General features: G+C 42.7%; 3 protein-coding genes across 3 annotated transcripts in view; 1 reads left to right on the top strand and 2 right to left on the bottom strand.

The window, feature by feature from the left end:
* LOC142656083 (perforin-1-like) overlaps positions 1-10,470 on the bottom strand; it is a 10,622-nt gene extending 152 nt beyond the window's left edge. Inside the window, exons 1-4 of the mRNA XM_075830952.1 lie at positions 10,426-10,470; positions 8,116-8,664; positions 1,454-1,820; positions 1-580 (exon numbers count right to left, since the gene is read on the bottom strand). The exon at positions 1-580 is cut by the window's left edge and continues 152 nt beyond it. Coding sequence (XP_075687067.1) covers positions 1-580; positions 1,454-1,820; positions 8,116-8,654 — 1,486 coding nt within the window. The 5' untranslated portion in view covers positions 8,655-8,664; positions 10,426-10,470. The remainder of the gene's footprint in view (positions 581-1,453; positions 1,821-8,115; positions 8,665-10,425) is intronic.
* A 15,887-nt stretch (positions 10,471-26,357) lies between these two features.
* On the top strand, positions 26,358-35,581 carry LOC142656087 (uncharacterized). Its single transcript, XM_075830957.1, has 3 exons — positions 26,358-26,640; positions 27,305-27,355; positions 33,847-35,581. Exons 1-3 carry the CDS (start codon positions 26,364-26,366, stop codon positions 34,410-34,412), a joined length of 894 nt encoding a protein of 297 aa, XP_075687072.1. The 5' UTR covers positions 26,358-26,363; the 3' UTR covers positions 34,413-35,581.
* A 5,070-nt stretch (positions 35,582-40,651) lies between these two features.
* LOC142656066 (up-regulator of cell proliferation-like) lies at positions 40,652-60,711 on the bottom strand. Its single transcript, XM_075830928.1, has 3 exons — positions 60,628-60,711; positions 53,503-53,816; positions 40,652-45,549 (listed from the first exon to the last, which is right to left on the bottom strand). The coding sequence occupies exons 2-3, from the start codon at positions 53,795-53,797 to the stop codon at positions 40,829-40,831; spliced, it is 5,016 nt and encodes a 1,671-aa protein (XP_075687043.1). The 5' UTR covers positions 53,798-53,816; positions 60,628-60,711; the 3' UTR covers positions 40,652-40,828.
* Between the last annotated feature and the right edge of the window lie 11,378 nt (positions 60,712-72,089).

Below are 72,089 nucleotides of genomic sequence, written 5' to 3'. Positions count from 1 at the left end.
ACGTTCCAAGAAGATCATCATCGTATTTATTATCTTCATCCCAAACCTCAATCTTCAGTAAGTGGATGGAGCTGAGCTCTAAGATCCCCAGGTCAAACCGTGACTTCCATTTTGGATTATTGTCGTTCCATATAGTTGTGGTCTGAGCTTTGGTTGAACCGTAACTCACTACCACGAACGCATCGGTCTTAGACATGTAGTCACCCCAAAGATTTGTGGCACTTTCTACACTAACCACTAATTTAGCAAATCCTTTTTTAGCTGGACAACAATTCGAGTTTCTGTGTTTATTCCCTTGACAGACACAAGAGCATTCTGCTCCGGGACTCAGCAGAGAACCAGAAGGACAGGAGCAATTCTTTCCCAGAGCCTTCTCCATGATATAGTCACTCACGGCCTTCTTAAGGTTCTCTCGTTGAGGTCCTCTGAATCTGACAAGGTTATGGATGGGTTCCAAGGAATACGATACAATATCTGGTTCTGTCTTGAGGCTGTCCATCCATTTCTCAAAGACTGAGGCACTGTCACTATTTTTGGAGTCAAACGAGAGAAGCTCATAAGTAATCTTCCCACCAGTGATCTAAAATGTAGAAGAAAAGGAAGACATTATGTTGTCGTGTGAATGAGCGGGTGCTACGTTATCAAGAACAACATTCCTTACGAGACGTATTTTTTCACCATTACCGTTATTATCACTCCGGATATGATAAGTCACATTTTCCCATGAAAGACTAGCAACTAAATTTACCATAAACGTGTGATTGTTGGGTGACCGACTGCTGGGACACTACTCTAATGGACTGGTCATGAGTGGTCACTCTCTATGGAAGAGAAGATATGGAAAGAGCCAAGTGAGTATTATGGGAACCCCACTTCCAATGACATATTACCTATCCACAGCTGTTCTCGAGGGCGTAACTAGAAATAGCAAACTGTTGAATGCCCCCTGATCATTTACAAGCACCATGTAGAAGTTAGTGTAAGCGCACACTTGCTGTCCAAGTCAAAGTAAGGAAAGTACAACTCCCATCATGGTCTGACAATTGATTATCATAAGACTACTGTACCCAGAGATCTACTATGCTGCCATATGTGCCTGATATACTGTGCGCCTAAAGCCCCTAGACCTTATGTAAAAATTATTACAGACGCCAGACCAGACGTAAAAAAAATCCATTCAGACCTTACAATAAACCCCTTCATTAATTGACTCGCTCCCGGGTCCACTTCACTTCCTTGGTTGCTGCCGCACACAGGGTTCTGACGCTAGCCAACATCAGGATCAGCATCACCTAAGACTGGCCACCGTCACGCTAAAAAGATCCCAAAGCGAGGATCAAATCCCACAGATAACGGCTAGCGCCAGGACCCGTGGCACCCGCTATAGTTGGTAGTTATGGTACAGTAATTATGCCCCTGGTTGTTTTCTTCACGAAGAGTCTCAGCTACTTACCTTCCAGATCCTCTCGTTATATGTCTGGTGGAAGTTCTCTCCACGGTTGGCTTTATGACTCAGTTCCTTACAGACACTGGCTTTGGCATTAGCTTCAGCTTTTCCGGTGATGGCAGCTGAGGCCTCAATGCTTAGACAGTCCTTCAGCTCATCTAAGGACAGGCCGTCCATCGTAGCATGGCATGTCCGGATCGCGGTGACCTGTTGAGCTTCCCCTCCCACATTGGCTTGGCTGATATAATGGGTTCCATAGGTAGTTATTAGGTGTCTATACTTCTCTTGGGTCTTCGGGTCATACGTGGCTGGCAGTGACTTTAAGCTTTTATAAAAATCAAGGCTCAGTGGTGGAGTATGAGAGAGTCGGAGGCTGCAAAGAGACAACTGTTATTATTGATGGCAGATTGGACTCTCATTCACGTTGTGACATCACAACATAAAGACGCTGTCACCCTAGCCTGTATAGTGTAGGGGCGTCTATAAGGTCTGACAGCTGCTAGTATGATTTAACCCCAAATTTCTCAGATCAACAACTTACCGCATTCCGTATCCATGGTCTGAGTGTAATGGTGGGGGGGGTAGGGAAACGGACAAGTGAGCCCTAATCTACCCGCCACTCTGTCCCTGCCTACTTGCAACGACCCGCCCTAGACGACGGGGTACAACTGGGCGGCGGTCCCTGCGCTCAGTAAGTGCATGACAAACACGACAAACAAACAAGGGAATACAAGCAAGGGAAATGGGCAGTTGTTCGCGGAAACACCGTGAGCAACAGAGTAGTGAACGAGCCGAGTCAAGCCAGGAGAGTGCGAGGTACAAAGCGAAAAGCAGAAGAGTAGTCGGTAAGCCGGGGTCTGTATGGAGCAGGATCAAAAAGTAGCAGGAGCTGTAGCTGGGCCAGGAAACCTCAAGGAAAGAATTCACAAGCACAGATGGACAGGAAGAGCAGGCTTAAATAGACCGAGGGCGGGAGCTAGCTGAGTCTGGCCAGGTTGCGATAGGCTCTCCCACTCCTAAGCCTGCCAGCCTGAGTGGAGGAAGCTGGTGTCTGTCTCAGGGATGTACACTCAGGTGTTGACTGATTAATTCTGGGAGTTAACCCTGAAGCAGTGCCTGGCAGATCCTTTACAGTACCCCCCCTTTTATGAGGGGCCACCGGACCCTTTCTAAGTGGACCTGGCTTACTGGGGAAACGCAGGTGGAACCTCCTGACCAATACCCCAGCGTGAACATCCCGGGCGGGTACCCAAGTCCTCTCCTCGGGCCCGTATCCTCTCCAATGGACCAGGTACTGGAGGGAGCCTTGGACCATCTTGCTGTCCACGATCCTGGCCACCTCAAATTCCACCCCCTCAGGGGTGAGGACGGGAACAGGAGGTTTCCTCGAGGGGGCCAAGGCCGGGGAGCAGCGTTTCAGGAGGGAGGCATGAAACACGTTGTGTATACGAAAAGACGGGGGTAACTCCAGCCGGAAAGAGACAGGACTGAGGACCTCAATGACCTTATACGGCCCAATAAACCGGGGAGCAAACTTTTTGGACGGAACCTTGAGACGCAAGTTCCTGGATGACAACCACACCAGATCCCCGACCACAAACAGGGGGTTAGCAGAACGTCTTCTATCGGCCTGAGCCTTCTGTATGCTCTGGGACGCCTCTAGGTTCTTCTGAACCTGGGCCCAGACTGTGCACAGATCCCGATGAACGACCTCCACCTCGGGATTGTTGGAACAACCAGGTGAAACGGAGGAGAACCGTGGATTAAACCCAAAATTACAGAAAAAGGGAGAGACCCCTGACGAGTTACTGACCCGGTTATTAAGGGAAAATTCGGCGAGGGGAATGAAAGAAACCCAATCAAATTGACAGTCAGAGACAAAACATCTTAAGTATTGTTCTAGAGACTGATTAGTCCTCTCCGTTTGGCCATTGGTTTCAGGATGGAAGGCAGAGGAGAAGGACAGATCAATCCCCAACTTATTACAGAAGGCTCTCCAAAACAATGAAACAAATTGTACCCCTCTGTCAGAAACAATATTGACGGGGACCCCATGGAGACGCAGGATGTGTTTGATAAACAAGGTAGCCAACGTCTTGGCGTTGGGTAGTTTCTTGAGGGGCACAAAGTGGCACATTTTACTGAAGCGGTCTACCACCACCCACACCACCGACTTGCCTTGGGATGGAGGCAAATCGGTGATAAAATCCATGGAGATATGTGTCCAAGGTCTCTGGGGAATGGGCAACGAACGCAGTAAGCCCGCTGGTCGGGACCTGGGAGTCTTGGACCTGGCACAAACCTCACAGGCGGCGACGTAGGCCTTAACGTCTTTAGGCAAACCAGGCCACCAATAATTTCTGGTAATGAGGTGTTTGGTACCCAGGATGCCTGGATGGCCAGATAGTGCGGAGTCGTGATTTTCCCTAAGTACCCTTAGCCGGAATTGCAGGGGAACAAACAGCTTGTTCTCAGGAAGGTTCCCAGGAGCTGAACCTTGATCAGCAGCAATTTCAGAGACTAAATCGGACTCGATAGAGGAAATGACTATACCTGGAGGCAAAATACAAACAGGATCTTCCTCCGAAGGAGGGCTGGCCATGAAGCTACGCGACAGTGCATCCGCCTTAATATTTTTAGACCCGGCCCTATAGGTAACCAAAAAATTGAATCTGGTAAAAAACAACGCCCATCGAGCTTGTCTCGGGTTTAGCCTCCGGGCAGATTCTAGGAAAACCAGATTCTTGTGGTCGGTAAGGACCGTTACCTGGTGCCTAGCCCCCTCCAGGAAGTGGCGCCACTCTTCAAATGCCCATTTAATGGCTAAAAGTTCGCGGTTGCCAATATCATAGTTACACTCCGTGGGCGAAAACTTCCTAGAAAAGTAAGCACAGGGGCGGAGATGGGTGAGGGAGCTGGTACCCTGGGACAAGACGGCCCCCACTCCCACCTCGGACGCGTCAACCTCCACAATAAATGGCTCCCTTTGGTTGGGCTGAACCAGCACGGGGGCCGAGATAAAGCACTTCTTGAGGGTCTCAAAAGCCTGGACGGCCTCAGGGGGCCAATGGAGGACATCAGCACCCTTGCGAGTGAGGTCCGTAAGAGGCTTAGCGACGACCGAGAAGTTAGCAATAAATCTCCTGTAATAGTTAGCGAACCCCAAAAAACACTGTAGCGCTTTCAGGGAGGCAGGTTGGACCCATTCAGCCACAGCCTGAACCTTGGCAGGGTCCATGCGGAATTCATGAGGAGTGAGGATTTGACCTAAAAATGGTATCTCCTGTACCCCAAATACACATTTTTCGATTTTGGCAAACAGTTTGTTTTCTCGAAGGACCTGGAGCACTTTCCTGACATGCTCTATGTGGGAGGACCAGTCCCTGGAAAACACCAATATGTCATCAAGGTACACTACAAGAAATATCCCCAGGTAATTTCTCAAAATCTCATTTATGAAGTTCTGGAAGACCGCAGGGGCATTGCACAACCCAAAGGGCATGACGAGGTATTCGAAATGGCCTTCGGGCGTGTTAAACGCAGTCTTCCACTCATCCCCCTCTTTGATGCGAATAAGGTTATACGCCCCCCGTAGATCCAATTTAGAGAACCATTGGGCCCCCTGAACCTGATTAAAGAGATCAGGAATCAAAGGAAGGGGATACTGGTTCCTTACCGTGACCTTATTCAGGCCACGGTAGTCAATGCATGGCCTAAGACCCCCATCCTTCTTCCCTACGAAGAAGAAGCCAGCACCTACCGGAGAAGAAGAGGGACGAATGTAACCCTTGGCCAGGGATTCCTGGATATACTCCCTCATGGCTTCACGTTCGGGACAAGAAAGGTTAAATATCCTACCCTTAGGAAGCTTAGCTCCTGGTACCAATTCGATAGCGCAATCGTATTCTCTATGAGGCGGTAATACTTCGGAGGCCTCTTTAGAGAAAACATCAGCGAAGTCCTGAACAAACTCGGGTAGCGTATTCACCTCCTTAGGGGGAGAAATAGAATTAACAGAAAAACATGACGTACAACATTCATTACCCCATTTGGTTAGCTCCCCAGTATTCCAGTCAAACGTAGGATTATGCAACTGCAACCAGGGAAGACCTAGAACCAAATCGTACGATAATCCCTGCATCAATAGTACAGAGCATTGCTCCAAATGCATGGAGCCAACAAGGAGTTCAAAAACAGGGGTATGCTGTGTAAAATAACCATTAGCAAGAGGAGTGGAGTCGATACCCACTACCGGAACAGGTTTAGGCAAATCAATCAGAGGCATAGCGAGAGACATAGCAAATTCCACAGACATGATATTAGTAGAGGACCCTGAATCCACGAAGGCACTGCCGGTAGCAGACCTACCACCAAAAGAGACCTGAAAGGGAAGCAATATCTTAGTACGTTTCATATTTACGGGAAATACCTGTGCGCCCAAGTGACCTCCCCGATGATCACTTAGACGCGGGAGCTCTCTGGCAGCATTCTTACGCTTGGGACAGTTGTTTACTTGATGCTTGACATCCCCACAGTAGAAGCAGAGACCATTCTTCCTGCGGAATTCTCTACGTTGTTGAGGGGACACGGAGGCCCCGAGTTGCATAGGTATTTCTGAGTCTTTAGGGGAGAAACGAAGCAACGGGACTTCGGGAGGCATCATGGGGGAGTCGGAGGAAAAAACACATAAACGTTCACGTTGTCGTTCCCTGAGACGTCGGTCAAGTCGTACCACTAAAGCCATAACCTGGTCTAAGGAGTCAGAAGAGGGATAACTAACTAGCAGGTCTTTCAGGGCGTTCGACAGACCCAACCTAAACTGGCACCTTAAGGCAGGGTCATTCCACCGAGAAGCTACGCACCACTTCCGAAAGTCAGAGCAATACTCCTCAACAGGTCTCTTACCCTGACGTAAGGTCACCAGCTGACTCTCGGCAAAGGCAGTTCTGTCAGTCTCGTCATAAATAAGTCCGAGGGCAGAAAAGAAACAATCAACGGAGGAAAGTTCAGGGGCGCCAGGAGCCAAGGAGAAGGCCCACTCTTGGGGCCCTTCCTGGAGCCGGGACATAATTATACCCACCCGCTGGCTCTCAGAACCTGAGGAGTGAGGCTTTAAGCGAAAGTAAAGCTTACAACTCTCCCGAAAGGAGAGAAAAGCCCTCCGGTCACCTGAGAACCGGTCGGGCAACTTGAGGTGGGGTTCAAGGGGTGCGGTGAGGGGAACTACCAAGGTAGCATCAGGCTGGTTGACCCTCTGAGCCAGGGCCTGGACCTGTAGGGAGAGACCCTGCATTTGCTGAGCCAGGGTTTCACGGGGTTCCATAATGGTGTCAGGGACCAGGGTAGACTAGGTATAGGGCTTGTGAATTTGTAATGGTGGGGGGGGTAGGGAAACGGACAAGTGAGCCCTAATCTACCCGCCACTCTGTCCCTGCCTACTTGCAACGACCCGCCCTAGACGACGGGGTACAACTGGGCGGCGGTCCCTGCGCTCAGTAAGTGCATGACAAACACGACAAACAAACAAGGGAATACAAGCAAGGGAAATGGGCAGTTGTTCGCGGAAACACCGTGAGCAACAGAGTAGTGAACGAGCCGAGTCAAGCCAGGAGAGTGCGAGGTACAAAGCGAAAAGCAGAAGAGTAGTCGGTAAGCCGGGGTCTGTATGGAGCAGGATCAAAAAGTAGCAGGAGCTGTAGCTGGGCCAGGAAACCTCAAGGAAAGAATTCACAAGCACAGATGGACAGGAAGAGCAGGCTTAAATAGACCGAGGGCGGGAGCTAGCTGAGTCTGGCCAGGTTGCGATAGGCTCTCCCACTCCTAAGCCTGCCAGCCTGAGTGGAGGAAGCTGGTGTCTGTCTCAGGGATGTACACTCAGGTGTTGACTGATTAATTCTGGGAGTTAACCCTGAAGCAGTGCCTGGCAGATCCTTTACACTGAGCCTCATTCCATCACTGATTTCATTACCTTGTGTTTTAATTAGAACTGGTCATAGATAATGTGATCAATGCCTATTAAATTATATTAAAGGGGAAGCTGACAAGCGAGCAGCAGAAAACAGGAAATGTCAGGCTATTCTGTGTGCTCTAGTGGCCAGTGTGAAAACTGCAATATGTCAAGTCTTTTTTATCGCTTGTGGATATTTAATTAAAAATAAAATAAAATCATTATATGTTATAAAATCTGTTAATAATAAAACCTTATCATTATTTTTTACTGTTTTTATTAAAAGGACACTCCATGCAGAATATTTACACTGTATTATACATTGCGCGGGACCTGAAGGGGAGGAGCATGACAAGAATTCTGTCTTTGGTGTTCTTTGAGCCCTTGTATCATGCACCGCCCCCTTAGGTCCTACACTAGGGATAACACAGTGTATCCCCTCTGCCCCGTGTGTGCCTTTAAATCCATGGCCAGTTTTAGTCAACAGACTGTGGTCAGGTCTAGCTGTATATATAGTAGCTCAGCTGGAAATAAAAAATATGACAAGAACATTAAAGGGAAGCTCCAGTTTTGCCCAGTGTGTTGAGAGTAATACATATTCTATACTAAACAATCAGGATCTGTTTTTGCCGTTGGTCCTTGTTGGCCTAGGACCGGCTGTCAGTAATTTACTTTCTTCTTTTTAACTCTTTACAGTAATATATCTGTGAAGACATCGTACCCGTAGTAGATACAGCTCAGCTGATGCCTGATGAAGGTGTATCGATCTCTACTGCTCTTACTCTGACCAAACTGCGCCAGCTGGGATTGAGATCCAGCCAACACCATCTTGGCATCTCCCACTTTATGATGGAGCTCCAGCCCGGCCTCCCAGTCATTCTGAATACTCGATGCAGACTCTTCGGCCAATGAAGAAGTAGACCGAGAGGTCTCTCCGCTGATCTGCTTGACACAAGCGGACTGAGGTTTCCAATCCACGGCTCCTAGCGGTAACTTCTGCCAGACTTTCTTCATGTAAGGGTTGCTACAGACAGTGCAGGTTTCCTCGGATGTGACAAATTTCTGTAGATTTAACAGGTAGGACCCTTTCTTCTTCATTGTGACAATGTCCAGTCCCTCACCTAGAAGAGTGTGACCTGGTACAAAGTGGACTTTATTGCACTCGTCAAGCTCTGCTGATCGGCAGGCATAGGTCAGCGGGGGAGGACTTTGCGTTGAAGTGCGGGAAACAGAAACGAGAAAAGTGAAGATGAAAAACATGTTCCAAGAGCTGTAAAAAAAAAAAAAAAAAAAGTTTTGTTACTCTGGATCTAGTCCATGTGGCCACTAGTTGCTCATAGCATGGAGCTTCTATGTGCTTCCCATGTTTGTATTATACACGCCATGCTATTAGTTTACTACTAACACCCCACAACCCTCTCTAGGGTGGTCCAGGCTCCTCTAACTTCCAAGTAACTGATCATGTAGGATCTCACTGCCCCTGCATTCTGGCAGAATACACATGAAGAACAGTAACAGTAAGAAGCAGCACTCAATGCCAAGGAGCAGCTGCAAAAGCAAATAATGTTTTATGATTTGTATTAATTATGGGGGCAAGTGCTCGAATTACGTGGAACTAATGATAACTCAGGAACTAGATTTTTAGAAAGGAACATGTCATTTTTAAAACGCAGTAACAAGTTTTTTATGTGAATCTGCTGGAGATTGTTAAAGCTGCGAGGGACAGAGAGGACAACGATTGAGGGTGTTACAATTCTTTGCCACAACTATTGTTTCTGTTGTGTTCAGGTGTGAAAAATCGTTATTTTGCTGAAGCTTCTTGGAAAAAATGACGCAATTTGGGGTTTTGGGTGGATATATGTTCTCATTTACTGATACATCATTGTGCAACCACAGATGACCGCACCTATCACTACTACATCAATGTCTGCTAATGCCAGTGTACAGTTTTATTTTATTTTTTATTGTGAATGATTTTTTACTGTATACTATATTATTATCATATTCAATGTAAGCTCCATGTTCAAGTAAGCTCCTGAGCTCCCTCTAGTGGCGGGGCAGGTAGACAGAATTTCATCATGTAACTCTAAGTCAATGCAAGAGATTTGGAGCTCTGTATCAGAAAACTGGATCTTTCTCCACTCTGACCACTTGTGCAATCAGAGGGACCTGCTACCGGTGTTGTCATAGTAGCAGACCAGACCCAGCCCCGCAAGATGCGCCAGAGGCAAAATAGAGAGACTCCTGCTTCGGAGTCAGTGACAAAGAGGACATCTGTTTGTGGAGTGACTCCTGAACTTTGATAATTAGATAGAGAACTTCTATCCTAGGGACTGGCGAAAAGTCAAAGTCTTGTTGAGACCCCTAGAGTTTATGGGCTGGGGACGATCCCCTGAAACATTGTCCATTCTCCTGTGTGTCTGGAACCAAGTAACGTGAAATAATTACTGGTTGTAACTTGGCAAGTATTTGGCATCTACAAATTTTCTGCCATTACGCTCCTGTTACATTGCAAACTAAGCGAGTGCCTAAGCGGTCCTTAAATAGACAGTCCCCTAATTTGTGTGGACTCAAACTGTTTTTGTCCTCGAGGTCATCATTTACTAGTTGCAGCATAGAGATCACGTGATGGACACGTAGCACATTCACGGGCTTGCGAGGCCCGTGTAAGGTAGTGGCATGGTGACCACGAGGACCCACGGAGGCGCACTAATGACTGGTGCACCCCCACAAGTGGCATATAGGTGGGGCAGGTTGTGTCAGAGGGCATTTCCTCAGAGACCTGCTGCAGAACAGTAGGCCAGCCTGCGTAGTCACTTTTGCGCAGACCCGACTTTGTGAGAACTCGATATCCACGAGACGAGATCCACAACCTCAGTTAAAGGCCACACAGGATATACGTGACATCTAATTGAATAAAATTGCTGAAATACAACACGTGTGTCTTACTCGGGAGCCCCTATACAAGCAACATACAGGCACGATTCTATATCTAAAAGTTTGTAAATACAATATAGGTAAACATCTTTACCTTGTGTAGACCTTGGGGAGCAGCTCGGAGATGTTGTCTGTAAAGTGTAGAGAATCACACAGGATGCGGCCACAAGCTGCTGTGTAATATAAGTGCACTGTGCGGGGGCGGCCGGCGGCTACACAGGTAGGAAAAAGCACTGTGATGAATGATAAAGATATTGTGTGAAGATTATTGAACAATATAAAGGGTTAATTTGTATGCAGTATTGTGACTTAGCCTCACACACTTCTATGTGGCTGAGCTGAAATACCAGGCTGAACCCAAGGTCAGGTGTGGCGCTATTTTTGAAAGAAAGCAGATAGGTTTAACTAATATTGTACAATCTACTTGAAACATTTCATGTATTAAGCCAATGACCACAGACTGGACACTGAATGCTCCCTTATAAGTAGATGACCACAGACCGGACACTGAATGCTCCTTTATCAGCAGATGACCACAGACCGGACACTGAATGCTCCTTTATCAGCAGATGACCACAGACTGGACACTGAATGCTCCTTTATCAGCAGATGACCACAGACTGGACACTGAATGCTCCTTTATCAGCAGATGACCACAGACTGGACACTGAATGCTCCTTTATCAGCAGATGACCACAGACTGGGCACTGAATGCTCCTTTATCAGTAGATGATCACAGACCGGACACTGAATGCTGCTTTATCAGTAGATGACCACAGACTGGACACTGAATGCTCCTTTATCAGCAGATGACCACAGACTGGACACTGAATGCTCCTTTATCAGCAGATGACCACAGAGTGGACACTGAATGCTCCTTTATCAGCAGATGACCCCAGAGTGGACATTGAATGCTCCTTTATCAGCAGATGACCACAGACTGGACACTGAATGCTCCTTTATCAGTAGATGATCACAGACCGGACACTGAATGCTCCTTTATCTGCAGATGACCACAGACTGGACACCGAATGCTCCTTTATCAGCAGATGACACCAGACGGACACTGAATGCTCCTTTATCAGTAGATGACCACAGACTGGACACTGAATGCTCCTTTATCAGCAGATGACCACAGAGTGGACACTGAATGCTCCTTTATCAGCAGATGACCACAGAGTGGACACTGAATGCTCCTTTATCAGCAGATGACCACAGACTGAACACTGAATGCTCCTTTATCAGCAAATGACCCCAGAGTGGACACTGAATGCTCCTTTATCAGCAGATGACCACAGACTGGACACCGAATGCTCCTTTATCAGTAGATGATCACAGACCGGACACTGAATGCTCCTTTATCTGCAGATGACCACAGACTGGACACCGAATGCTCCTTTATCAGCAGATGACACCAGACCGACACTGAATGCTCCTTTATCAGTAGATGACCACAGACTGGACACTGAATGCTCCTTTATCAGCAGATGACCACAGAGTGGACACTGAATGCTCCTTTATCAGCAGATGACCACAGAGTGGACACTGAATGCTCCTTTATCAGCAGATGACCACAGAGTGGACACTGAATGCTCCTTTATCAGCAGATGACCACAGACTGAACACTGAATGCACCTTTATCAGCAAATGACCCCAGAGTGGACACTGAATGCTCCTTTATCAGCAGATGACCACAGACTGGACACTGAATGCTCCTTTATCAGTAGATGATCACAGACCGGACACTGAATGCTCCTTTATCTGCAGATGACCACAGACTGGACACCGAATGCTCCTTTATCAGCAGATGACACCAGACCGACACTGAATGCTCCTTTATCAGTAGATGACCACAGACCAGACACTGAATGCTCCCTTATAAGTAGATGACCACAGACTGGACACTGAATGCTCCTTTATCAGAAGATGACCACAGACTGGACACTGAATGCTCCTTTATCAGCAGATGACCACAGAGTGGACACTGAATGCTCCTTTATCAGCAGATGACCCCAGAGTGGACATTGAATGCTCCTTTATCAGCAGATGACCACAGACTGGACACTGAATGCTCCTTTATCAGTAGATGATCACAGACCGGACACTGAATGCTCCTTTATCTGCAGATGACCACAGACTGGACACCGAATGCTCCTTTATCAGCAGATGACACCAGACGGACACTGAATGCTCCTTTATCAGTAGATGACCACAGACTGGACACTGAATGCTCCTTTATCAGCAGATGACCACAGAGTGGACACTGAATGCTCCTTTATCAGCAGATGACCACAGAGTGGACACTGAATGCTCCTTTATCAGCAGATGACCACAGACTGAACACTGAATGCTCCTTTATCAGCAAATGACCCCAGAGTGGACACTGAATGCTCCTTTATCAGCAGATGACCACAGACTGGACACCGAATGCTCCTTTATCAGTAGATGATCACAGACCGGACACTGAATGCTCCTTTATCTGCAGATGACCACAGACTGGACACCGAATGCTCCTTTATCAGCAGATGACACCAGACCGACACTGAATGCTCCTTTATCAGTAGATGACCACAGACTGGACACTGAATGCTCCTTTATCAGCAGATGACCACAGAGTGGACACTGAATGCTCCTTTATCAGCAGATGACCACAGAGTGGACACTGAATGCTCCTTTATCAGCAGATGACCACAGAGTGGACACTGAATGCTCCTTTATCAGCAGATGACCACAGACTGAACACTGAATGCACCTTTATCAGCAAATGACCCCAGAGTGGACACTGAATGCTCCTTTATCAGCAGATGACCACAGACTGGACACTGAATGCTCCTTTATCAGTAGATGATCACAGACCGGACACTGAATGCTCCTTTATCTGCAGATGACCACAGACTGGACACCGAATGCTCCTTTATCAGCAGATGACACCAGACCGACACTGAATGCTCCTTTATCAGTAGATGACCACAGACTGGACACTGAATGCTCCTTTATCAGCAGATGACCACAGAGTGGACACTGAATGCTCCTTTATCAGCAGATGACCACAGAGTGGACACTGAATGCTCCTTTATCAGCAGATGACCACAGACTGAACACTGAATGCTCCTTTATCAGCAAATGACCCCAGAGTGGACACTGAATGCTCCTTTATCAGCAGATGACCACAGACTGGACACCGAATGCTCCTTTATCAGTAGATGATCACAGACCGGACACTGAATGCTCCTTTATCTGCAGATGACCACAGACTGGACACCGAATGCTCCTTTATCAGCAGATGACACCAGACCGACACTGAATGCTCCTTTATCAGTAGATGACCACAGACTGGACACTGAATGCTCCTTTATCAGTAGATGACCACAGACTGGACACTGAATGCTCCTTTATCAGCAGATGACCACAGAGTGGACACTGAATGCTCCTTTATCAGCAGATGACCACAGACTGAACACTGAATGCTCCTTTATCAGCAAATGACCCCAGAGTGGACACTGAATGCTCCTTTATCAGCAGATGACCACAGACTGGACACCGAATGCTCCTTTATCAGTAGATGATCACAGACCGGACACTGAATGCTCCTTTATCTGCAGATGACCACAGACTGGACACCGAATGCTCCTTTATCAGCAGATGACACCAGACCGACACTGAATGCTCCTTTATCAGTAGATGAGCACAGACTGGACACTAAATGCTCCTTTATCAGTAAATGACCACAGACTGGACAATGAATGCTCCTTTATTTGCAGATGACCACAAACTGGACACCGAATGCTCCTTTATCAGTAGATGATCACAGACCGGACACTGAATGCTCCTTTATCAGCAAAATGACCACAGACCGGACACGGAATGCTCCTTTATCAGTAGATGACCACAGACTGGACACTGAATGCTCCTTTATCAGTAGATGACCACAGACTGGACAATGAATGCTCCTTTATCTGCAGATGACCACAGACTGGACACTGAATGCTCCTTTATCAGTATATGACTACAGACCAGCCACAGAATGCTCCTTTATCTGCAGATGACCACAGACCAGACACTGAATACTCCTTTATCAGTAGATGACCACAGACCGGACACTGAATGCTCCTTTATCAGCAGATGACAACAGACCGGACACTGAATGCTCCTTTATCAGTAGATGACCACAGACCGGACACTGAATGCTCCTTTATCAGTAGATGACAACAGACCAGACACTGAATGTTCCTTTATAAGTAGATGACCACAGACTGGACAATGAATGCTCCTTTATCTGCAGATGACCACAGACTGGACACTGAATGCTCCTTTATCAGTAGATGACCACAGACTGGACACTGAATGATCCTTTATCAGTAGATGACCACAGCATGGACAGTGAATGCTCCTTTATGGGCAGGTGACCACAGACCGGACACTGAATGCTCCTTTATCTGCAGATGACCACAGACCGGACACTGAATGCTCCTTTATCAGTAAATGACCACAGACCGGACACTGAATGCTCCTTTATCAGTAGATGACCACAGACTGGACAATGAATGCTCCTTTATTTGCAGATGACCACAAACTGGACACCGAATGCTCCTTTATCAGCAAAATGACCACAGACCGGACACTGAATGCGCCTTTATCAGCAAAATGACCACAGACTGGACACGGAATGCTCCTTTATCAGTAGATGACCACAGACCGGACACTGAATTCTCCTTTATCAGTAGATGACCACAGACTGGACACTGAATGCTCCTTTATCAGTAGATGACTACAGACCAGACACTGAATGCTGCTTTATCAGTGGATGATCACAGACCGGACACTGAATGCTCCTTTATCAGTAGATGACCACAGACCGGACACTGAATTCTCCTTTATCAGTAGATGACTACAGACTGGACACTGAATGCTCCTTTATCAGTAGATGACTACAGACCAGACACTGAATGCTGCTTTATCAGTGGATGATCACAGACCGGACACTGAATGCTCCTTTATCTGCAGATGACCACAGACTGGACACTGAATGCTCCTTTATCAGTAGATGACTACAGACCAGACACTGAATGCTCCTTTATCTGCAGATGACCACAGACCGGACACTGAATGCTCCTTTATCAGTAGATGACCACAGACCGGACACTGAATGCTCCTTTATCAGCAGATGACCACAGACCGGACACTGAATTCTCCTTTATCAGTAGATGACCACAGACCGGACACTGAATGCTCCTTTATCTGCAGATGACCACTGACTGGATACTAAATGCTCCTTTATCAGCAAAATGACCACAGATTGGACACTGAATGCGCCTTTATCAGCAAAATGACCACAGACTGGACACGGAATGCTCCTTTATCAGTAGATGACCACAGACTGGACACTGAATGCTCCTTTATCAGTAGATGACCACAGACTGAACAATGAATGCTCCTTTATCTGCAGACGACCACAGACTGGACACTGAATGCTCCTTTATCTGCAGATGACTACAGACTGGATACTAAATGCTCCTTTATCAGTAGATGACCACAGACTGGACACTGAATGCTCCCTTATAAGTAGATGGCCACAGACCAGACACTGAATGCTCCTTTATCTGCAGATGACCACAGACTGGACACTGAATGCTCCTTTATCAGTAGATGACCACAGACCGGACACTGAATGCTCCTTTATCAGTAGATGACCACAGACTGGACACTGAATGCTCCTTTATGGGCAGATGACCACAGACTGGACACTGAATGCTCCTTTATCAGCAGATGACCACAGACTGGACACTGAATGCTCCTGTATCAGCAGATGACCACAGACCAGACAATGAATGCTCCTTTATCAGTAGATTACCACAGACCGGACACTGAATGCTCCCTTATAAGTAGATGACCACAGACTGGACACGGAATGCTCCTTTATCAGTAGATGACCACAGACTGGACACTGAATGCTCCTTTATCAGTAGATGACTACAGACCAGACACTGAATGCTGCTTTATCAGTGGATGATCACAGACCGGACACTGAATGCTCCTTTATCTGCAGATGACCACAGACTGGACACTGAATGCTCCTTTATCTGTAGATGACTACAGACCAGACACGGAATGCTCCTTTATCTGCAGATGACCACAGACCGGACACTGAATGCTCCTTTATCAGTAGATGACCACAGACCGGACACTGAATTCTCCTTTATCAGTAGATGACCACAGACTGGACACTGAATGCTCCTTTATCAGTAGATGACTACAGACCAGACACTGAATGCTGCTTTATCAGTGGATGATCACAGACCGGACACTGAATGCTCCTTTATCTGCAGATGACCACAGACTGGACACTGAATGCTCCTTTATCAGTAGATGACTACAGACCAGACACTGAATGCTCCTTTATCTGCAGATGACCACAGACCGGACACTGAATGCTCCTTTATCAGTAGATGACCACAGACCGGACACTGAATGCTCCTTTATCAGTAGATGACCACAGACCGGACACTGAATGCTCCTTTATCAGCAGATGAACACAGACCGGACACTGAATTCTCCTTTATCAGTAGATGACCACAGACCGGACACTGAATGATCCTTTATCAGTGGATGACCACAGACTGGACACTGAATGCTCCTTTATCAGTAGATGACCACAGACTGGACACTGAATGATCCTTTATCAGTGGATGACCACAGACCGGACACTGAATTCTCCTTTATCAGTAGATGACCACAGACCGGACACTGAATGCTCCTTTATCAGTAGATGACCACAGACCGGACACTGAATGATCCTTTATCAGTGGATGACCACAGACCGGACACTGAATTCTCCTTTATCAGTAGATGACCACAGACCGGACACTGAATGCTCCTTTATCAGTAGATGACCACAGACTGGACACTGAATGCTCCTTTATCAGTAGATGACCACAGACTGGACAATGAATGCTCCTTTATCTGAAGATGACCACAGACTGGACACTGATTGCTCCTTTATCAGTAGATGACCACAGACCAGACACTGAATGCTCCTTTATCTGCAGATGACCACAGACTGGACACTGAATGCTCCTTTATCTGCAGATGACCACTGACTGGATACTTAATGCTCCTTTATCAGTAGATGACCACAGACTGGACACTGAATGCTCCTTTATCAGCAAAATGACCACAGATTGGACACTGAATGCGCCTTTATCAGCAAAATGACCACAGACTGGACACGGAATGCTCCTTTATCAGTAGATGACCACAGACTGGACACTGAATGCTCCTTTATCAGTAGATGACCACAGACTGAACAATGAATGCTCCTTTATCTGCAGACGACCACAGACTGGACACTGAATGCCCCTTTATCAGTAGATGACCACAGACCGGACACTGAATGCTCCTTTATCTGCAGATGACTACAGACTGGATACTAAATGCTCCTTTATCAGTATATGACCACAGACTGGACACTGAATGCTCCTATATCAGCAAAATGACCACAGACTGGACACGGAATGCTCCTTTATCAGTAGATGACCACAGACTGGACACTGAATGCTCCTTTATCAGTAGATGACCACAGACTGGACACTGAATGCTCCTTTATCAGTAGATGACCACAGACCAGACACTGAATGCTCCTTTATCAGTAGATGACCACAGACTGGACAATGAATGCTCTTTTATCTGCAGATTATCACAGACTGGAAACTAAATGCTCCTTTATCAGCAAATGACCACAGACCGGACACTGAATGCACCTTTATCAGCAAAATACCACAGACCGGACACTGAATGCTCCTTTATCAGTAGATGACCACAGACTGGACACTGAATGCTCCCTTATAAGTAGATGACCACAGACCGGACACTGAATATTCCTTTATCAGTAGATGACAACAGACCGGACACTGAATGCTCCTTTATCAGTAGATGACCACAGACCGGACAATGAATGCTCCTTTATCTGAAGATGACCACAGACTGGACACTGATTGCTCCTTTATCAGTAGATGACCACAGACCAGACACTGAATGCTCCTTTATCAGTAGATGACCACAGACTGGACAATGAATGCTCCTTTATCTGAAGATGACCACAGACTGGACACTGATTGCTCCTTTATCAGTAGATGACCACAGACCAGACACTGAATGCTCCTTTATCTGCAGATGACCACAGACTGGACACTGAATGCTCCTTTATCTGCAGATGACCACTGACTGGATACTTAATGCTCCTTTATCAGTAGATGACCACAGACTGGACACTGAATGCTCCTTTATCAGCAAAATGACCACAGATTGGACACTGAATGCGCCTTTATCAGCAAAATGACCACAGACTGGACACGGAATGCTCCTTTATCAGTAGATGACCACAGACTGAACAATGAATGCTCCTTTATCTGCAGACGACCACAGACTGGACACTGAATGCCCCTTTATCAGTAGATGACCACAGACCGGACACTGAATGCTCCTTTATCTGCAGATGACTACAGACTGGATACTAAATGCTCCTTTATCAGTATATGACCACAGACTGGACACTGAATGCTCCTATATCAGCAAAATGACCACAGACTGGACACGGAATGCTCCTTTATCAGTAGATGACCACAGACTGGACACTGAATGCTCCTTTATCAGTAGATGACCACAGACTGGACACTGAATGCTCCTTTATCAGTAGATGACCACAGACCAGACACTGAATGCTCCTTTATCAGTAGATGACCACAGACTGGACAATGAATGCTCTTTTATCTGCAGATTATCACAGACTGGAAACTAAATGCTCCTTTATCAGCAAATGACCACAGACCGGACACTGAATGCACCTTTATCAGCAAAATACCACAGACCGGACACTGAATGCTCCTTTATCAGTAGATGACCACAGACTGGACACTGAATGCTCCCTTATAAGTAGATGACCACAGACCGGACACTGAATATTCCTTTATCAGTAGATGACAACAGACCGGACACTGAATGCTCCTTTATCAGTAGATGACCACAGACCGGACAATGAATGCTCCTTTATCTGAAGATGACCACAGACTGGACACTGATTGCTCCTTTATCAGTAGATGACCACAGACCAGACACTGAATGCTCCTTTATCAGTAGATGACCACAGACTGGACAATGAATGCTCCTTTATCTGAAGATGACCACAGACTGGACACTGATTGCTCCTTTATCAGTAGATGACCACAGACCAGACACTGAATGCTCCTTTATCTGCAGATGACCACAGACTGGACACTGAATGCTCCTTTATCTGCAGATGACCACTGACTGGATACTTAATGCTCCTTTATCAGTAGATGACCACAGACTGGACACTGAATGCTCCTTTATCAGCAAAATGACCACAGATTGGACACTGAATGCGCCTTTATCAGCAAAATGACCACAGACTGGACACGGAATGCTCCTTTATCAGTAGATGACCACAGACTGGACACTGAATGCTCCTTTATCAGTAGATGACCACAGACTGAACAATGAATGCTCCTTTATCTGCAGACGACCACAGACTGGACACTGAATGCCCCTTTATCAGTAGATGACCACAGACCGGACACTGAATGCTCCTTTATCTGCAGATGACTACAGACTGGATACTAAATGCTCCTTTATCAGTATATGACCACAGACTGGACACTGAATGCTCCTTTATCAGCAAAATGACCACAGACTGGACACGGAATGCTCCTTTATCAGTAGATGACCACAGACTGGACACTGAATGCTCCTTTATCAGTAGATGACCACAGACTGGACACTGAATGCTCCTTTATCAGTAGATGACCACAGACCAGACACTGAATGCTCCTTTATCAGTAGATGACCACAGACTGGACAATGAATGCTCTTTTATCTGCAGATTATCACAGACTGGAAACTAAATGCTCCTTTATCAGCAAATGACCACAGACCGGTCACTGAATGCGCCTTTATCAGCAAAATGACCACAGACCGGACACTGAATGCTCCTTTATCAGTAGATGACCACAGACTGGACACTGAATGCTCCCTTATAAGTAGATGACCACAGACCGGACACTGAATATTCCTTTATCAGTAGATGACAACAGACCGGACACTGAATGCTCCTTTATCAGTAGATGACCACAGACCGGACACTGAATGCTCCTTTATTAGTAGATGACCACAGACCAGACACTGAATGCTCCTTTATCAGTAGATGACCACAGACTAGACACTGAATGCTCCCTTATAAGTAGATGACCACAGACCAGACACTAAATGATCCTTTATCAGTAGATGACCACAGACTAGACACTGAATGCTCCCTTATAAGTAGATGACCACAGACCGGACACTGAATATTCCTTTATCAGTAGATGACCACAGACTGGACATTGAATGCTCCTTTATCAGTAGATGACCATAGACTGGACAATGAATGCTCTTTTATCTGCAGATTATCACAGACTGGAAACTAAATGCTACTTTATTAGCAAATGACCACAGACCGGACGCTGAATGCGCCTTTATCAGCAAAATGACTACAGACCGGACACTGAATGCTCCTTTATCAGCAGATGACCACAGACCAGACACTGAATGCTCCCTTATAAGTAGATGACCCCAGACCAGACACTGAATGCTCCTTTATCTGCAGATGACCACAGACTGGAGACTGAATGCTCCTTTATCAGTAGATGACCACAGACCGGACACTGAATGCTCCTTTATCAGTAGATGACCACAGACTGGACACTGAATGCTCCCTTATAAGTAGATGACCACAGACCGGACACTGAATATTCCTTTATCAGTAGATGACAACAGACCGGACACTGAATGCTCCTTTATCAGTAGATGACCACAGACCGGACACTGAATGCTCCTTTATCTGCAGATGACCACAGACCAGACACTGAATGCTCCCTTATAAGTAGATGACCCCAGACCAGACACTGAATGCTCCTTTATCTGCAGATGACCACAGACTGGAGACTGAATGCTCCTTTATCTGAAGATGACCACAGACTGGACACTGATTGCTCCTTTATCAGTAGATGACCACAGACCAGACACTGAATGCTCCTTTATCTGCAGATGACCACAGACTGGACACTGAATGCTCCTTTATCTGCAGATGACCACTGACTGGATACTTAATGCTCCTTTATCAGTAGATGACCACAGACTGGACACTGAATGCTCCTTTATCAGCAAAATGACCACAGATTGGACACTGAATGCGCCTTTATCTGCAGATGACCACAGACTGGACACTGAATGCTCCTTTATCTGCAGATGACCACTGACTGGATACTTAATGCTCCTTTATCAGTAGATGACCACAGACTGGACACTGAATGCTCCTTTATCAGCAAAATGACCACAGATTGGACACTGAATGCGCCTTTATCAGCAAAATGACCACAGACTGGACACGGAATGCTCCTTTATCAGTAGATGACCACAGACTGGACACTGAATGCTCCTTTATCAGTAGATGACCACAGACTGAACAATGAATGCTCCTTTATCTGCAGACGACCACAGACTGGACACTGAATGCCCCTTTATCAGTAGATGACCACAGACCGGACACTGAATGCTCCTTTATCTGCAGATGACTACAGACTGGATACTAAATGCTCCTTTATCAGTATATGACCACAGACTGGACACTGAATGCTCCTTTATCAGCAAAATGACCACAGACTGGACACGGAATGCTCCTTTATCAGTAGATGACCACAGACTGGACACTGAATGCTCCTTTATCAGTAGATGACCACAGACTGGACACTGAATGCTCCTTTATCAGTAGATGACCACAGACCAGACACTGAATGCTCCTTTATCAGTAGATGACCACAGACTGGACAATGAATGCTCTTTTATCTGCAGATTATCACAGACTGGAAACTAAATGCTCCTTTATCAGCAAATGACCACAGACCGGACACTGAATGCGCCTTTATCAGCAAAATGACCACAGACCGGACACTGAATGCTCCTTTATCAGTAGATGACCACAGACTGGACACTGAATGCTCCCTTATAAGTAGATGACCACAGACCGGACACTGAATATTCCTTTATCAGTAGATGACAACAGACCGGACACTGAATGCTCCTTTATCAGTAGATGACCACAGACCGGACACTGAATGCTCCTTTATTAGTAGATGACCACAGACCAGACACTGAATGCTCCTTTATCAGTAGATGACCACAGACTAGACACTGAATGCTCCCTTATAAGTAGATGACCACAGACCAGACACTAAATGATCCTTTATCAGTAGATGACCACAGACTAGACACTGAATGCTCCCTTATAAGTAGATGACCACAGACCGGACACTGAATATTCCTTTATCAGTAGATGACCACAGACTGGACATTGAATGCTCCTTTATCAGTAGATGACCATAGACTGGACAATGAATGCTCTTTTATCTGCAGATTATCACAGACTGGAAACTAAATGCTACTTTATTAGCAAATGACCACAGACCGGACGCTGAATGCGCCTTTATCAGCAAAATGACTACAGACCGGACACTGAATGCTCCTTTATCAGCAGATGACCACAGACCAGACACTGAATGCTCCCTTATAAGTAGATGACCCCAGACCAGACACTGAATGCTCCTTTATCTGCAGATGACCACAGACTGGAGACTGAATGCTCCTTTATCAGTAGATGACCACAGACCGGACACTGAATGCTCCTTTATCAGTAGATGACCACAGACTGGACACTGAATGCTCCCTTATAAGTAGATGACCACAGACCGGACACTGAATATTCCTTTATCAGTAGATGACAACAGACCGGACACTGAATGCTCCTTTATCAGTAGATGACCACAGACCGGACACTGAATGCTCCTTTATCTGCAGATGACCACAGACCAGACACTGAATGCTCCCTTATAAGTAGATGACCCCAGACCAGACACTGAATGCTCCTTTATCTGCAGATGACCACAGACTGGAGACTGAATGCTCCTTTATCAGTAGATGACCACAGAGAAGACACTGAATGCTCCTTTATATGCAGATGACCACAGACCGGACACTGAATGCTCCTTTATATGCAGATGACCACAGACTGGACACTGAATGCTCCTTTATCAGTAGATGACCACAGAGAAGACACTGAATGCTCCCTTATAAGTAGATGACCACAGACCAGACACTGAATGCTCCTTTATCTGCAGATGACCACAGACTGGAGACTGAATGCTCCTTTATCAGTAGATGACCACAGACCGGACACTGAATGCTCCTTTATCTGCAGATGACCACAGACTGGAGACTGAATGCTCCTTTATCAGTAGATGACCACAGACCGGATACTGAATGCTCCCTTATAAGTAGATGACCACAGACGGGACACTGAATGCTCCTTTATCAGCAGATGACCACAGACCAGACACTGAATGCTCCTTTATCAGTAGATGACCACAGAGAAGACACTGAATGCTCCTTTATATGCAGATGACCACAGACCGGACACTGAATGCTCCTTTATATGCAGATGACCACAGACTGGACACTGAATGCGCCTTTATCAGTAGATGACCACAGACCGGACACTGAATGCTCCTTTATCAGTAGATGACCACAGACTGGACACTGAATGCTCCCTTATAAGTAGATGACCACAGACCGGACACTGAATATTCCTTTATCAGTAGATGACAACAGACCGGACACTGAATGCTCCTTTATCAGTAGATGACCACAGACCGGACACTGAATGCTCCTTTATTTCCAGATGATGACAGACCGGAAACTGAATGCTCCCTTATAAGTAGATGACCACAGACCGGATACTGAATGCTCCCTTATAAGTAGATGACCACAGACCGGACACTGAATGCTCCTTTATCAGCAGATGACAACAGACCAGACACTGAATGCTGCTTTATCAGTAGATAACCACAGAGAAAACACTGAATGCTCCTTTATATGCAGATGACCACAGACTGGACACTGAATGCTCCTTTATCAGTAGATGACCACAGAGAAGACACTGAATGCTCCCTTATAAGTAGATGACCACAGACCAGACACTGAATGCTCCTTTATCAGCAGATGACCACAGACTGGACACTGAATGCTCCTTTATCAGTAGATGACCACAGAGAAGACACTGAATGCTCCTTTATCAGTAGATGGCCACAGACCGGACACTGAATTGTATTCACCTGTGTTACAGTCATCCTCCCCAACCTGAAATAGCAGATAACAGGGAGAAATAGATTGTATTCACATGTCCTGCATCCACCCTCTCTCCAGGCCTGACATGGTTGATAACAGGGACCAATAGACTGATCCACCTGCACAGAAAATTGACAGGATTAACTGCAGGTGTACTGTCCCTTTAAAAGTGATTGAAACCATCAGAAGGAAGGACGTCAGGACACAAATTGAAACTGAATGTTTTGTTCCTTCTCTAAGAAGGCGGGGTGAAAAAAGAGCGCGAACGGAGACAAAGACTCAATGCTTCATGGTGGCGTCTACAGATCAGTTCCCGGAGGCTGCAGGTAAAGCCAAGAAAAATACATCAGTACATTTATGACTATCCACATATCGGACTCAGCTATGTCCTAGAGGGGTTCCCACTGCTCCGGACCCTCATCTTTAGTCAACAAAGAGCATATTTCCTTCTGGAGAACCTGGCCAGGATTTCAATGTAGTGATGGTGGCAACCAGGGACATAACGATGAGGGGGGTCCGGCCTTGGTGCATGTTTTTTGTGGTGTTACATAGGACTAGAGGTAAAACCTACTGCATTATCTGTCCTCGTAGAGTTTTCACTATGTGTTATCTGTCGTGTTAACAACTGCATAAACGCTCGCAGAGACTCCTCTGGGGAATCCATTGTGCTCTATATTCTCCATTTCCAGTGGGATACATGTTAAGGGGTCTTCACTACCTGGGGGACTATCCGCCCTGAAGGCCGGTGATCCTATCTAGCTGCGAAAAGGTTGTCCGGCATGTGTGTGACTCTTTGTTTTGAAGTTGTCTATCACTCCCATAGACTTCAGTGCACAGTAACCTCTCCTATAAGTGGCTGCAATACTTGGTCAGGTATTGACTTCCATGAGAGAGCGTTGTGGGCATGCTCTGTGTCACGTACGGAGGTCACTGTGCAGGGAGGGGCAGAGGGGAACTGCGGCCATTATCTATTGTCAATGGTGGATCCTGTGTTATCTGCCTCCGGCTTTATGATAGCGATGTTACCGGTCATGTTCACCCTGTCCTGTGATGATAAAGAGATGATCACTGACCCTGACCCCAGTGTTTACAGCACAAGCTGAAAAGTGACAAGAAGTATTAGCCTATTGATAGGGCTCAGTGACCAACGTGAAAAATGTAATATGCCATATAGAGGGTAACATGGAAAATTAAGTCAAAACCCTGTAGGACATTGACTTGATTTGACCTTCTCCTTTAAGCAGATGTCCTTGGAGCCAGTTATGTGGCATTGAATGATATACAGCTATTATGTGAAAGTCATCTTGCAGGCTGATATAGGCTATGGGATATTATACTGAGAGCTCGTTTTTGGCCAGCTCGTCAGTATCCCCTATAGGATTTATCTGGTGGGTTTTTGAATTGTTACCCTTACATCTACAATGTACGTACATTAAAGACTGCCCACATATCTTCTCGGAGACACATGGAGAAGAAGTGCCTCTCCTTTAGTTGTCGCCATGTCACAAATTGGTTCTCTGAACCTACTCAACGCTCCAAATTTTTTGAGTCACTACTCTACAAGCTTGTGTCACCCTTCCCTTTTATAATGGACGAGAAAGGATTTAGGTGTAAACAAGTCTGGGCCCCTCATGCCGTGTATGTATGTAGTGGTTTAAACCAAGGCCAGAAAGGGGAAGGGCCATTTTGATATTTGCTGTAAGATTCTCTGTACTTTGTGTACCCCGCTGCCTTACATAGTATGTTATATTTATTTTGTGTCCTTATAACAGGGTATATTGATCGCCATCTCAAATAGTAGATATGCAGGGAACGATAACGGATATCCTAATCCAGGCACTGGAGAATATAAACGAAGAGTCACTAAAAAGCTTTAAAAGGAAATTGTCATCTTTCAATGTACAACCCCCGTATAAGAAAATACCCCGGAGTAAATTGGATGAAAAATCAGCAAGAGACGTGGTTGACTCCATTATAAGTTATTATACCCTCAAAGATGGACCCCGCATAACTGTGAAGGTTCTACGAGATATCAATGAGCGTCAAGTCAGCCGTGACCTGCAGGAGAGTATTCAGAGAGGTAAGAATGACCTAGGATCTGTCCGAGACCTTCTAGTGGTTGAAGAACATCTGGCACAAGTTCTCTAGATAGAACCCAACCAAAGTGTTTCCAGTTCTTCATAGTAATTACACTGAATGATGGATTGAAAGATCCTCAATATCCGTCTTATCAAACTGTTGTCGGGGCTGGAGTAGAGAGAATGACAGTGGGCAAAAAAACAACCCATGGTATTCTTAAATATCTGGGGCCCATAACAGGTACATTTCTGAGAAACGGTAGACTGGCAGCATCTCTTTCCAAAACTCAAATATCCTCTCTGAAGATACAGATCTTGCTTGCAGATAGCCAGCTGGCAGAATAAGTCAAGAAAAAGTCTTTCTTCCGAGGCTCCCATCTATCAGGGTGGTGAGATATTTGAAAATTTTTGAACATTAGGAATAGACCTTTAACGATACTGTCCGGTGAAGAGTCCCTGGAAGGTGTGAATAGTCTACACCTTGGATTTTTGACAAATTGTCAGCACATAATGTGCCAAAAAAGGTGCAAATAAATTGATGAGTGTGGGCCGCTGTATCTTTAACTTTGGTGGTTTTTTTTGTGCCCGTTAATACTATAATATTGAATGTATTCACATCGGTAATTACATACACATCTGATATTTCGTATTTTTGGTTTTCATTAGAATCTGCAAAGAAGGCAAAAGTGGAAGAGAAGACGCCAAGGAAGAGTTTAGGTAAGAAAATGATGTACAATGTCCTACTGTATAAAATCAGAAATCTAAATATATAATTAAAGTGGAGCAACAACTGCTTTATACATAGTCATCAACAGATAGAGCTGCAGCCGATGGCATCAAGACACTTTGCCAATGGGCAAACAACTAAAGTTGGTCCATAACCTACTATGCTCATCCTGACCCCCGACCTCTCCTTAAGATGACTCTCCCCTAACACGAAAGAATACATTTCTGCTGACATAGAGCTCATGTTTCAGTGATAGGAAAGTCCACAAACCACAAAGAAAACCCAAAAATGTATTATTATTATTATTATTATTAATAATAATAATCGTTATTTATATAGCGCCAACATATTCCGCAGCACTTTACAATTTAGAGGGTTCATGTACAGACAATATCAAATATTACATAGTGACACTGCTAATTTACAAGTCAGACAGGAGGAGTGAGGACCCTGCTCGCAAGAGCTTACAATCAGACGCGTAGCTAGGGGTTTAGCACAGGGGGGGCAAAACATATCTGAGTGGGCCCCAACCCAGTGGCCCCCCCAACGCATGTAACATGCAGGATCGAGCAGTTACCAATCACATCTAAGGCTTCGCTCCCATCTGCGTCAGGGTTCCGATCATGGGTTTTGTCAGACATTTCCGTCAGGGGAACCTATGAACGGAAACCAAACGGAAACCAGACGGAAACCATAGCTTTCCGTTTGCATTACCATTGATTTCAATAGTAACGCTTCCATTGCTGATGGTTTCCGCTTGTCTTCGTTCTGCAAGGTTTCCATTTTTTCAGCGGAATCAATAGCATAGTCAATTGAAATCAATGGTAATGCAAACGGAAAGCTATGGTTTCCATTCGGTCTCCGTTCATGGGTTCCCCTGACAGAAATGTCTGACGGAACCCATGAACGGAGACCCGACGCAGATGTGAACGAGCCTAAATTTATAACTTAGATGTGATCGATAACAGGTGGATCCACGCAGGACCCGCTGTCACTGAACCAGTCAGTCCCGCCGGCCTTGACGGATTTAGGTCTCAGCGCTAGATACAACTGCCTTGTATACAGGAAACAAAGAAGCTTTATCTCAAAAAGTTTAAATAAGTTTTAATAAAAACTAATTAGAAATTTGCACCAAGCACACTGATACACATTTTATATATAAGTTGTACATAGACTTTAATCTTTTCTCTGACAACTGACAGAGCGGTTTGCATTAGAAAGTGTTGCAGACCTCTCTGAAAGTGAAGGAAAGAGTATTAATCCTCCATCATCCCTGTATATACCAATCATCATCCCTGTTACTGTATATACCAGCCTTCATCCCTGCATATAACCTCCAACATCCCTGCATATAACCCCCATCATCCCTGTATATAACCCCCATCATCCCTGTATGTAACCCCCATCATCCCTGTATATACCAGCCATCATCCCTGTATATAACCTTCATCATGCCTCTATATAACCCCTCCATCATCCCTATATACAGGGATGATGGCGGTTATATACAGGGATGATGGAGGTTATATACAGGGATGATGTAGGTTATATGCAGGGATGATGGCTGGTATATACAGGGATTGTGGAGGTTATATACAGGGATGATGGGGGTTATATACAGGGATGATGGTTGGTATATACAGGGATGATGGAGGTTATATACAGGGATGATGACTGGTGTGTGTATATATATATAGGGATGATGGGGGTTGTATACAGGGATGATGGGGGTCATGTACATGGATGATGTCTGATCCAGCCATCATCACTCTATATAACCCCCATCATCCCCGTATATAACCCCCATCATCCCCATATATAACCCCCATCATCCCCGTATATACCAGCCATTCTTGTATATACCAGCCATCATCACTGTATATAACCCTCATCATCCTTATATATACCAGCCTGGATGGTATATACAGGAATGGTTGAGGTTATATACAGGAAGGATGACTGGTATATACAGGGATGATGGGGGTTATACACAGGGATGATGAGGATTATATATATGGAGGATGGGGTTATATACAGGGATGATGGCTAGTATATACGGGATGATGGGGATTATATACATGGATGATGGGGGTTATATACAGGGATGATTGCTGGTATATACAGGGATGATGGGGTTATATACAGGGATGATGAGGATTATATACATGGATGATGGGGGTTATATACAGGATGATGGGGATTATATACAGGGATGATTGCTGGTATATACAGGGATGATGGGGGTTATACACATGGATGATGGTTGCGCCATCATCACTGTATATAACCACCATCATCCCCATTTATAAACTCCATCATCCCTGTATATAACCCTCATCAGCACTGTATATACCAGCCTTCATTCCTGTATAACCCAGCCATCATCAATATATATAACCCCCATCATCCATGTATCTAATCCCCATTATCCCTGTATATACTAGCTATCATCACTGTATATAACTCCCATCATCCCTGTATATACCAGCCTGTCTGGTATATACAGGGATGATGGGGGTTACATACAGGAATGATGGCTGGTATATACAGGGTCCAGGGATGATGGTTGATATATACAGGGATGATGGGGGTTACATACAGGAATGATGGCTGGTATATACAGGGTCAAGGGCTGATGGTTGATATATACAGGGATAATGGCGGTTACATACAGGAATGATGGCTGGTATATACAGGGTCCAGGGATGATGGTTGATATATACAATCGAAGAAAGGAACTGCAGCACTCAAGATAATTCAAAGTAGTGTATTTGATTTATTCACCAAGCATAAAAACACTTGCAATGTTTCAACCCATGAACGGGTCTTTATCAAGCAAGGTTATATAGATTCAGTGCACACTTTATATAGTACAGAATACGCAACATCATTTCCTGTACAACATTTCATGTAAAGAAAGTGAAAAATAAATACATCCATAATAACATTTATAAACATCTCCACGTGTTCCTTGTGAGAAAACCTCATATATATATATATTCATACAGGGATGATGGGGGGTTATATACAGGGATGATGGGTAGTCCAGCCCTCTTCCCTGTATTAACCCCTAACATCCCTGTATATATCAGCCATTATCCTTGTACATAAACCATATCATAACTGGATCCATCGAGGAGGGGTGCCACACACGGCGATGGAGACTTCAGGATTAGGGAGGTTAGTAGATGGTGGGAACACAAGGAGCTGGTGGACATGATGATAGAGACAGAGGACATACAATCGCAGGAGGACATGATGATAGAGACAGAGGACAGACAATCACTGGAGGACATGATGATAGAGACAGCGGACAGACAATCACTGGAGGACATGATGATAGAGACAGCGGAGAGACAATCACTGGAGGACATGATTATAGAGACAGATAAGAGACAATCACTTGTGTTTTGTATTAGAGCGGGGGTCATGTCATGGGAAGAGGAATATAATTGGGTGTCATCAACGTAGAGATGGTTCTGGAAGCCAAAGCTGCTGATGGTTTGTCCAATAGGGTAGAGAGAGAAGACGAGCAGACGTAGGACTGATCCCTGAGGAACCCCAATAACAAGGGGAAGAGGAGAATAAGTAGAACCAGCAAATGACACACTGAACGAGCAGTCAGGGGGATAGGAGAAAAACCAAGAGAGCTGTGTCTTTAAGGTCAACAGTGGAGCATGTTAAGTAGGAGTTTGTGGTCTACATTGTCACAGGGTGCAGAAAGATCCAGAAGAATCAGTAGAGAGGATTTGCCGTTAGATTTAGCCGCAAAGAGGTAGTTTGAGACTTTAGTAAGGGCAATTTCTGTGAAGTGTAGTGTAAAGGACCTGCCAGACACCGCTTCTGTGTCGACGCCCGTGGTTAATCAGTCTGCATCTGTGCCTAGGTCTGATAGAGTGACTCCATCTGCCACCACTCAGGCTGGGAGGCTGAGGAGTGGGAGAGCCTATCGCGGCCTGGCCAGACGGTTCTAGCTCCCGCCCTCGGCCTATTTATACCTTCAGTTGTTGCTTGTCCTTTGCCTGTGATTTTCCTGTTTTTCTGGCTCTGCTGTTACCATTGACCTCTGCTTCATTTTGACCCTGGCTTTACTGACTACGCTCCTGCTCTGCATTTAGTACCTCGTACACTCCTGGTTTGTTTCGGCTCGTTCACTACTCTTGTTGCTCACGGTGTTGCCGTGGGCAACTGCCCAATTTCCCTTAGCTTCTGTGTACCCTTGTCTGTTTGTCTGTCGTGCACATATTGAGCGTAGGGACCGTCGCCCAGTTGTACGCTGTCGCCTAGGACGGGCCGTGCAAGTAGGCAGGGACTGAGTGGCGGGTAGATTAGGGCTCACCTGTCTGTCTCCCTATCCTGACATTACATGTAGAGTGCGGAAACGAGATTGTAAGGGTCGAGAAGGGAGTTAGCAGCGAGATAGCGGATAAGGCGAGAGTAGACCAAGCGTTCCAGGAGTTTGGAGATGAAGGGCAGATTAGAGACTGGTCTGTAGTTAGCAGCGCTGGATGGGTCAAGAGTTGTTTTTTTCAGTAATGGGTTTATAATGGCACCTATAACCTCAGTTTTATTGCCCCGGCTTATCTTAATGATGTATCACCTCATGTACTAATTGTCTTTGTGTAACATCTAAATGTTGTGCTTTTTTCTAAGTCATTCATTTGTAAACTGCCTGAAGAAGGGGCCTCTGTGCTCTGAAAGCTTGCATATAGAACTTTTATGGTTAGCCAATAAAGGTATCATACCTATTATACTTTTGTCTTTTTTGACACAAAAGTATTTAACATTGCATATTGTCTCTGGCTAACACGGTACTACACAATTTTTTACTGTACTTAATGGCATGTTTAATAGAGGAGAGAAAGATACCAGAGGAAAGCGAGAGGTTAAATATTGTAGTCAGGTGACTAGTGACAGCTGGGGAGAGGGACTAGAGGAGATGTGAGGGGAGAGGGACTGGAGGAGGTGTGAGGTGAGAGGGACTGGAGGTGTGAGGGGACAGGATCAGGCAGGTAGTAGGATGAGAAGAAGAGAGGAGCCTGGAGACAGCTGGGGAGAGGGACTGGACGAGGTGTGAGGGGAGAGGGACTGGAGGAGGTGTGAGGGGATAGGATCACTAGGACAGGTAGTAGGATGAGAATAAGAGAGGAGTCTAGAGACTGGAGGAGGTGTGAGGGGACAGGGTCACTAGAGCAGGTAGTAGGACGAGAAGAAGATAGGAGCCTGGAGACTGGACGAGGTGTGAGGGGAAAGGGTCACTAGGGCAGGTAATAGGACCAGAAGATGAGAGGAGCCTAGAGACAGCCGGGGAGAGGGACTGGAGGAGGGATGAGGCGACAGGGTCACTAGGGCATGTAGTAGGACGAGAAGAAGATAGGAGCCTGGAGACAGCCGGGGAGAGGGACTCGAGGAGGTGTCAGGGGATAGGATCACTAGGGCAGGTAGTATTACGAGAAGAAGAGAAGAGCCTAGAGACAGCCGGGGAGAGGGACTGGAGGAGGTGTGAGGGGACAGGGTCACTAGGGCAGGTAGTAAGACGAGAAGAAGAGAGGAGCTTAGTAATTTCTTCTTCGGTTATTGGGCCAAATGCTGAAAGTGAAGAAGAGGGAGTGCGGGAGGGAAGGGGATCGATGTCACTCGGGAACTGGGAGATAATATCATGCCGGATGTTGTCAATTATAACTTTTAAAATAAGTGGCCAGGTCTTCAGCACTGAGATCTGTGATTGGCGTCTGCACTTTAGGACTAAGGAGGGAGTGAAAATTATCAAAGAGTCTTTTTGGATTATTAGATAGTGCGGAGATGAGAGAATTGACATGGACTTGTTTATTTATAAGTTTCATATTGCCATCAAAGGTTTAGTTAGGAGCCTCCATCAACAGTTCTGTCACACTGCAAGAATAGGGCAGCATACAGCAGAATTCTTGCAATCAAAACTGCTAACACTATTACGGACCCCACTGTAACGCAATGAGGTCTGTCAGGTCTCCTGTGGATAGGTCATCAGTATGAAAAACAACCCCCAACCTGGACAATTCCTTTAAGTGAATTTAGTTTTATTACAGCTCCTATACAGGTCCAGGCCTGGAGTGGCCCTTTTTAGGAGAAAAACAGAAGGGACAACTGTGCTTTACCTGCGATTGGTGTGAAAGTTACATCCACAAGGCCATACCATAATGGCATAATGGCTATTATCGTCATGTCACCAGAGGACCATTGGGTGGAAACGGGCTGTGGTGCCAAAATGAGTATTTTTTAAAATAGTTAGTACAGTAAAAATCGTTTTGTTCTTGGACATAAAGACATTTTCCAAGACCCACCTGCATCTCAGAAAACTGTTGGGGATGTTAGATGGGTAATTAGGCATAATGTTTTGGTGAATTTTGGGAGGGACATGAAAAAATTAGGAAAATGTTCAAAGGTCTTCTCTTCTTTTGACGTAGTGGACAATTTTACATCATGTTCTCGTTGTTTCTTCCAGTGCCTGACAAGCTGAGAGACGCAACAAACAGGATTCCTTCTCATACACAACGTAGACAACACCACAGACAAGAATATGGAAAGGAGAATGTTCTGGATTTCAATAATTCGTCTCAGAGTTCAGATGAATATTCTCACCCAAAAACAACACAAACTAGAAATGTAAGGAAATCTTTAAACATGAACACGGGACAAAAACCAAAGAACAATGGAAGATCGTCAACTCCCAGACAGTCAAGGAGACGTCTACCGAGTATAAAACTAGCTGAACTGACGGACACTGACATTGAAATTATGTCTGAGAACCATGAAGGGAAGGTGCACAGATTTGCTTGTCTTTTGTTCAAGCACTTTGTTCCCTTTCGGACATATCAAAAGTGGACCAAAAACACAAATTTCGATGGATGTGGAGGAAAATACGCCATCCCGGATAATTTACAAAATGCAATAATTAAAGAGGTTCGGAAATTTTTTTCCTTGAAGCAGAAAGATAAAAGACAAATAAAAACAGCAATTAATGAACTCCTGAGGAAACCAAGGCTGAGTGGATGGCCCACACTGATATGAATGCCCTCAGTATCAACTCTAATAAAAATAATGGAAGAGATTAATGAAAACCATCTACAAAAAAATAGTGACCGCAGTGACCAATCACAGCAAAGCTTTCATTTTTGTAGAGTAGTTTAAGCAATGAAGCTGCGCTGTGATTGGTTGCTATAGGCATCAAAGACCGTTTTTCTTGCCTATCTGTGGAGAAGTGGGCATGATTTTGCATAAAATTGCACAGGTTTAAAACGTTGCATTAAAAATTAGGACAAATTTTTCTTCTCACTCCAAAAAAGATAAACATGCAAGAAAAGTGGCGTGGTCCGGGTGTTGATCTACTTTTTTAGGCTCTTAAAAAGTTCAGGAAATTGGTTTCCTATATGGTAAAAGCTTGCAGCACAGAAATGTCGCTGTGAATCACTGACCTAGAGGGCATTGAGATGAGGTTACTGATAACAGACTATTGTTCTTATGCCCGATTAGGCTATGGGGATGTTATAGAGGGGGTAACCCACCCGTGAACCCCCTTCATGAGTCTGATCAGAGAACCGCTGACGAGCCGCACATCCCACTCTGGTGAACTCAAGCCGTCCACGTATCACATACCCGACCATTCACATGAATTTACATGGTCATGTCAATTATTATTTGTACTCAATGGACGCCAGTCACTTTGAAATGACCAGAATTGTAAAATGAATATCTAACTCCTTAAATTGGAAACCTTTTAGCGCCTCAGTTGTTTTAAGTTGGGGAGCATTTCGATTGGTGGGTCCCTCTTTAGGGATGGTGGCTGGGCATTGGTACCTCTCCGGTGCCCCTCTAACGACTGGCCGTGGGTCCCAGGCTGGGGTGGTCTTACTGTCCTCTTTAAAACTAAGCGCTGCACAGACCTCTTCATCTTTGGGCCCCGCAGATTGGACTCTTACCACCCCCAATCTTTTTAATGGTTTAATTTAACATGAATTGTTTTGTGTTTTCGTTTTTGTTGGTTTCATTTGTCTTTCCGGATGTCACAGATGTCCGTTTTGTCCCGCTCTATTGTTGGCGGCTGCGGTGGCCTGGCATTCTGGGTGACCTAAATTATTCTATAAATGTTTTTAACAAAGCGGACTTTAAATCTATGTAATGAAGCTGTGGCCGACCCCACTTTACCCACATTCTGGTTTCTGTGGGCATTGTTTATGGGGTGTTTTGTATCGGGCTGGTGCCGCCTTGATCCTGCCAGTCACAGCGGGAGATGTGGAGAAAGTAACGATAGACTTTTACATGTCTGGGGGCTTTGTCCTCTTATTAGTAGAGTTTTAATAAGTTCATGAAGTTTAGTAATGAAGACGTGGAGAAGTTAAGGAACCTTAAAGGGAACGTGTCATGTATGTAATTGTAGTTTTATTCATAAGATTTATGTATATAGATAATGAACAATGTGTTAAGGCCCCATGCACACGACCGTGAAATCACCTGTAATTATGGTCCGTAATTACGGACCCATTCATTTCTATGTCCGACGGACACCTTCTCGTATATTTACGGGAAGGTGTCTTTGCCATAGAAACTTTCCGAAAAAAATAATGTCCTATTTTTTTTATTTTACGGACCGTGCTCCCATACTTTATAATGGGAGCACGGCCCGTGAAAACGGACAACTGTCCGTGGCCGGCCGTGACCGTAATTACGGGTCGTAAATACAGGCACGGTCGTGTGCATGGAGCCTAAGTTTTTTTTTAAATGTTATAGATATTTATATTTATTTTTTTAAACCTTGCCAGGGGGTAGCAGCCATATTGGAGACATACATTTTCTTCCTGTATTGTCTGTATAGTCGGTGCAGTAAGGTGTCTCTGCATCATGGCAGCTGCAATGAACTGGGAGTCAATTGACAGAGAAATGTCATAGATTATTACAGTCCCCAGGAAATAATGGAGTACAGACCCTTCCGCAGAGACCTGACTCCAGCTGTAAAATAGAGCAATAAAGCTGTGGTTATCTATCCTGCCTTCTAATCTTAATGAGATGACTCTGTCAACCCAGTCTATACAGCAAAGCTGACAAGTAAACCATAGAATGTAGTCTTAACCTCTTAAGGACACAGCCATTTTTTGATTTTTGATTTTCGTTTCTCACTTCCCGCCTTCCAAGAGCCATAACGTTTTTATTTTCCGTCAATAGAGTGGTTTGAGGGGCTTATATTTTGCGGGAGGAGTTGTAGTTTCTATTAGTAGCATTTAATGTACCATATAATGTACTGGGAAGCTGAAAAAAATTATTTGCGGGCTGAAATAGGAAAAAAACTGTGATTCCTCCATTATATTTTGGGTTCTGTTTTTACGTCTTTCGCCGTGTGGTGTAAACAACAACCTAACTTTATTCTGCGGCTCAATACGATTGCGGTGATATCAAATTTATATAGATTTTTTTTATATTTTACTACTTTAAAAAAACAACTTTTTGTTAAAATAAAATAGGTTTGTTTCACCGCATTCTGAGAGCCATAAGTTTTTAATTTTTCCGTGAGCGGCGTGAGGGCTTATGTTTTGCGGGACGAGCTGTAGTTTTTATTGGTATAATTTGTTGGTACGTATGACTTTTTAATCACTTCTTATTACATTTTTTTAGGAGCTAAGGTGACCAAAAAACTGCGATTTTGGCAGCTTACATTTTTTACGGCGTTCACCGTGCGCGTTAAATAATGGTATATTGTACATTTTTTACGGCGTTCACCATGCGCATTAAATAACGGTATATTGTAAATTTTTTACGGTGTTCACCGCGCGCGTTAAATAACGGTATATTGTCAATTTTTTACGCCGTTCACCGTGCGCGTTAAATAACGGTATATTGTACTTTTTTTATGGCGTTCACCGTGCGCGTTAAATAACGGTATATTGTCAATTTTTTACGCCGTTCACCGTGCGCGTTAAATAACGGTATATTGTACTTTTTTTATGGCGTTCACAGTGCGCGTTAAATAACGGTATATTGTCAATTTTTTACGCCGTTCACCGTGCGCGTTAAATAACGGTATATTGTACATTTTTTATGGCGTTCACCGTGCGCATTAAATAACGGTATATTGTACATTTTTTACGGCGTTCACCGCGCGCGTTAAATAACGGTATATTGTACATTTTTTATGGCGTTCACCGTGCGCATTAAATAACGGTATATTGTAAATTTTTTATGGCGTTCACCGCGCGCGTTAAATAACGGTATATTGTACATTTTTTACGGCGTTCACCGCGCGCGTTAAATAACGGTATATTGTAAATTTTTTATGGCGTTCACCGTGCGCATTAAATAACGGTATATTGTAAATTTTTTACGGTGTTCACCGCGCGCGTTAAATAACGGTATATTGTAAATTTTTTATGGCGTTCACCGCGCGCGTTAAATAACGGTATATTGTACTTTTTTTACGGCGTTCACCGCGCGCGTTAAATAACGGTATATTGTACATTTTTTACGGCGTTCACCATGCGCGTTAAATAACTGTATATTGTCAATTTTTTACGCCGTTCACCGTGCGCGTTAAATAACCGTATACTGTACATTTTTTACGCCGTTCACCGTGCGCATTAAATAACGGTATATTGTACATTTTTTACGGCGTTCACCGTGCGCATTAAATAACGGTATATTGTACATTTTTTACGGCGTTCACCGTGCGCATTAAATAACGGTATATTGTACTTTTTTTATGGCGTTCACCGTGCGCGTTAAATAACGGTATATTGTCAATTTTTTACGCCGTTCACCGTGCGCGTTAAATAACGGTATATTGTACTTTTTTTATGGCGTTCACCGTGCGCGTTAAATAACGGTATATTGTCAATTTTTTACGCCGTTCACCGTGCGCGTTAAATAACGGTATATTGTACTTTTTTTATGGCGTTCACCGTGCGCGTTAAATAACGGTATATTGTCAATTTTTTACGCCGTTCACCGTGCGCGTTAAATAACGGTATATTGTACATTTTTTATGGCGTTCACCGTGCGCATTAAATAACGGTATATTGTACATTTTTTATGGCGTTCACCGTGCGCGTTAAATAACGGCATATTGTCCATTTTTTACGCCGTTCACCGTGCGCGTTAAATAACGGCATATTGTCAATTTTTTACGCCGTTCACCGTGCGCATTAAATAACGGTATATTGTAATAGTTCAGACTTTTACGGACGCAGCAATACCAATTTTGTTAACTTTTTTTATTTTTTACATTACTTTAGAGGAAAAATTGGAAAAGGGGGGTTTTTTGAAGTTTTAATTTTTTTATATTTTTTTCACTAATAAAAACTTTATTTTGCTTCTTTTTACACATTTTATTAGTCCCACTAGGGGACTTGAACCACCGATCGTTAGATCGCTGGTATGATATACTGGAATACTAATGAAGCAGTGTGGCTACTAAGAGACAGGATTTGGGCCCAGGGTGTAATAAGAAAAGGTTTGGGTTGCTGGAGTGGAAAAGGAAAGTTCCACTTCGTCTTCAGGACAGTCTGTGTCTTGGGCGGTCTGAGCCTAATGAGGCGACACCTGAGACGGCTCTTTAAGACAAGTGTGATCTATTCACACAGCGCCCCCAGTCTGAGGTAGACGGCATTGCCAGCCTGTCGGAGTCAGAGGTTCTGGTGAGCACATGTGTGTTGTGAGGTGCTGGGCAGAAGGCCTTTCACCCTGATAGCGCGGGAAGCGATTTGTTTCATTAGAGGCCGGACGGCCTAGGGTTTATTTTGATACCGAATCCACTGCGATAAAGTGAAAAAAGTTAAGCCCTGCCACAGGCCGCAGGCCACAGGCAGGGCTTAATAGAGGCAGAGGGAAGGCAGCCCTTGGGGCCTTCATTAGGCCCCTGGGCTGCCATAACAACCATTGTCACCCCCCGATCTAATTTCGGGGGGGCAATGAGATGTCTGAGGGGGCCGCCCCCCTCTTTTCAACGCCTCATATGCTGCGATCTCGATTGACCGCAGTATTTGAGGGGTTAAACAGCCAGGAACAACACGATCGCTGCTCCTGGCTGTTAGTCTTGGGTGTCGGCTGTAAACCACAGCCGACATCCGCAGCATATGGAGCGCGCTCTATACTTTTCCCCCTGCACCAGGACATACCGGTGAATGCTGGTGCGTGAAGGGGTTAAGGGGGTTTTACATTGGATGATTATCAGGCAGACACGGGTTCATATAACGCTCGTCGCCGATAACTGCTCTGTGTAAACAGGGGAACGATCAGCAGATGAACGAGCAAACGCCGGATCATCTGCCGGTAGTATAATTTTAAAAAAGTGAAATATTCTGGTTGTCGGCAGGTCTCTTGGTGTGTAAACAGGAGACGCGCTGCCGACATGGTGATAATTTATGGGGAGTAACAAACGCTTGTCCCCATCCAGAGCTCCGTGTGACAGGAGCAAACGAGCGCCGATCAATGATGTCTCGTTGTTTGGCGCTCGCTGCACCAGCCGCTTTTCGGCCGGTGTAAAAGGGCCTTTAGCCTACTGTGACCGATCATGGGTCCAGGGTAAAAACAGTAATATTTTAAGATTTTGTTATATTGAAATTCACATAAATGCCAACAAAAATAAAAAAATATATATATTAGATATATATAATATATTTTTTAAACAATGTAATAAGTCAGGTAGCTGAAAACGGTATCATGTGAGGTATGATTGCAGCAAACTGCAGAAAGGGATACGGGTAAGGAAGCTTAGCGGGCTTGAAGAGAGATGGGTGGTTTGGTGCTTATTTGTTTTCTTCTATCATTTCGATACAGATAAGATAAAAGATACAGGGATGATAACACTCCAATATGTCAGTAAATGAGAACAAGTGATAAATGATCTCCAGGAGCCGTGGGCTCTAGGGAGGTCCAGGTTGCCCGCGGATAACATGGGAAGGCACAGAAACCAATGTTAGAGGAGACATTGTGACAAAGTCCTTCCTTCTTTGATAGGTTTTTGCCCGTTTATAAATTCAAACAATTTTTACAAATTCTAAAATCCTATTATGGGGTATATATCCTTTTTCTTTATTCAACGCTGTTTACAGGTGAAGGACCAAATTGGTAGTCTGTGTACAGAATTATAATTTGTGAATTTTGAGACTAATGTCTACTTATTTACGTGTTTTGTGCCCTGAGTTTGTCAATAAAACATTTCCCAAAATTTTTTAATTCTGGAGAAAAAAGATTTTATTATTGAGCATATTATAATCCAGGTATAAATTAATTACAGATTATTATCATTATAAATTGTAACAGGTATAGTAGATATCAGATATATAGTATAATGCTGTAGTATAGAAATATATATATATTGTATTATGTGAAGTTAAAGAGATTTTCATTGGTGGATTTTTAGATTAAATAAATTACATAATGACGATGGTAAAAATTATTACCGAAATGATCAAAACCCAAGATTCCATCAACATATCAAATCAATACACATTGAAAACCTTCTGTAGACTCTCGAGAGCCTGAAATTCCATGATTTGGTGCCAGTCATCGGGCAGTTCAGCTGGTTTGGCTTTATATTCTTCAGCAAATTTTTCATTAAACTGGGCAAAAATGAATTTCCAGTAATCGGAGGATTCGATGCTGGGGTCGGGCTGGATGGCCCAGTCTGGGTAGTAGGTGCGATACTCTTTGAATGGATGAAATTTACCATCTGTGTCTGAATTCTTAAAACAAGTCTCAGACACAACGGCAGTGGTACAAATGTCCGTCACTAAAACGTCTCTTTTTTCCCATTTGTATCGTCCTAAACCTTGAGGTCTGTGAATAGACGCAAAGTGTTCCTTATGGTCCGCACCTCCGGCCTCACAGGGGACTTTACAGAACGGACACTGATGTCCACATCCAATCACCTTCCTGAACAACTCTTCTTGTGGTTTCATAGTGACCCTGGAAAGTACGGAGCTGAGACTCATGGACCTCAGTTCTGATAGGACCTGATGTTTTAAATCTGTGAGTAAACTCTGAATCTTAGAGGAAAACTGCTCCACCTTCTCTGTGTTATGGAAGGTGATGACTTTGACTTCAGTTTGTGAAATCACTAATTCTCTATTCATCTTCTTACAAACCTTTTTCAAAAATAATGCAACATTTTTACTTTGAAGACAAGTTTTATCTTGAAGAACATTCAGAATTTTTACGCAAATAGAAGAAAGAATATTTTCGTACAATTTTTCTAACGTTTCGGTGAATTGATATTTTTCGGTGATATAATTCAATATCCAGGTTTTCGAGAAGGCCTCATATGATTGGATGTTTTCTACATATTTCTCGAATGACATTTCTTCCAGTAAACTTGTTAATAGGTTACACTGAAAAAAGCTTCTGCTGCTGAATGTCATGTTATCGACACCATTTAAGACATCATCCACCATCGTTTCTCCCAGATTTTTGAAGAAGTACTCCGTGATGGCTGGCTTTAGACATCTCTCACAAAACTGTCTGGCTCTACTCCAACATTCATCCTTCTCTCTAAGTATACTGACAAATGTCGCCAAATACTGAGGTTTTAGGTTTTCTAAACATGCTTTAGGGTCGTTTTTTCGAATAAAGGTCTCGTGCATCTTCTGAAACCTTCGTGATGCTTTCGTGAAGATGAAAATCTTGATGTCCAACTCAAACTCTGGTGAGTAGTGAAGCTTTTTGGTCGTGCTCTGAAGTTTTGTATTGATCATGTACAGTAGTTCCTGGCAGTAGGCATCATCGTAATCTTCTTCACTACTTATCTTCTCTGTGACATAGTTATCACACATATCTATCAGTAAGGAGGCAAGATCTCCTACCTTGTCATAGAGCTCATTTCTGAAACCCAATATGTTTACAAATTGTGAACATATAGAACGATCCATGTACGTTTTATTCATGGAAAAGGCTTGATTTCCATAAGTTTCGAAACTATTTATGTGGACTAACGTTTGACTTATGACAGGTCCTCTGTTCCTTAGGTCATTCTTTATCTGCTGTAGCATTGAGTGACTGACGTTTCTCCCTTGCAATGTCTCTATCTGTACTTGCGATAGCGTCTCCACCCACATGGTTTCAAATTCCTGTTTTACTTCTTGATCACTCAGTTCCAGGTTCTTCTTTCTACCGTTGTCCAGGAGTTTAGAGATCTTTTCCTCTATGAGCTGCTGATACTTATTCTGGATTCTCTGAATCTCAAACTTTCCTTTTTGGATAGAAATCGCCTCGTTGCATTTGTTGAGGGCATTTCTTTCAAGTTCATTTTTTAAGAATCTCACACTCTTTTTGAAATCTTCTCGATATCGTTCTACAAGATGAATATTTTCTGACTTATTTTCAAAATACTTTTCCAGCCGTTCCAACATGTAATTTTCCTCTACAAGCAGCAGCTCTTGAAGATCGCCTTTGTACTGTGACAGCGTGTATCTATCCAGGGTCTCAGCTGTCTGATTTTTTATTTTGTTTTCTGAGCTAATAATCCAGTTGTAGACTTTTTTGTGGAATTCCCATTCCCATTGAGAGAAATTCACAGACAGATTAATATAAGCATCCGCCACCAGACTGTTTATGAAACTAAAGATGAATTTCTCATGTTTCACAGCTTTCCACAAACGTTCTATCCAGGAAATAAATCCAGTGATGTTGGAAGGTCCTTTTTGGGATTTCATGAAGTCAAGCAGAAACTGTTTAAGATTACAGACCTTTTCACTGTAACCAAAATTTACTGGAGCCATTGGTGGAACTCCCTGCCACAGCCCAGGAATGTACCAGCTGTGTTTCTCCACATCATAGTCCATCATTTCAGTGAACTTTGTGATTCCCCTTCTCTTTTCCATTTTTGCAGCCACTTTTGTCATCTCATCTAACTGCTCCAGAAGTTTCTTCCTGTCTCTCATGTTGTTCTCATGGGCGGACACATCACTCACATTCTGATGGACAAACTGACAGTTGGGTTTCTTCCCAACTTCTTTCATCCTTAGAAAAGCATGGACCACTATCTGCAAAATATCTTTCATTTCTGTTGTATTTTCCATGGCCATGTTGACTATGGTGATGTCACTCAACCCAATTACCAGTGTGGCCAACTCATTGTCATGTTCATAACTGTCATCAAGAGAAGCCAATTCCGGAGCCTTCAACCCTTCAGTGTCAATCACTAGAAAAAATTTACAACCTAGTTCTGCCTCGAAGTTCTCCTTCACTTTAATCAGAGTCATGAAGGCTCCTCGCGTGCATCGTCCACTGGCCACAGGGAACTGCAGACCAAACATGGTGTTCAGAAGGGTGGACTTCCCTGTACTCTGCACCCCCAGCACTGTGATCACTCTCATATTACATTTTGCACCAAGTTTATGATTTAGCTCATCCAGAACATCGGTTATCCACTTCATGGGGATGTTAGAAGCATCTCCATCTATTAACTCTAATGGGAAGCCATCTAAAAGTAAGTCTGCAGCTATTCCTGGAAGACCACCAAACTGTCTCCTGTGTTCCGGAATTATTTCTTCTTTTATCATGGAACATTCAGCCTCATAAAACTGCCCCAACTCACGCAGGAAATGTTCTATCCCTAAGGAACTATCAGATATTTTCTGGTCTATCTTTTTTAGCTCTTCTGCATTATCGGATGTGGATTTTTTCTTGTATTCCATTTGTAGTCTAGATAGATTTTTTCTAGCAGTTAAATCAAGTTCAAATTTCATCCATTTTAAAAAATAGCGTTTCTCTATCTGCGATAAATGGGTGATCGCATTGATAAATAACATTATGCCGTTTGGTAAGTCGTGCTGGTTCTGCTCCCTGTGCAGTGAGATCCGTTGCTGCTTTAATTCAGACTGATACGTTTCTGCGTCTTTCCCCCCTTGTCTCGTCATTCTACAAAGTTCTTTTTCCACTTTAGACAATTGTTTCCAAAGTTCCCCCTGAAGTTTCAGTGTCTCGCTTTTATATTCTTCCACATCTTTGATGACTGAAGTGATGTTACACGCATACGCTCTCGCTTTCTGACATTCTGGAAAATTCTCATCGACATCAATGTGAAGCTCATATCTGTGGTTCTTCAGACTTTCTAGAGAGGGAATCAGGGGGTCTGCACCCAGAAAACTTTTCATGGTCATCTGGATTCGTTTCACAAATTCAACATCGTTGGCATTGCTCCCCTTCGTTATAATGTGTTTTTTACTAGCTTGTAACTCTGTCATTAGGTTTTTCAGGTGTTTTCTTGTGTTTGGGTCAGCAGCCTTGTCTTTACCCGGAGTAACAATGAAATAAAACTTGGTGTCCGATCGGCTGCAGGATGATAATAATCTGAGTTGCCTCTCACACATGCTCTCTATAAATATAAAAGTGGCTGATGAGATTCGGGTGAGAAATGTGAACTGTTCCCAGTTGGACTCCAGGTCTCCACGTAGGTTGGCCACAGCAATAGGCTCCGGGAAAACATCAGAACTTCCAGAAGGAAAGTACCAGGACATTTCCACCAGCCCATCCGATATCTTCCTCTCAATGTTCCCTCCTTCCATGTTGTCATGTATGAAGAAGTCATGATGTTGTTGAGGTGGGTTGAGAACCTGGTTCAATATTTTAGATTTAGATAATTTATTTGGCCCCAGCCTGACGAAAGAGAAGATCGGCATTTCAATATTCACCACATTGTCTTCTCTGAACCCTTTACTGTCTGCGAGTGACTCAGGTCTCCACTTCTTGACAATATCTCTCATTGCCCACAGCATAACTGTGCAGCCTTTGCCATCAACAGAGGGAAGAAGGAGAGGAACTGCAAACTGGCACAATGACATTTTAGTTACAATTTCTTGCTGGAGAAAGCTGTCTGAACATTGAAGGAGAACACAAAGGACATCCAGTGGGTTGATTGTAGATGACTGACGTTTTTCAACAGGGCCATCAAACAAATCTTCATAGTCATCATCATCTTCTTCATCATCTTCATTATTTTGTTTCTGAGTAGAATGATCTTTTTGCAGGACAATATTCCGAGCTGTTCTACTTAAAGCCATGACATTTCTCAAGAAATGCCACATGATATCCTCAAAATGTTGTGGCTGAACACTGTTCATGTTCTCTGGTCCAATACTAAGAACATCTCTCAGAGTCAACTTTGTAGTCAAGTGTGTTTTCACATTCAGCTGTTCTACAAGTTCCTGAAATATGTTTGGTTTGTCTGTGGAAAAGAAAATAGACAGTTAATATTATATCAGAAACATTACCATATAAGACAAGTATGTAAAATAAATTAATTGGTAAATGAAAAAAACTTCCAGCCATGCTAAAAAAATAACATAACATTTTCTAAATTCATATGCCAAAAATTGCACCATATGTACAAGAATATAACAACTATAATACTGCCCCCTATATACAAGAATATAACTACTATAATACTGCTCCTATATACAAGAATATAACTACTATAATACTGCCCCCTATATATAAGAATATAACTACTATAATACTGTCCCTATATACAAGAATATAACTACTATAATACTGCCCCCTATATACAAGAATATAACTACTATAATACTGCTCCTATATACAAGAATATAACTACTATAATACTGCCCCCTATATATAAGAATATAACTACTATAATACTGCTCCTATATACAAGAATATAACTACTATAATACTGCCCCCTATATATAAGAATATAACTACTATAATACTGTCCCTATATACAAGAATATAACTACTATAATACTGCCCCCTATATACAAGAATATAACTACTATAATACTGCCCCTATACACAAGAATATAACTACTATAATACTGCTCCCTATATACAAGAATATAACTACTACAATACTGCTCCTATATACAAGAATATAACTACTATAATACTGCCCCCTATATACAAGAATATAACTACTATAATACTACCCCCTATATACAAGAATATAACTACTATAATACTGCCCCCTATATACAAGAATATAACTACTATAATACTGCCCCTATATACAAGAATATAACTACTATAATACTGCTCCCTATATACAAGAATATAACTACTACAATACTGCTCCTATATACAAGAATATAACTACTATAATACTGCCCCCTATATACAAGAATATAACTACTATAATACTGCCCCCTATATACAAGAATATAACTACTATAATACTGCTCCTATATACAAGAATATAACTACTATAATACTGCCCCCTATATACAAGAATATAACTACTATAATACTGCCCCTATATACAAGAATATAACTACTATAATACTGCCCCTATATACAAGAATATAACTACTATAATACTGCCCCTATATACAAGAATATAACTACTATAATACTGCTCCCTATATACAAGAATATAACTACTACAATACTGCTCCTATATACAAGAATATAACTACTATAATACTGCCCCCTATATACAAGAATATAACTACTATAATACTGCCCCTATATACAAGAATATAACTACTATAATACTGCCCCTATATACAAGAATATAACTACTATAATACTGCTCCCTATATACAAGAATATAACTACTATAATACTGCTCCTATATACAAGAATATAACTACTATAATACTGCGCCTATATACAAGAATATAACTACTATAATACTGCCCCTATATACAAGAATATAACTACTATAATACTGCCCCTATATACAAGAATATAACTACTATAATACTGCCCCCTATATACAAGAATATAACTACTATAATACTGCCCCCTATATACAAGAATATAACTACTATAATACTGCCCCTATATACAAGAATATAATTACTATAATACTGCCCCCTATATACAAGAATATAGCTACTATAATACTGCCCCCTATATACAAGAATATAACTACTATAATACTGCCCCTATATACAAGAATATAACTACTATAATACTGCCCCTATATACAAGAATATAACTACTATAATACTGTCCCTATATACAAGAATATAACTACTATAATACTCACCCCATATATATATATAAGAATATAACTACTATAATACTGCCCCCTATATACAAGAATATAACTACTATAATACTGCTCCTATATGCAAGAATATATCTACTATAATACTGTCCCCTATATACAAGAATATAACTACTATAATACTACCCCTATATACAAGAATATAACTACTATAATACTGCCCCTATATACAAGAATATAACTACTATAATACTGCCCCTATATACAAGAATATAACTACTATAATACTGCCCCTATATACAAGAATATAACTACTATAATACTGCTCCTATATACAAGAATATAACTACTATAATACTGCCCCCTATATACAAGAATATAACTACTATAATACTGCCCCTATATACAAGAATATAACTACTATAATACTGCCCCTATATACAAGAATATAACTACTATAATACTGTCCCTATATACAAGAATATAACTACTATAATACTCACCCCATATATATATAAGAATATAACTACTATAATACTGCCCCCTATATACAAGAATATAACTACTATAATACTGCCCCCTATATACAAGAATATAACTACTATAATACTGCCCCTATATACAAGAATATAACTACTATAATACTGACCCCTATATACAAGAATATACCTACTATAATACTGCCCCTATATACAAGAATACAACTACTATAATACTGCCTCCTACATACAAGAATATACCTACTATAATACTGCCCCTATATACAAGAATACAACTACTATAATACTGCCTCCTACATACAAGAATATAACTACTATAATACTGCTCCTATATACAAGAATATAACTACTATATACTGCCCACTATATACAAGAATATAACTACTATAATACTGCCCCCTATATACAAGAATATAACTACTATAATACTGCCTCCTATATACAAGAATATAACTACTATAATACTGCTCCTATATACAAGAATATAACTACTATATTACTGCTCCTATATACAAGAATATAACTACTATAATACTGCTCCTATATACAAGAATATAACTACTATAATACTGCTCCTATATACAAGAATATAACTACTATAATACTGCCCCTATATACAAGAATATAACTACTATAATACTGCCCCTATATACAAGAATATAACTACTATAATACTGCTCCTATATACAAGAATATAACTACTATAATACTGCCCCTATATACAAGAATATAACTACTATAATACTGCCCCTATATACAAGAATATAACTACTATAATACTGCTCCTATGTACAAGAATATAACTACTATAATACTGCCCCTATATACAAGAATATAACTACTATAATACTGCCCCCTATATACAAGAATATAACTACTATAATACTGCTCCCTATATACAAGAATATAACTACTATAATACTGCTCCTATATACAAGAATATAACTACTATAATACTGCCCCTATATACAAGAATATAACTACTATAATACTGCTCCTATATACAAGAATATAACTACTATAATACTGCCGCTATATACAAGAATATAACTACTATAATACTGCCTACTATATACAAGAATATAACTACTATAATACTGACCCCTATATACAAGAATATAACTACTATAATACTGCTCCTATATAGAGGAATATAACTGCTATAATACTACCCCTATATACAAGAATATAACTACTATAATACTGCTCCCTATATACAAGAATATAACTACTATAATACTGCTCCTATATACAAGAATATAACTACTATAATACTGCTCCTATATACAGGAATATAACTACTATAATACTGCCCCTATATACAAGAATATAACTACTATAATACTGCTCCCTATATACAAGAATATAACTACTATAATACTGCCCCTATATACAAGAATATAACTACTATAATACTGCCCCTATATACAAGAATATAACTACTATAATACTGCCCCCTATATACAAGAATATAACTACTATAATACTGCCCCTATATACAAGAATATAACTACTATAATACTGCCCCTATATACAAGAATATAACTACTATAATACTGCTCCTATATACAAGAATATAACTACTATAATACTGCCCCTATATACAAGAATACAACTACTATAATACTGCCTCCTACATACAAGAATATAACTACTATAATACTGCCTCTATATACAAGAATATAACTACTATAATACTGCTCCTATATACAAGAATATAACTACTATAATACTGCTCCTATATACAAGAATATAACTACTATAATACTGCCCCTATATACAAGAATATAACTACTATAATACTGCCCCTATATACAAGAATATAACTACTATAATACTGCTCCTATATACAAGAATATATCTACTATAATACTGCCCCTATATACAAGAATATAACTACTATAATACTGCCCCTATATACAAGAATATAACTACTATAATACTGCTCCTATATACAAGAATATAACTACTATAATACTGCCCCTATATACAAGAATATAACTACTATAATACTGCCCCCTATATACAAGAATATAACTACTATAATACTGCTCCCTATATACAAGAATATAACTACTATAATACTGCTCCTATATACAAGAATATAACTGCTATAATACTACCACTATATACAAGAATATAACTACTATAATACTGCTCCCTATATACAAGAATATAACTACTATAATACTGCTCCTATATACAAGAATATAACTACTATAATACTGCTCCTATATACAGGAATATAACTACTATAATACTGCCCCTATATACAAGAATATAACTACTATAATACTGCCTACTATATACAAGAATATAACTACTATAATACTGACCCCTATATACAAGAATATAACTACTATAATACTGCTCCTATATAGAAGAATATAACTGCTATAATACTACCCCTATATACAAGAATATAACTACTATAATACTGCTCCCTATATACAAGAATATAACTACTATAATACTGCTCCTATATACAAGAATATAACTACTATAATACTGCTCCTATATACAGGAATATAACTACTATAATACTGCTCCCTATATACAAGAATATAACTACTATAATACTGCCCCTATATACAAGAATATAACTACTATAATACTGCTCCCTATATACAAGAATATAACTACTATAATACTGCCCCTATATACAAGAATATAACTACTATAATACTGCTCCTATATACAAGAATATAACGACTATAATACTGCCCCTATATACAAGAGTATAACTACTATAATACTGCTCCTATATACAAGAATATAACTACTATAATACTGCCCCTATATACAAGAATATAACTACTATAATACTGCCCCTATATACAAGAATATAACTACTATAATACTGCTCCCTATATACAAGAATATAACTACTATAATACTGCTCCCTATATACAAGAATATAACTACTATAATACTGACCCCTATATACAAGAATATAACTACTATAATACTGCCCCCTATATACAAGAATATAACTACTATAATACTGCCCCCTATATACAAGAATATAATTACTATAACACTGCTCCTATATACAAGAATATCACTACTATAATACTGCCCCCTATATACAAGAATATACAATACAACTTTAAACCCCACGTGTACATCATTATAATCTACATTCCCATCAGCACAATTTCCATACAGTAATCTTCAATGGAGAAAAAACATATTCATGAACAACACACAAAACTACTCAAAACGTTCCAGAGAATTAAATGCTTTAAAGAGGCTCTGTCACCAGATTTTGCAGCCCCTATCTGCTATTGCCTGTGATCGGCGCTGCAATGTAGATTACAGTAACGTTTTTATTTTTAAAAAACAAGCATTTTTGGCCAAGTTATGACCATTTTTATATTTATGCAAATGAGGCTTGCAAAAGTCCAAGTGGGTGTGTTTAAAAGTAAAAGTCCAAGTGGGCGTGTATTATGTGCGTACATCGGGGCGTGTTTACTACTTTTACTAGCTGGGCGTTGTGTATAGAAGTAACATCCACTTCTCTTCAGAACGCCCAGCTTCTGCCAGATCACGCTGTGTCGTCACTCACAGGTCCTGCATCGTGTCAGACGAGCGAGGACACATCGGCACCAGAGGCTTCAGATTCTGCAGCAGCAACGGCGTTTGCAGGTAAATCGATGTAGCTACTTACCTGCTAACGCTGATGCTGCTGCAGAATTATCTGTAGCCTCTGGTGCCGATGTGTCCTCGCTCGTCTGACACGATGCAGGACCTGTGAGTGACGTCACAGTGTTATCTGGCAGAAGCTGGGCGTTCTGAAGAGAAGTGGATGACACTTCTATACACAACGCCCAGCTAGTAAAAGTAGTAAACACGCCCCGATGTACGCACATAATACACACCCACTTGGACTTTTTTATTTTAAACACACCCACTTGGACTTTTGCAAGCCTCATTTGCATAAATATAAAAATGGTCATAACTTGGCCAAAAATGCTTGTTTTTTAAAAATAAAAGCGTTACTGTAATCTACATTGCAGCGCCGATCACAGGCAATAGCAGATAGGGGCTGCAAAATCTGGTGACAGAGCCTCTTTAACTTTTTAATGGTTTCATTATATATTTTTGTCCTCAGATAATTTTCTTGCACATTTCCCTTTATTTCAACTAGGTGACAGACTACAAATAAACCTTGTGTCGTCTGATCCTGCATCATGAGTTACTCGTCTCCCTCTGCCCTGGTTCATTGATAACTTGTAGATGAGGGGCCAGAGGCAGAGGAGTGACACATGATGCAGGATCAGACTACACAAGGTTTATTTGTAGTCTGTAACCGAGGAGACACATGGGTCTACATAGGAGCTGTATTCAAGACTATTTGCAAAGCTGATTCTATAAATATGGGGTTTAGAGAGAAAGAAATTGAGCTCAGGTTGGTCTACTTTCTGCTCTCAGACAGCAGTGAGACTGTAAGCAATGTGCTCCCTCTCTACAGGCAGTGCAACAAGTGGTTGTCCCTTCATTTATACTTAGTGGGTGCGTGATGGTGTGACCCACTGAGATTTTTATTATGGTGGATATGGGGCTCTCTCTATTGTTTTTTAGCCCTCTGAGGAGAAAGGTTCACGAAGAGGAGAAGCGAGGTAAGTGACAGGAAAAACGCAAAATTAACCTTTAGATTAGAGTAAACAAAGTCTGAGGGATAAAGAGAAGGAACAAGGAAATAAGAGAAGTGCAGTGTCGGGGGAGGGGAGAGATCTCATTACATGTTTATGGATATTACCCCTATACTGCAAAACTCACAAGAAAGTTCACAAATCTGAGAATGCAAACCATAAAATAGTGTAATAATCAAGAATCTCCAAGCAACTAAGTAAGTAGAATAGCTCGACACATTGTATGAGGGTGAGGAAGTCCGTAATCACTTCTATATAAAGAACAGTTCAGATTGAGCATTGGAGAGTGGACATCAGCAAATGTGGATGAGAACAACAAATTTATGGTATAAATAGCAAATTTGAGCTGAAGAAAACAGCATCGACTGAAGGGTCATGGGTAGATAAGGGCTCGAGACATGGGTATATAATGGCTCAAGGGTCATGGGTATATAATGGTTTAAGGGTCATGGGTAGATAAGGGCTCATAGACATGGGTATATAATGGTTTAAGGGTCATGGGTAGATAAGGGCTCATAGACATGGGTATATAATGGCTGTAGGGTCATGGGTAAAGAACGGCTCTTAGACATGGGTATATAATGGCTGAAGGGTCATGGGTAAATACTGGCTCTTAGACATGGGTATATAATGGTTTAAGAGTCATGGGTAGATAAGGGCTCATACACATGGGAATATATTGGCTGAAGGGTCATGGGTAGTAAAGGGCTCATAGACAGGGGTATATAATGGCTCAAGTTTCAAGGGTATATAAAGTCTCCTGGACATGGGTATATAATGTTTTAAGGGTCATGGGTATATAAAGTCTCATAGACATGGGTGTGCAATGGTTTAAGGGTCATGGGTAGATAAGGGCTCATGGACATGGGTATATAATGGCTCAAGGGACTCATGGTCACATAATTTCACATTTAATAATATTTCTCTTTCACTTCACCATGTATGACATTGTGAGGATGCTCTAAGAGATATTTTTTTATTGGCCCGTATTTCCAGTGGGGTAAAGAGTCAAATATATGTCTCACAATATGGAAGCTCTATAGTTTACTCACATTTCATGAAAAACTGAGACAAATTAGCTAATGCTGGAAATCTAAGAACCATGTTCTCTGTATGATCTAGAAACTTTTCACAGGCTGATTCTCCTTTTAGAAGTATAAGGTCCATTAGCTTTTCAGTCCTAACTCTCGGGTCTTCATCATACTGGACATCAATGTACTCCTCCAGGGTGATGAGGTGGAGAGAGTCCATTTCATCCAGCAAACCGTCTACGTCTTCTTCCAAAATTTCTATTAGCTCCGTCCTCAGATTTTTTATAGTCCACGATGCTCCTCTGGTAGACGTCATTGTGCCTGAATTTCACAATCTAAATGTAAATATACCAATGATATACAGTATTAGGGAAAGTTGTGGGAAAATTTAATCAGTGATATACAAAGTCCTGGAAATTCCTCCAATAAACCAGCGGAAAATTATTTTACTTAAACTTTTATCTCTATACAACATAGCCCACAGCACAACTATATCTCCATAAACTGCAGAAAAGTACAATCTCAAGATTAGAGATGAGCGAACCGGGACAACCGAACCCGGTTTCGGTCCGAACATCCTGAAAAGTTCGGTTCGCCGCGAATCCGAACTTCACCGGGTTCGGCCGAACACGTTTTGACCGAACCCGGCTTATGAGTCACTGGTTTTCCGGTACGCGACGTCAGGAGATAGTCATTGTCCAGGGTGCTGAAAGAGTTAAGCGATCGGCAGTAACTGTTTCAGCACCCTGGACAGTGACTTCCGATCACAATATACATCAACGTGTAAAAAAAATAGAAGTTCCTACTTACCGATAACTCCCTGCTTCTTCCTCCAGTCCAACCTCCCGGGATGACGATTCAGTCCAAGTGACCGCTGCAGCCAATCACAGGCCAATCACAGGCTGCAGCCAATCACAGGCCAATCCCAGGCTGCAGCGGTCACAAGGACTGCCGCGTCATCCAGGGAGGTCGGGCTGGATGCCAAAAGAGGGACGCGTTACCAAGGTAATGGTGACGCGTCCCTCTCTTGACATCCAGCCCGACATCCCTGGATGACGCGACAGTCCATGTGACCGCTGCAGCATGTGATTGGCCTGTGATTGACTGCAGCGGTCACATTGGCTGAAACGTGATCCAGGGATGTCGGGCCGGATGTCGAGAGGGACGCGTCACCAAGGCAACGGCCGGGAGGCCGGACTGGAGGAAGAAGCAGGAAGTTCTCAGTAAGTACGAACGTCTTTTTTTTTTTTTTACAGGTTGCTCTATATTGTGATCGGAATTCACTGTCCAGGGTGCTGAAAGAGTTACTGCCGATCAGTTAACTCTTTCAGCACCCTGGACAGTGACTATTTACTGACGTCGCCTAGCAACGCTGCCGTAATGCCGGGTGCACACATGTAGCCACCCGTCATTACGGGAGCTCCATACACGATTTTATGGGCTTTCTTGAATTACAGGTTCGGTCCGAATCAAACTTTTTCAAGAAATTCGGCGAACCAGCCGAACCGAACTTATCATAAGTTTGCTCATCTCTACTCAAGATTAAGACGAAAAAAAAACAGACCAGAAAACTGTACAAGACGGTGAATTACATGGACTGCTGACACACTGATCCCAATAGTCATTAATGTCTTATCTTAGAAATTCTAGGAACTATAGATCTGAATCTTCACCTCCTTGTGTAGTCTCTATACAAGAAGACCTACCGAACCTCTGCTGCACCCCTCATCTTTATTAGGTATCACTGGACTCCGCCGAGATAATGTGCTTTCATTTCATGGAGATAAGAATGGTGCTGGGTATACGACTATCCAAGGAGCTAGAAGTATTGGACCTCAGGTTACTATGCTCTTTGGGACAAGGGTTAACATTACTTTGGAACCTAAGGGTCCTCTTACACGGCCTGACGTATGTGGTCAAGCGATCATTACTCAGATCGCTCCTCCCCATACATTTCTATCATGTTGGAAGCACGTCTCCTGTTTACACACCAAGATGTGCTGCCGACAACGATATTATTTCTTGTAGGATAAACTATACGCTCAGCCGATGAACGAGCGTTTGCTTATTCATTGGCTGATCATTGCCCTTTTTACACTGGACAATTATCGGGAATGAGCATTTTGTGAACGCTCGTTTGCCCGATATTTGGCCCATGTAAAAGGGTCTTTGGTTTTTGGCTATGGTGGAAGTCTACACTTAAGAAACACAAACACATTAGGTAAATATCATCCAAACCCACGGATTATGGCAGAATCGGACGACAATCTAAAGTGAATGAGGGTCTCCCACTTTTCACAGACAGTAGATGTCAGGGGGGAGAAATATTGGGATTTTAACATGCTTGATCCTTTTTACCCTCGGGAAGTAAGTTGCTGCCAAGAGGAATCTGGAGGAGGGGACAGAGGAGTATGGGGGGAGAGAACAGAGGAGTGTGGAGGAGAGGACAGAGGAGTATGGGGGGAGAGAACAGAGGAGTATGGGGGGAGAGGACAGAGGAGTATGGGGGAGAGGACAGAGGAGTGTGGAGGAGAGGACAGAGTGTGGAGGAGAGGACAGAGGAGTATGGGGGGAGAGGACAGAGGAGTGTGGAGGAGAGGACAGAGTGTGGAGGAGAGGACAGAGGAGTATGGGGGGAGAGGACAGAGGAGTGTGAAGGAGAAGACAGGAGTGTGGTGAAGGAGAAGACAGAGGAGTATGGAGGAGAGGACAGAGGAGTGTGGAGAAGAGGACAGAGGAGTGTGGAGGAGAGGACAGAGGAGTGTGGAGGAGAAGACAGAGGAGTGTGATGGAGGAGACTACAGAGGAGTATGGTGGAGGAGAGTACAGAGGCGTGTGGGGGAGAGGACAGAGGAGTCTGGAGGCAGTGGCGGATCCTCATAAGGGCAGTTCGGGCAGCCGCCCGGGGCCCAAAGCTCCCAGGTGGCCTATGGCTGCCCAGCCCATAACATTTATGGGCTGGCGGCACGGGCCCCCTTATGCCCGGTGGCATTGCTTTCACCGGAGGGAGCTCCGGTGCTAGCAACATCCACATTCACTTGTATCTTCGTCCAGAGGATGCAGATACAAATGAATACTATAGGCTGTAGGCCACGTTAGGCCTGCAGCCTATAAGGCGCTGGGAAGACTCCCTGCGCAGGCTGGCTTGATGAAGTCACTGCATCACACTGATCTGCACAAGCGTCCCACCCGGAGGATGTGCTGCGTTCTATCCGTCACGGGAACGTGGCAATATTTTTATTTGGGGCTGCTATGTGGCAATATACATGGGGGCTGTGTAGCACTATATACAAGAGGGGACTGTATGGCTCTATAAATAAGGGAAGGGGGCTGTGTAGCACTATATACAAGGGAGGGGGCTGTGTGGCACTATAAACAAAGGAGGGGGCTGTATGGCACTATATACAAGGGAGGGTGGGCTGTGTGGCACTGTATACAAGGGAGGGGGGATTTGTGCCACTATATACAAGGGGGGCTGTGTGGCACTATTTATAGGGGCTGTGTGCGGTGCTATCTACAGGGGGTGTGTGATGCTATCTGCAGGGGCTGTGTGTGGTACTATGTACAGGGGGCACTGTGTATGTGGTGCTTTACAGTGTTTGACACAATTATATTCAGGGGCACAGTGTTTGGTGCTATTATATTTAGGGGCACAGTGTGTGGCACCATGCACCATGATAATTTTATCTTCGTTTATAGTTGTGGAAATGTTGGAAAAGTGAGGAGCTGAAGACATCTGAGTGGCAAATTCTGCAAAAACTGGTCATGGCCGGGAGAAGTCATCATGAAGTCTGGACTGGATGGAGAAGAAAAGAGGAAAAAACAACTAGAATCGGAGAAGTCGTCACCTGTGAGTCTCTAGATTTATAGAGAATCTAGTACCTCTCCTGATATGTTTATTATACGAAATCCTTGTATTTCACAAAAAGTATTTCTGTAGTCCAGGACTGATAGACAAATGGGTGTTACCATTCCCCTTGTCAGGAGGATGTCTCCCTGTACATTGTGAAACTGTCAGTATGTAGGGACACAGCCCTTTGACAAGGGGAAACATAACACCCAATTGTTAATGCTTGCACAAAAAGGTAGTGTTAATAATAGTTATGTTGTGGAGGAGTGTGTAGGGGAGGACAGAGGTGTCTGTAGGAGAGGACAGAGGTGTCTGGAGGAGAGGACAGAGGTGTCTGGAGGAGAGGACAGAGGTGCCTGTAGGGGAGGACATAGGTGTCTGGAGGAGAGGACAGAGGAGTGTGGAGGAGACAGGTGTCTGTAGGGGAGGACAGAGCAGTGTGGAGGAGACAGGTGTCTGTAGGGGAGGACAGAGGAGTGTGGAGGAGACAGGTGTCTGTAGGGGAGGACAGAGCAGTGTGGAGGAGACAGGTGTCTGGAGGAGAGGACAGAGATGTCTGTAGGGGAGGACAGAGGTGTCTGGAGGAGAGGACAGAGGTGTCTGGAGGAGAGGACAGAGGTGTCTGTAGGAGAGGACAGAGGTGTCTGGAGGAGAGGACAGAGGAGTGTGGAGGAGAGGACAGAGGTGTCTGTAGGAGAGGACAGAGGAGTGTGGAGGAGACAGGTGTCTGTAGAGGAGGACAGAGGAGTGTGGAGGAGACAGGTGTCTGTAGGGGAGGACAGAGCAGTGTGGAGGAGACAGGTGTCTGGAGGAGAGGACAGAGATGTCTGTAGGGGAGGACAGAGGTGTCTGGAGGAGAGGACAGAGGTGTCTGGAGGAGAGGACAGAGGTGTCTGGAGGAGAGGACAGAGGTGTCTGTAGGGGAGGACATAGGTGTCTGGAGGAGAGGACAGAGGAGTGTGGAGGGGACAGGTGTCTGTAGGGGAGGACAGAGGTGTCTGGAGGAGAGGACAGAGGTGTCTGGAGGAGAGGACAGAGGTGTCTGGAGGAGAGGACAGAGGAGTGTGGAGGAGAGGACAGAGGTGTCTGGAGGAGACAGGTGTCTGTAGGGGAGGACAGAGGTGTCTGGAGGAGAGGACAGAGGAGTGTGGAGGGGACAGGTGTCTGGAGGAGAGGACAGAGGAGTGTGGGGGAGACAGGTGTCTGTAGGGGAGGACAGAGGAGTCTGGAAGAGAGGACAGAAGTGTCTGGAGGGGAGGACAGAGGTGTCTGGAGGAGACAGGTGTCTGTAGGGGAGGACAGAGGTGTCTGGAGGAGAGGACAGAGGAGTGTGGAGGAGAGGACAGAGGAGTGTGGAGGAGACAGGTGTCTGTAGGGGAGGACAGAGGTGTCTGGAGGGGAGGACAGAGGAGTGTGGAGGAGACAGAAGATTCTGGCAGCAGCTTATTTCCCTCTCTTGTCTGAGCGTGTAAGTTTATAATGGAGTCGGGGGGAACGCCTGACCGCTATCTTGGACGCTCACAGTTATTGCTGATCTATTATTATACCTTGTCAGAGTTGGTCTCATAGGTAGATCAATTACCGAGTGTATATATATATATATATATATATTCCAATATACGGCCGGAGAATAATCCAGACACACACAATGTTTGGTGTATCATGCAGATTTCCTGCAAAACCATGAGTTTGAGGTTTATTTATAACCTCCTGCGTTCAGTTAAAACCCATCAACCAATATCAGATAATTACAACAGTAGGATATACAGTATACGTCACTTTTAGGCCTCATTTACACGAGCGTAATATACGCGCGTGCGACGCGCGTGCTTTTCACGCGTGTCGTACGCACCTATATTACTCTATGGGGCAGTGCAGACGATGCGTGAATTTTGCGCGGCGCGAGTGCGTTGCGTAAAACTCACGACATGTTCTATAATCGTGCGTTTTTCGCGCATCACGCACCCATTGAAGTCAATGGGTGCGTGAAAACCACGAAGGTCGCACGGAAGCACTGCGTGATTCGCGCAAGAGCTGTCAAACTGAATGTAAACACCTCTGTTTACAAACATCCGAGTGTCTTAGAGATGAGCGAACCGAACTTTACCGGGTTCAGCCGAACTCGTTTTGACCGAACCCGGTAGGAGACAGTCACTGTCCAGGGTGCTGAAAGAGTTAAACTGGTTCAGCACCCTGGACAGTGGCTTCCGATTCGAATATACGTGAATGTGTAAAAAAAAAAAAATTCTGACTTACCGATAACTCCCGGCTTCTTCCTCCAGTCTGACCTCCCGGGATGACAATTCAGTCCAAGTGACAGCTGCAGCCAATCACAAGCCAAGCACAGGCTGCAGCGGTCACATGGACTGCCGCGTCATCCAGGGAGGTGGGGTCAGATGTCAAGAGAGGCGCGTCACCAAGGACGCGTCACCAAGGACGCGTCACCAAGGCAACGGCCGGGAAGTTCTCGGTAAGTACGAACCTCTTTTTTTTTAAACAGGTTACTCGATATGGTGATCGGAATGCACTGTCGAGGGTGCTGAAAGAGTTACTGACGATCAGTTAACTCTTTTAGCACCATGGACAGTGACTGACGTCGACTAGCCTCATCTCTATGATGGCGGCTGCGCGAAAATCACGCAGCCGCGCATCATACACGGATGACACAGGCAGCTGTCAAGTGCCTTTTGCGCACGCAAAACGCTGCGTTTTTTGCGCGCGCAAAACGCACACGCTCGTGTCAATGAGGCATAACTTAAAGTAAACTACTTCACTATGTCTAGACTATCACATGGTATTATCTTTGTTCTGTCCATCTCAGCACCAGATTTTCTGACATATATAACAATGGCATAAATAACATCAATGTTTTCTTATCTGTAGTATCTTCGGCTGCGTTTGCTTCCTCTTCTGCGTGGTCTTCTGTGGTGACTAGAATTATTCTCCTGTTTCACACAACTTATGAGACACTTTTATACAATGAATATTCTTTAATTGATACAGTTATTTTGATAACTAAAGAAAAAGCTACAATCTTAATTAACCTTACTCTCAATTACTCTTACAACCTGATATTGATTAACTTTGTATTTTACTTATTGTAAACATTTAGTTGTTTTATTAATGCAAATTCCTAGTGAAGTTACTGCCATTATGTGACTCCCTGTCTGTCTTCTGCTGCCCACCACTTGTACGCTATGGCCGGGTGAAGACTTTGTGTCAGTCTTTGGCAATGCAGATACAGCACAGATAATAATACACAATAGATATACATAAATTAGAAGTCTTCTTCTTACCTTAGGCTCAAGAATCTGCATAAACAGCACAAGACGAGCAGTAAAGCTGAAGACAAACTCTTATGTAAAAAACTTGAGGAGGCTGAACCCGGGAGGGGGGGGGGGTAATAATGTCACAGACGAGAAGCGAAAGTTAAGTTACCTATTTATATTTCCTGGTCGAATCCTGAATGTTACACAATATCCTCAGCAAGCCTGGATTGTCATGTAGCAGAGTGGAGTAAAGCTGCTCCACTACCTCATCATAGACATTACAGCAAACACTGTGCAAAAGGAGCATTAAACCTATAATCAGCAGATTATAATAATGCAGCAACATTATAAGAGGAGCGGATGATATCAGTCACATATGATGTAATGTCTCTGGAGGATATAATAGTACTGGAGTGATGTAAGAGGAGCGGCTGATGTCAGTCACATATATGATGTAATGTCTCTGGAGGATATAATAGTACTGGAGTGATATAAGAGGAGCGGCTGATATCAGTCACATATGATGTAATGTCTCTGGAGGATATAATAGTACTGGAGTGATATAAGAGGAGCGGCTGATATCAGTCACATATGATGTAATGTCTCTGGAGGATATAATAGTACTGGAGTGATGTAAGAGGAGCGGCTGATGTCAGTCACATATATGATGTAATGACTCTGGAGGATATAATAGTACTGGAGTGTTATAAGAGTAGCCGCTGATATCAGTCACATATGATGTAATGTCTCTGGGGGATATAATAGTGCTGGAGTGATATAAGAGGAGCGGCTGATATCAGTCACATATGATGTAATGTCTCTGGAGGATATAATAGTACTGGAGTGATATAAGAGGAGCGGCTGATATCAGTCACATATGATGTAATGTCTCTGGAGGATATAATAGTACTGGAGTGATATAAGAGGAGCGGCTGATATCAGTCACATATGATGTAATGTCTGGAGGATATAATAGTACTGGAGTGTTATAAGAGGAGCGGCTGATATCAGTCATACATATGATGTAATGTCTCTGGAGGATATAATAGTACTGGAGTGATATAAGAGGAGCGGCTGATATCAGTCACATATGATGTAATGTCTGGAGGATATAATAGTACTGGAGTGATATAAGAGGAGCGGCTGATATCAGTCACATATATGATGTCATGTCTCTGGAGGATATAATAGTGCTGGAGTGATATAAGAGGAGCGGCTGATATCAGTCATACATATGATGTAATGTCTCTGGAGGATATAATAGTACTGGAGTGATATAAGAGGAGCGGCTGATATCAGTCACATATGATGTAATGTCTGGAGGATATAATAGTACTGGAGTGATATAAGAGGAGCGGCTGATATCAGTCACATATATGATGTCATGTCTCTGGAGGATATAATAGTACTGGAGTGTTATAAGAGGAGCGGCTGATATCAGTCACACATATGATGTAATGTCTGGAGGATATAATAGTACTGGAGTGATATAAGAGGAGCGGCTGATATCAGTCACACATATGATGTAATGTCTCTGGAGGATATAATAGTACTGGAGTGTTATAAGAGGAGCGGCTGATATCAGTCACATATGATGTAATGTCTCTTGAGGATATAATAGTACTGGAGTGATATAAGAGGAGCGGCTGATATCAGTCACATATATGATGTAATGTCTCTGGAGGATATAATAGTACTGGAGTGTTATAAGAGGAGCGGCTGATATCAGTCACACATATGATGTAATGTCTCTGGAGGATATAATAGTACTGGAGTGTTATAAGAGGAGCGGCTGATATCAGTCACATATGATGTAATGTCTCTGGAGGATATAATAGTACTGGAGTGATATAAGAGGAGCGGCTGATATCAGTCACATATATGATGTAATGTCTCTGGAGGATATAATAGTACTGGAGTGTTATAAGAGGAGCGGCTGATATCAGTCACACATATGATGTAATGTGTGGAGGATATAATAGTACTGGAGTGATATAAGAGGAGCGGCTGATATCAGTCACATATATGATGTAATGTCTCTGGAGGATATAATAGTACTGGAGTGATATAAGAGGAGCGGCTGATATCAGTCACACATATGATGTAATGTCTGGAGGATATAATAGTACTGGAGTGATATAAGAGGAGCGGCTGATATCAGTCACACATATGATGTAATGTCTCTGGAGGATATAATAGTACTGGAGTGTTATAAGAGGAGCGGCTGATATCAGTCACATATATGATGTAATGTCTCTGGAGGATATAATAGTACTGGAGTGATATAAGAGGAGCGGCTGATATCAGTCACATATGATGTAATGTCTCTGGAGGATATAATAGTGCTGGAGTGTTATAAGAGGAGCGGCTGATATCAGTCACACATATGATGTAATGTCTCTGGAGGATATAATAGTACTGGAGTGATATAAGAGGAGCGGCTGATATCAGTCACATATGACGTAATGTCTGGAGGATATAATAGTACTGGAGTGTTATAAGAGGAGCGGCTGATATCAGTCACACATGATGTAATGTCTCTGGAGGATATAATAGTACTGGAGTGATATAAGAGGAGCGGCTGATATCAGTCACATATATGATGTAATGTCTCTGGAGGATATAATAGTACTGGAGTGTTATAAGAGGAGCGGCTGATATCAGTCACACATATGATGTAATGTCTGGAGGATATAATAGTACTGGAGTGATATAAGAGGAGCGGCTGAAATCAGTCACATATATGATGTAATGTCTCTGGAGGATATAATAGTACTGGAGTGTTATAAGAGGAGCGGCTGATATCAGTCACACATATGATGTAATGTCTGGAGGATATAATAGTACTGGAGTGATATAAGAGGAGCGGCTGATATCAGTCACACATATGATGTAATGTCTCTGGAGGATATAATAGTACTGGAGTGTTATAAGAGGAGCGGCTGATATCAGTCACATATATGATGTAATGTCTCTGGAGGATATAATAGTACTGGAGTGATATAAGAGGAGCGGCTGATATCAGTCACATATGATGTAATGTCTCTGGAGGATATAATAGTGCTGGAGTGTTATAAGAGGAGCGGCTGATATCAGTCACACATATGATGTAATGTCTCTGGAGGATATAATAGTACTGGAGTGATATAAGAGGAGCGGCTGATATCAGTAACACATATGATGTAATGTCTCTGGAGGATATAATAGTACTGGAGTGTTATAAGAGGAGCGGCTGATATCAGTCACACATATGATGTAATGTCTGGAGGATATAATAGTACTGGAGTAATATAAGAGGAGCGGCTGATATCAGTCACATATATGATGTAATGTCTCTGGAGGATATAATAGTACTGGAGTGTTATAAGAGGAGCGGCTGATATCAGTCACACATATGATGTAATGTCTGGAGGATATAATAGTACTGGAGTGATATAAGAGGAGCGGCTGATATCAGTCACACATATGATGTAATGTCTCTGGAGGATATAATAGTACTGGAGTGTTATAAGAGGAGCGGCTGATATCAGTCACATATATGATGTAATGTCTCTGGAGGATATAATAGTACTGGAGTGATATAAGAGGAGCGGCTGATATCAGTCACATATGATGTAATGTCTCTGGAGGATATAATAGTGCTGGAGTGTTATAAGAGGAGCGGCTGATATCAGTCACACATATGATGTAATGTCTCTGGAGGATATAATAGTACTGGAGTGATATAAGAGGAGCGACTGATATCAGTCACATATGACGTAATGTCTGGAGGATATAATAGTACTGGAGTGTTATAAGAGGAGCGGCTGATATCAGTCACACATGATGTAATGTCTCTGGAGGATATAATAGTACTGGAGTGATATAAGAGGAGCGGCTGATATCAGTCACATATATGATGTAATGTCTCTGGAGGATATAATAGTACTGGAGTGTTATAAGAGGAGCGGCTGATATCAGTCACACATATGATGTAATGTCTGGAGGATATAATAGTACTGGAGTGATATAAGAGGAGCGGCTGAAATCAGTCACATATATGATGTAATGTCTCTGGAGGATATAATAGTGCTGGAGTGTTATAAGAGGAGCGGCTGATATCAGTCACACATATGATGTAATGTCTGGAGGATATAATAGTACTGGAGTGATATAAGAGGAGCGGCTGATAACAGTCACACATATGATGTAATGTCTCTGGAGGATATAATAGTACTGGAGTGTTATAAGAGGAGCGGCTGATATCAGTCACATATATGATGTAATGTCTCTGGAGGATATAATAGTACTGGAGTGATATAAGAGGAGCGGCTGATATCAGTCACATATGATGTAATGTCTCTGGAGGATATAATAGTGCTGGAGTGTTATAAGAGGAGCGGCTGATATCAGTCACACATATGATGTAATGTCTCTGGAGGATATAATAGTACTGGAGTGATATAAGAGGAGCGGCTGATATCAGTAACACATATGATGTAATGTCTCTGGAGGATATAATAGTACTGGAGTGATATAAGAGGAGCGGCTGATATCAGGCACACATATGATGTAATGTCTCTGGAGGATATAATAGTGCTGGAGTGATATAAGAGGAGCGGCTGATATCAGTCACATATATGATGTAATGTCTCTGGAGGATATAATAGTACTGGAGTGATATAAGAGGAGCGGCTGATATCAGTCACATATGATGTAATGTCTCTGGAGGATATAATAGTACTGGAGTGTTATAAGAGGAGCGGCTGATATCAGTCACACATATGATGTAATGTCTCTGGAGGATATAATAGTACTGGAGTGTTATAAGAGAAGCGGCTGATATCAGTCACATATGATGTAATGTCTCTGGAGGATATAATAGTGCTGGAGTGTTATAAGAGGAGCGGCTGATATCAGTCACACATATGATGTAATGTCTCTGGAGGATATAATAGTACTGGAGTGATATAAGAGGAGCGGCTGATATCAGTCACATATATGATGTAATATCTCTGGAGGATATAATAGTACTGGAGTGATATAAGAGGAGCGGCTGATATCAGTCACACATGATGTAATGTCTCTGGAGGATATAATAGTACTGGAGTGTTATAAGAGGAGCGGCTGATATCAGTCACATATGATGTAATGTCTCTGGAGGATATAATAGTACTGGAGTGATATAAGAGGAGCGGCTGATATCAGTCACATATGATGTAATGTCTCTGGAGGATATAATAGTGCTGGAGTGATATAAGAGGAGCGGCTGATATCAGTCACATATGATGTAATGTCTCTGGAGGATATAATAGTGCTGGAGTGATATAAGAGGAGCGGCTGATATCAGTCACACATATGATGTAATGTCTCTGGAGGATATAATAGTGCTGGAGTGAAATAAGAGGAGCGGCTGATATCAGTCACATATGATGTAATGTCTCTGGAGGATATAATAGTGCTGGAGTGTTATAAGAGGAGCGGCTGATATCAGTCACACACATGATGTAATGTCTCTGGAGGATATAATAGTGCTGGAGTGTTATAAGAGGAGCGGCTGATATCAGTCATACATATGATGTAATGTCTCTGGAGGATATAATAGTACTGGAGTGTTATAAGAGGAGCGGCTGATATCAGTCACATATGATGTAATGTCTATGGAGGATATAATAGTACTGGAGTGTTATAAGAGGAGCGGCTGATATCAGTCACATATGATGTAATGTCTGGAGGATATAATAGTACTGGAGTGTTATAAGAGGAGCGGCTGATATCAGTCACATATGATGTAATGTCTCTGGAGGATATAATAGTACTGGAGTGATATAAGAGGAGCGGCTGATATCAGTCACATGATGTAATGTCTCTGGAGGATATAATAGTGCTGGAGTGTTATAAGAGGAGCGGCTGATATCAGTCACATATGATGTAATGTCTCTGGAGGATATAATAGTGCTGGAGTGATATAAGAGGAGCGGCTGATATCAGTCACACATATGATGTAATGTCTCTGGAGGATATAATAGTACTGGAGTGTTATAAGAGGAGTGGCTGATATCAGTCACACATATGATGTAATGTCTCTGGAGGATATAATAGTACTGGAGTGTTATAAGAGGAGCAGCTGATATCAGTCACACATATGATGTAATGTCTCTGGAAGATATAATAGTGCTAGAGTGTTATAAGAGGAGCGGCTGATATCAGTCACATATGATGTAATGTCTCTGGAGGATATAATAGTACTGGAGTGTTATAAGAGCAGCGGCTGATATCAGTCACATATGATGTAATGTCTCTGGAGGATATAATAGTACTGGAGTGTTATAAGAGGAGCGGCTGATATCAGTCACATATAATGTAATGTCTCTGGAGGATATAATAGTGCTGGAGTGTTATAAGAGGAGCGGCTGATATCAGTCACACATATGATGTAATGTCTCTGGAGGATATAATAGTGCTGGAGTGATATGAGAGGAGCGGCTGATATCAGTCACACATATGATGTAATATCTCTGGAGGATATAATAGTACTGGAGTGTTATAAGAGGAGCGGCTGATATCAGTCACATATGATGTAATGTCTCTGGAGGATATAATAGTACTGGAGTGTTATAAGAGGAGCGGCTGATATCAGTCACACATATGATGTAATGTCTCTGGAGGATATAATAGTACTGGAGTGTTATAAGAGGGGCGGCTGATATCAGTCACACATATGATGTAATGTCTCTGGAGGATATAATAGTGCTGGAGTGATATAAGAGGAGCAGCTGATATCAGTCACACATGATGTAATGTCTCTGGAGGATATAATAGTACTGGAGTGTTATAAGAGGAGCGGCTGATATCAGTCACATATGATGTAATGTCTGGAGGATATAATAGTACTGGAGTGATATAAGAGGAGCGGCTGATATCAGTCACATATGATGTAATGTCTCTGGAGGATATAATAGTACTGGAGTGTTATAAGAGAAGCGGCTGATATCAGTCACATATGATCTAATGTCTCTGGAGGATATAATAGTACTGGAGTGTTATAAGAGGAGCGGCTGATATCAGTCACATATGATGTAATGTCTCTGGAGGATATAATAGTACTGGAGAGTTATAAGAGGAGCGGCTGATATCAGTCACATATATGATGTAATGTCTCTGGAGGATATAATAGTACTGGAGTGATATAAGAGGAGCTGCTGATATCAGTCACATATGATGTAATGTCTCTGGAGGATATAATAGTACTGGAGTGTTTTAAGAGGAGCGGCTGATATCAGTCACATATGATGTAATGTCTCTGGAGGATATAATAGTACTGGAGTGTTATAAGAGGAGCGGCTGATATCAGTCACATATGATGTAATGTCTCTGGAGGATATAGTAGTACTGGAGAGTTATAAGAGGAGCGGCTGATATCAGTCACATATATGATGTAATGTCTCTGGAGGATATAATAGTACTGGAGTGATATAAGAGGAGCTGCTGATATCAGTCACATATGATGTAATGTCTCTGGAGGATATAATAGTACTGGAGAGTTATAAGAGGAGCGGCTGATATCAGTCACACATGATGTAATGTCTCTGGAGGATATAATAGTGCTGGAGTGTTATAATAGGAGCGGCTGATATCAGTCACACATGATGTAATGTCTCTAGAGTATATAATAGTACTGGAGTGATATAAGAGGAGCTGCTGATATCAGTCACATATGATGTAATGTCTCTGGAGGATATAATAGTACTGGAGTGTTTTAAGAGGAGCGGCTGATATCAGTCACATATGATATAATGTCTCTGGAGGATATAATAGTGCTGGAGTGATATAAGAGGAGCGGCTGATATCAGTCACATATGATGTAATGCCTCTGGAGGATATAATAGTACTGGAGTGATATAAGAGGAGCGGCTGATATCAGTCACATATATGGTGTAATGTCTCTGGAGGATATAATAGTGCTGGAGTGATATAAGAGGAGCGGCTGATATCAGTCACATATGATGTAATGTCTCTGGAGGATATAATAGTGCTGGAGTGATATAAGAGGAGCGGATGATATCAGTCACACATGATGTAATGTCTCTGGAGGATATAATAGTGCTGGAGTGTTATAAGAGGAGCGGCTGATATCAGTCACACATGATGTAATGTCTCTGGAGGATATAATAGTGCTGGAGTGTTATAAGAGGAGCGGCTGATATCAGTCACACATGATGTAATGTCTGGAGGATATAATAGTACTGGAGTGATATAAGAGGAGCGGCTGATATCAGTCACACATATGATGTAATGTCTCTGGAGGATATAATAGTACTGGAGTGATATGAGAGGAGCGGCTGATATCAGTCACATATGATGTAATGTCTCTGGAGGATATAATAGTACTGGAGTGATATAAGAGGAGCGGCTGATATCAGTCACACATATGATGTAATGTCTCTGGAGGATATAATAGTACTGGAGTGATATAAGAGGAGCGGCTGATATCAGTCACATATGATGTAATGTCTCTGGAGGATATAATAGTACTGGAGTGTTTTAAGAGGAGCGGCTGATATCAGTCACATATGATGTAATGTCTCTGGAGGATATAATAGTACTGGAGTGTTATAAGAGGAGCGGCTGATATCAGTCACATATGATGTAATGTCTCTGGAGGATATAGTAGTACTGGAGAGTTATAAGAGGAGCGGCTGATATCAGTCACATATATGATGTAATGTCTCTGGAGGATATAATAGTACTGGAGTGATATAAGAGGAGCTGCTGATATCAGTCACATATGATGTAATGTCTCTGGAGGATATAATAGTACTGGAGAGTTATAAGAGGAGCGGCTGATATCAGTCACACATGATGTAATGTCTCTGGAGGATATAATAGTGCTGGAGTGTTATAATAGGAGCGGCTGATATCAGTCACACATGATGTAATGTCTCTAGAGTATATAATAGTACTGGAGTGATATAAGAGGAGCTGCTGATATCAGTCACATATGATGTAATGTCTCTGGAGGATATAATAGTACTGGAGTGTTTTAAGAGGAGCGGCTGATATCAGTCACATATGATGTAATGTCTCTGGAGGATATAATAGTGCTGGAGTGATATAAGAGGAGCGGCTGATATCAGTCACATATGATGTAATGCCTCTGGAGGATATAATAGTACTGGAGTGATATAAGAGGAGCGGCTGATATCAGTCACATATATGGTGTAATGTCTCTGGAGGATATAATAGTGCTGGAGTGATATAAGAGGAGCGGCTGATATCAGTCACATATGATGTAATGTCTCTGGAGGATATAATAGTGCTGGAGTGATATAAGAGGAGCGGATGATATCAGTCACACATGATGTAATGTCTCTGGAGGATATAATAGTGCTGGAGTGTTATAAGAGGAGCGGCTGATATCAGTCACACATGATGTAATGTCTCTGGAGGATATAATAGTGCTGGAGTGTTATAAGAGGAGCGGCTGATATCAGTCACACATGATGTAATGTCTGGAGGATATAATAGTACTGGAGTGATATAAGAGGAGCGGCTGATATCAGTCACACATATGATGTAATGTCTCTGGAGGATATAATAGTACTGGAGTGATATGAGAGGAGCGGCTGATATCAGTCACATATGATGTAATGTCTCTGGAGGATATAATAGTACTGGAGTGATATAAGAGGAGCGGCTGATATCAGTCACACATATGATGTAATGTCTCTGGAGGATATAATAGTACTGGAGTGATATAAGAGGAGCGGCTGATATCAGTCACATATGATGTAATGTCTCTGGTGGATATAATAGTACTGGAGTGTTATAAGAGAAGCTGCTGATATCAGTCACATATATGATGTAATGTCTCTGGAGGATATAATAGTGCTGGAGTGTTATAAGAGGAGCAGCTGATATCAGTCACATATATGATGTAATGTCTCTGGAGGATATAATAGTACTGGAGAGTTATAAGAGGAGCGGCTGATATCAGTCACATATATGATGTAATGTCTCTGGAGGATATAATAGTACTTGAGTGATATAAGAGGAGCGGCTGATATCAGTCACATATGATGTAATGTCTCTGGAGGATATAATAGTACTGGAGTGATATAAGAGGAGCGGCTGATATCAGTCACATATGATGTAATGTCTCTGGAGGATATAATAGTGCTGGAGTGTTATAAGAGGAGCGGCTGGTATCAGTCACATATATGATGTAATGTCTGGAGGATATAATAGTGCTGGAGTGTTATAAGAGAAGCGGCTGATATCAGTCACATATGATGTAATGTCTCTGGAGGATATAATAGTACTGGAGTGTTATAAGAGGAGCGGCTGATATCAGTCACATATGATGTAATGTCTGGAGGATATAATAGTACTGGAGTGATATAAGAGGAGCGGCTGATATCAGTCACACATATGATGTAATGTCTCTGGAGGATATAATAGTACTGGAGTGTTATAAGAGGAGCGGCTGATATCAGTCACACATATAATGTAATGTCTGGAGGATATAATAGTACTGGAGTGTTATAAGAGGAGCGGCTGATATCAGTCACATATGATGTAATGTCTCTGTAGGATATAATAGTACTGGAGTGTTATAAGAGGAGCGGCTGATATCAGTCACACATATGATGTAATGTCTCTGGAGGATATAATAGTACTGGAGTGATATAAGAGGAGCGGCTGATATCAGTCACATATGATGTAATGTCTCTGTAGGATATAATAGTACTGGAGTAATATAAGAGGAGCGGCTGATATCAGTCACATATGATGTAATGTCTCTGGAGGATATAATAGTACTGGAGTGATATAAGAGGAGCGGCTGATATCAGTCACATATGATGTAATATCTCTGGAGGATATAATAGTAGTGGAGTGATATAAGAGGAGCGGCTGATATCAGTCACACATATGATGTAATGTCTCTGGAGGATATAATAGTACTGGAGTGTTATAAGAGGAGCGGCTGATATCAGTCACACACATGATGTAATGTCTCTGGAGGATATAATAGTGCTGGAGTGTTATAAGAGGAGCGGCTGATATCAGTCATACATATGATGTAATGTCTCTGGAGGATATAATAGTACTGGAGTGTTATAAGAGGAGCGGCTGATATCAGTCACATATGATGTAATGTCTCTGGAGGATATAATAGTACTGGAGTGTTATAAGAGGAGCGGCTGATATCAGTCACATATGATGTAATGTCTCTGGAGGATATAATAGTACTGGAGTGTTATAAGAGGAGCGGCTGATATCAGTCACATATGATGTAATGTCTCTGGAGGATATAATAGTACTGGAGTGATATAAGAGGAGCGGCTGATATCAGTCACATGATGTAATGTCTCTGGAGGATATAATAGTGCTGGAGTGTTATAAGAGGAGCGGCTGATATCAGTCACATATGATGTAATGTCTCTGGAGGATATAATAGTGCTGGAGTGTTATAAGAGGAGCGGCTGATATCAGTCACACATATGATG

Source organism: Rhinoderma darwinii, chromosome 6 (assembly GCF_050947455.1).
Source record: "Rhinoderma darwinii isolate aRhiDar2 chromosome 6, aRhiDar2.hap1, whole genome shotgun sequence".
Lineage (NCBI taxonomy): Eukaryota > Metazoa > Chordata > Amphibia > Anura > Rhinodermatidae > Rhinoderma > Rhinoderma darwinii.
Note: the sequence above shows the minus strand (reverse complement) of the source record. Positions and strands in the feature narration are given on the sequence as shown.

Bases quoted from the DNA above. Each gene is read 5' to 3' on its own strand.
- LOC142656066 (XM_075830928.1), bottom strand. From the start codon at position 53,797: ATGACGTCTACCAGAGGAGCATCGTGGACTATAAAAAATCTGAGGACG. The intron at 45,550-53,502 runs GTGAGTAAACTA...TCTTTTCCACAG, and splicing joins GTCTCAGTTTTTCATGAAAT to ACAAACCAAACATATTTCAG.
- LOC142656087 (XM_075830957.1), top strand. From the start codon at position 26,364: ATGCAGGGAACGATAACGGATATCCTAATCCAGGCACTGGAGAATATA. The intron at 26,641-27,304 runs GTAAGAATGACC...GGTTTTCATTAG, and splicing joins GCAGGAGAGTATTCAGAGAG to AATCTGCAAAGAAGGCAAAA. The intron at 27,356-33,846 runs GTAAGAAAATGA...TGTTTCTTCCAG, and splicing joins GACGCCAAGGAAGAGTTTAG to TGCCTGACAAGCTGAGAGAC.